This window comes from Sander lucioperca, chromosome 2 (assembly GCF_008315115.2).
Source record: "Sander lucioperca isolate FBNREF2018 chromosome 2, SLUC_FBN_1.2, whole genome shotgun sequence".
Taxonomy (NCBI): Eukaryota; Metazoa; Chordata; class Actinopteri; order Perciformes; family Percidae; genus Sander; species Sander lucioperca.
Window position 1 is genome coordinate 24,170,059 of NC_050174.1, and position 60,948 is coordinate 24,231,006.

The window sequence follows — 60,948 nt, forward strand, 5'->3', positions numbered from 1 at the left end:
CAGCTAATGAAGTACAAGGCCATCGCAGCCAACAGCAAAATCTACTTTGGGAACGAAATACCCCAGATGTTTGTGGACTCTGGCTCTGCAGGGAGCTCTATCAAGGCCTCTGCAGCCATGGACATTGTTGCTGAGCAGATCCTGGACCTGGATTAGCAAGGGAAGGGAAGTATCGGGGCCCACAGGGCCACCCAGGGGTGGAGGACCGTCTGCTGCACAGCAGGGGCCCGGCCCACAGCCTAGCTGGCAACTTCTCCCCTCTGACCCGGTGAAGCTCTGCTGACCAGGGCCCGTATTTCTCAAACACCTCCGAATACCTGCTAGAAATCACACTGGAAGTTTGACTAGGATGTAATATTATCCTAGCTCAGAGCCAGACGACTTGAGTTATGCTTCTACTCTGTTCAGATAGAGAATGAGATTGTCTAGACTAGGTAAATATGAAATAAAACCAAGATGAAATAGCATCACCCCTGGGTGTATAAGTAGCTCCTTAAAGATATAATATGCAATGCTTTCGACAAAAAAAAAAAAAAAACATGTATAGACTAATACAAAAGTTATCCCTCTCAATCCTCATAACCAACTAGAAGTGTGGGGTGGTGTCTGTGTCTGCAGAGAACCTGCCCTCTGCCTGGACCTTCTCTTTTCTGGAACACTTCTGGCCGTCAACAAGAGCCTTTGGGCCCCACATGGGTGTGTAACCCCCCCAGCCAATAATGGCATTCTGAATTGGAATCAGAGATATTTGTTCAGGGACATAATAATAATAATTCATCTTAATTAAGCTTTCGGGTGCAATGAATATAATCAGTTTTTCTTGTTACATACATTGGCCATTCACTAACCCTTGTCCCCTAGTTACTGTTGCTATGCCTGTCAAGCTCTGTTCTCACATGGCACAAATGCAGTAAACTAAATTGCAGATTTACCATCTAAATTGTGAGTCATTTTCTACACAATGGGTCTATGATCTCAAACAGGTAGAAAAAAAGCAGATTCTCATTTCTAGCCAGTGAACGTCCATTTTGTCGGCCGAAATGAGAACTTTTCGCTAACAGATTTTAGGTGCTTTAGCCAGCTAACGTTAGCTCCATGTGTTGGGTGAAAAAGCCGTCTCCAACTGAGTTTTTTATTTTTTTATTTTCAGCTGACTCATTTTAAAACAAGAATCTTAAAGAAGGAGTCTTAAGTATTCACTTAATGGCTACATGTTGTGCTAAAAGTCTAAAGCTAACGCTGCATGTCACAGGCAAAAAGTCAGCTTCCTCACCAATGTGGACAACTCATGTAGAAGACATGGAAATAAAGCTAGTTGTTTATAGGCTTCTTTTTCTGTAACCTGTAGACTCGCACAGTAATGTAGTTGGTTAGCACTATGCTGACTGTTGGCCTCGGAAGTAATGCTAGGTTACTACTGTACATAGTAAGCTAGTTAGCTGGACATGCTAACAATTGCTAACAGCTTACGTTAGCACGGATGAACACAAAGTTTAATCCATTCCTTGTGTTTTTGATTTTGAAAAGGTGATACAAACGTTTTTTCCAAACTTTTTTTTTTTTTTAAATGCAGTGTCACTCTTTACAGCCCAATGCACAGCACTGAAGGACACGGCTGTTCAAAAAGAGGGATTTAGAGAAAACGATTAAGAATAATCAGTCAAAAGACCTTTTAATCAAACACATGACATGTCCTACATTCTCACAGTCCAAGTCCAGGACAGGGAAGCTCTGCAGCTCTGCTAAATCCTAGAGGACATGGAATGACTTGACAAGATCAATGAAGTTATTCAAATGCTGATACTCGCCTGCTGAAAAGAAGGACCAAATCTGAGGAAGGGTAGGCTGTGATTTCTTATTCTGAACTGTTAGAAAACTACGGACCCTGACCAGATAAGTCACTGTTAGACAAAACACAGTGACGATGAATGTACTGTGTGGTAGCTGCCGCCTGTCGGATGTAATATCAATCCATTTGTTTGTTTTATGTTTTGTAAAATAATTCTTTTGAGCACGGGGGACCTGTTAAATATTAATTGAATTTGTGCAACCGTTTGAAGTTGTACCACATTTTGCTGTATATGTATGTAGCACCTTTTTTGTTTTCCTCACTGTACAATCAGTGGAGAGACTATATTTGTGCTGCTCTTGATTTTTTTGACTGTTAATATCTGTTTTGCGTTCGGAGTTCAATACCATGGCCATTCTGAAAAAGGGTACGATGGGTGTTGACAAGAAAAACAAACCGCTTTTCTTCTCCAGATTTCATACATGAGACAGATTTCATACATCAGACATGTGGCATCAGCCTTTGTCAATAGGCCACGATGATTTAACATATAACCATTTCATGTTTTTCCTGGAAGAATGGCAACATGACTTAATGCACTGGAGGAGGAAGAGGGTGTAGGAAGTGCAATATACTGATTGATGCTGAGAGACTCGCAGTACAAATTTTACCAACCTGCGCATGTTAAATTTGTCTGTAGGAGTCAGATAATCATTTTTGAGACTTGAGAAATCTAATCGGGACCAAAAAACCTTTTTAATGTGTGACCTCTTATGTTCTCTGTCTTAGATGACTAAACACATTCTTTGTATGCATGTTGACAAAGTGTTGGATTCACAGCATTTGGCAACAGAGGGATGTTGCAATGCACAACACAGAATATGTGGGCGTTAATGAACCAAATTATACGTTCTGAAAAGAACCACTCAACATCGATGATTGACTCGTTTCATTATGTAACGTCAGGCTTCAGGAGAAGGGGCATGTTTAGGCATTGATTCTTGGAACTTGACATGTTGAACTTGACGTTTTTCTTCTTTGTTGAGCAGACAGTTCAACGGTGAGAGAATATTTCTGTAGCGTGAAGCTCAATGTCTTGTGTCCACAAATCACCGCAACCAAATACAACTTCCATGTATCGTTTCTAGTACAAAACAGTGATTATATTATGTGTTATTGGCACCGCTCTCTGTTGTTGTTTAAAGTTGGTCCGGTTCCTCAAAATGACTTCCAGTTGTCATTTGAATTTGAATTTCTCTGATTGATTGAGACTTACAATGACTTGAAAAACAAATGTTCTTGCACTGATTTCAGTTGTTAATGTGTAATCAACATATTGTCATTTGACAATAAAGTCAAGTTTATTCTTTGAGAAACTAATGGCATTATTACGAGTTTTTATTTGCATTGCATATCTAATATGTAGCATGTCTGTCATTATTGAAACCGTTTCAAACACAAACATTTAGGATCTACACAGCTGTTGTAATTGCATATCTGATTATCTAAGAGTTGAAAAAGTACTTTGAGTTATAATGATTGAAAGCTTTCTCACTGTTTGCATTTCCCATCACAAATCAAATTAACAACTTTAATTTTGGCCTTTAAATATGATTAGTTCCTTGATCCAGGTTGTAAATAGTAGAGGTCCTGGGTAAGATTTGTATGCATTTCATTTAGCAGAGAATATCTCAACTGTTACAGACTAATATGACCCCATTTAACAACGTGGCATGTGTGCCAAAATCTACCCGGGACGAAAGTCCTGAAAATGACCACAACCGGTGACACTATTATCACACTACAGGTGAATGGGACTTTTTCTTCCCTTTATAGATATCCTCATAAATTTCTACCAGATTAATCTTCATATTAAGAGAAATACGTTTTGTATTACACTTTGTCAAAAAAATAAAATACAATATGTAAATGAGGCAATATCTCATTAAATATATTACATATAAACCCTTGAGGCTACATATTTTCTGAGGTGATCACAATGACCATGATTATAAGGTCATAGAAGAGTGTAAGCATTCTGATTTGATATAAAGGAAATGGCCTTTAAAACAGTCAACCTATTACATACAACTAGCAACATACAGGAATTGCCAGTTATTTATTAACCTAAACTTTAAAAGCTTACATTTCCTCCCTGTTCTAAATATTGCTGTCATCATGTCATCGCCTCCAACTTTTGTTTTCAACAGAAGTTTACTTGGCAGCCATAGAGACCTGAGGTCATAGCAGATCACATGGCTGTGAAGCAAGATGACTTGTGAAATCAAGGAAAGTAAGGAAATCTACTCTTTATTCTTTGTGTTGGCAATTACACTTATTACTAGGGGTGGGAATCACCAGAGGCCTCACGATACGATATCATCACGATACTTATGTCACGATACAATATTGTTGCGATTTTAAACATATTGCAATATTCTGCGATATATTGCAATTTATTACCTTTTTTCCAACTTCAAATGTTTCCCAATTTCAAATGATGTCCCCAAAAGTAAACTTTGTCAACATCTGTTTTATCTAAAAAGATATATTTCTCTGTTTGTTCATCTCACTTCAGTTGTATTGCTGCAAAATGGGATTGTCAAGCAGACAGACTGACCAACACATATATAATAAAAGATCGATACTTGGCGTCTGTGTATCGATACAGTATTGCCACGGAAAATAACGTGATACTATGCTGTATCGATTTTTACCCCCACCCCTTCTTATTACGTGTCATTATCATATGAGTTGTAATTTTGTGTATTTAAATAATTATAATGAATTTGTATCAGTTTTATATTAAATTTGGTGTGTATTGTAGCTAGCTAACTACAGTTTGTTAGCTAGCTAGCTGCTAGTGGTTTTTTTTGCAAAATGGGGCAAATGTCATCACCAGTACATCTCAACTGCACACACGAAGAAGCTGATGACAGGATGATGTTCCATGTGCAGGACATTTTAGTCACCGTACAGCAGTGATCGTCAACTGGCGGCCCGCGGGCCAGATCCGGCCCGCCAAAGCTTTTAGTCTGGCCCGCAGAACAATCACGGATTCAGAAAATGTGAAGAGGAAAAAATGCGTTCTGTTATTTAGCATTTCGAGCATTTACAGCAGGTAACATTACACAGGTAGAGCACAAACCCAGCCCCCTGTATTTGCATCTCTATTCACATGCCGGGATTCTGTACAGCGATGACTGCGCTGCACACACACAGCTGAGTTCTCTTAATACATCCATGGTTAAAACACACAGTACCTGACTGGGAGCGATACAAAGAAGATAACCAATATAACCAATATATATATATATATAGCATTTCGAACAAAAATAGGCGTATTAGGAAGTCTGGCCCCGGAGTGTCTGCTTAGAAAAATTCTGGCCCTTGGAAAAATGTAGTTGATGACCCCTGCCGTACAGGATCTACATCACTGACATTCATCAGGTGACACAGATGTCTTTGTGTGCCTATTATACCACATAACAGTCAACTGGAGAAATCTTGGCCTCTCAGAGCTCTGGCTCATCCGCAACTCAGGAGTGAAAAGATCAATATTACCACTTCATGATATCTGTATAGCGCTGGGAGACGAGCTCACACAGTGTCTCCCAGCACTACATGCGCTGACTGGGTGCGATACAACCAGCAAAATATCAACCAAACTTGCAGCTCTGAACACTGTCCGCAAACCAGACAACTCTTCTCTGATTCTCAATTCCAAATGTCCACAGTTAACAGAGAGTGCAATACAAATGGCGGAAACATTCTTGGGCAAATGTCTCAAACCATCAACGGACATGGAGACATTTGATGACCTGCGCATTGCTGCGTTCGATAGTAATGCCCTGAAGATGGACTTTGAGAGGACCGCTTGCACCTCAACTAATGCAAGAAAACATATACAAAGCCTATTATCAACAGCAGCTTTGGGTACAAGCACCATTTACATTTTTATTTTGTAAGAAAGGGCAGTTTATTAGTCACTGAGATTGTAATCTCAAAACCTGAAGGTTTGCCAGATCCCTGCTCATGTGGCAAGTGTGCACACAAGAATGGGTGTCCCTGTTGGGTAGCTGGTATCCGTTGTTGCAAGTACTGCAAAATGCAAGGGAGGCAATAGCTGTAAACATCCTATCACTGAATGAGCTCTCATCATCATCCCCATACCTGGACTCTGTTGTGAAAGTTTTACCTTGCAACACAGGGAATAAACCTGTTGTTTTGTATTTTTCACTTTAAGTTATCGTTCCAATGATAATAGCAAGGTTGGATATAAAATGTCTGTATATTAATCAAATGCTTGTTTTCTTTCTTTTGTTTGTATACAATTGTAATTAATAATTTTCCATTCAATACAGCACAAAACAGGACACCCCCACACACACGACATCCACACTGAACACCTACAGAAACACAATTAAAAATATCAAACCAGAATTCTTACACCTACATGGTCATTGTAAACATTGTGATCACCTCAGAAAATCTGTAGCTTCAAGAGTTTATATGTACGCATATTTAATCTAATTTGCATATTTTATTTTATTTTTAATACAAAGTGTCATACAAAAAGTATTTCTCTTAATATGAAGATTAAACTGGTAGACATGCGAATATATAAAGCGGAAAAAAGTCCCATTCACCTGTAGTGGTCATTTTCAGGACTTTCGTCCCGGGTAGATTTTGGCACACATCCCACGTTGTTAAATGGGGTCATATTAGTCTGTAACAGTTGAGATATTTTCCGCTAAATGAAGTGCATACAAATCTTACCCAGGACCTAGACTAAACGGAGAGGGGGGTATTTCACATACTGAAATCTTTCTTCGTCATTCGATCCTGACTAAACTCCAAACCACCCGTAAAAACTAACAGTTACTCATGAATTACTGCGTCTCTTGTGACTTTTTGAGCCCTCTTACAGTAAGACAAAGGATACATCATACTGAGAAGTTCCTGTTAAACTCTCATTACTTCCCTTATTATCTTACCATCACTTACACTTTTTGTACCCTACCTTTAGGGTTGGGCATCGTTTGGATTTTAACAATTCTGATTCCAATTCCGATTCTTCCTTTCGTTTCCGGTTCTTAGCGATTCTCGATTCCGATTCTTTGAGGGGTGGAGGGTCATGTGCTTATTTCACAAATAAGAGGAAAGTTTTATTTTGATTCAATGGTGGGTTGCAGTTTTACAGGGCTTTTTCAACGTAAAATAAAGCCACACTAGAGCGCTGCTTACTGTGCTGTTGTGTTGCTTATAACGCTAGTCGTCAGGGCACGGGTAAAGTAAAAAGAAATCTCTATTTCTACACCACTAACAAGGCTCAAAATAGCACCACACTTCCACGGTAGCATAATGAGGGTCCCTACATGTAAACCGAAGCATTGAGAACTTTGTAAGACAGACAGTTTATTAAAAACAGTTTATAAAGACAGTACCGTTCATGTATACAGACGAACCACGGACCATGGGAGATTTCAAATGACAGTTCAGCTCATGATGCACGGCGTTCGTCGTTCGACTGGTCGTGACTGTTTTCCCAAGATGGCGCCTGTCTGTATACATGAACAGTTCTGTCTTTATAATCTATCTTTGTAATAAACTGTCTGTACACTTACAAAGTTCTCAATGCTTTGGTTTACATGTAGGGACCCTCATTATGCTACCGTGGACGTGTGGTGCTATTTTGAGCCTTGTTAGTGGTATAGAAATAGTGATTTCTTTTTACTTTACCCGTGCCCCGACGAGTAGCTTTATAAGCTAATTAGCGGTTTGCGCTAAAACTGGTCACATTCGATTAGCATGAAAACATATCCCAGAGAACAGTCGACACGGTACATGTGTTACGCCGGATAACTCCTTTAAGTAACATTTTCAATGCAGGACTCTTACTTGTAACAGAGGATTTTTACAGTGTGGTATTAGTACTTTTACTGAAGTACAGGATATGAAAACCTCTTCCACTACTGTTCATTGTTGGTATAAAGGTATTGATTATAGTCTTAAATTACCCTTCTACAAGTCAGACAGGATTAGATCATCATGCAGCATTTGCTTTAGTTGAAATTGTACTTTCCCATCCCAGATGTGCAGTTTAACAAATTAGGTACAGCCAACTGACTCAGAGGAAATTTGGGGCTTTGTGGTTCTGTGATCCCGGGGCATTTGCCCACTTTGACTGGTTGCTAATCCAATTTTTTTTCCCCCTCCTCCATCATATTTTGTTTATATTCTGCCAGTTGGAGAACTGGTCCTGTCCTGGCTGAAGGTGTCTCTTTTTTTTCCTGGCAAAAAAGGCCTGTGACACTCTTTTTCCCTCCAAAAAAATGCAGGCAGAACCAAGAGAGGAGCAGTGTTGGGCAAGTTACTTCCAAAATGTAATACATTATAGATTACTAGTTACTGTCATTTGAGAGTAATTAGTTATATTACAATATTACTGTCTCTGAATTGTAATGCGTTACACTACTTTTGCATTACTTTTGAGTTACTTTCACCAAAATAACAGGGGAAGTTTGATTTGGCAGCTAGCTTGTGAATTTCACCACCGGATCAATAAAGTCTCGTCTTTATCCACTTTAATACATCATAGATTATTCATATTTTGTATAATTAATATAAATATGCAAAGTAACTAAAGCTATACAAAATAGATAAGTAAAACGTATAATAGGGAAGTAGGAGAAAATGAAAATACTCAAAAGTATGGCATTGTTGTAAAATGTTTGTTTATAGCACTTCAATAAGAAATTGATGTTGTTTAGGTTAAAACACTAAAGGAAATGCTCAATTATAGTGTGATTAAAACTCACTATTAACATTATTTACAGTACTTGATTTACAGCTGATTTGTGAAAAGGTAGCCTACACAACCTTATTTAACAGTAATTTAGTTTTACTGCGAACCGTCACAGGAAGTGCTTTTATTTTGAAGTAGGCTACACGGAAGTTGTCTGTTGTGTAGCCTACTCTTGCTAGCTTACTGAGATGCAACATGTCCGTCAGGCTTAAGTTGTTCACTTTCTTGTTTGTAAAACTGCAACATATTGAACAGTAAATGGTCACAGTAAAAGACAAGCGCTTTTGGTCGTCATTCGAAGCGATTCCACTACAGGCAGAGTTACTCTCCACGGCTGATAAAATGCAATAATATTTACGTGTAGCAAGCCTCAACATTAATTCCGACATGTTTATATCTGTCAGCCGCTGACGTACCGTCACCTGTTGGGACATACATGCTGTCTGTACCGTCTCTGGTTCTGACTCTGAACACGGGAACAGAAACAGGACAGCTCACTTCAACGCAGCGTAATAACTCCTGAAAATAATATCCATCTCGTAAATGTATCTGTCTCTGCAGTCATCTCAACCATCGAATACAGCGACAGGAAATAATACGGCTTTTTTTTTTTCCTGTGAAGAAATGTGTCGCAGTGTTGGTGAATTCTTTAAAAAAACAATGCACCACTAAATGTTGCGTTAAAATGCGTTGTAACTCGCGTTACTGAGATTGTAACGAGTATAATATTACCGAAATTTAATTAGTAATGCGTTATATTACTGCGTTACAGCAAAAAGGAATACATTACTGTAATTGCGTTACTCCCAACACTGGAGAGGAGTGATGTGAGTCTAATGGACTTTTTCGTTGTATAACACTTATATTTGATCACATTAAATGTTATGCCTGAAAGTTTGATGTATATTGTTTGGTTTATGCTAGATTGCAGAGTGAAATCCTGTTTAAAGTTAAGAGAAAAACCAAGTACCGATTGTGGATGCAGTGCAGGTTGTGGATGCATTACTGATGTAAGTCAAGCTGAATCCAACCTAATTTGTTATGATTGACTGTTCAAGCCTATTTAGATCTGTGACATTTTCTTTATATATTTATTTGTTTAGACAAAATCATCCATCCATCCATCCATTATTCACCTGCAACCTGCAGTGTACCACCTTTTCCCTGCATTGACAACAATAAAATCTTGGAACGGCACTGGATCCCGTGTTTAAATGTGCACACCACATCAGATGTTCAGTGAACCAACACCAGTCAGCACTTAAAGAGTTTTTTCAGGTTGGTTCAGATGAGTTTTATTCACTGCGCAGGGAAAAAAAGCTGTAGGAGTCTCTCCGACCAGAATGAGTTTCTAGCCAGGGTTTAATACAAGGTTACAGGAAAGAACAGGATAAACAAAAGCTAAGAAGATATTCAACTCACAAGTCTGAGTAGAATTGAATAGACTCAATACTGTCGGCTTCAACCAATTAAAAGAGCTTTGATTAGTAAAGATGTGAGTTTCTGTTGGAGCCAACCTAGGCTCTAAACAAAATGTCTCACTCAGAGTGATCAAGCAAATGCTTTGTTTTATCACCAAACTAAAGCAAAGGCAGACATACAGTACTTAAAGTGCTCATATTCTGCTCATTTTCAGGTTCATAATTGTATTTAGAGGTTATATCAGAATAGGTTGTGGTGGAAGTTTTTCGATGCAGCAGGTGTAGATGTTTTAAAAATAGAAGGTGAAACAAAACAGACAGTCGAAGACTAAACCAAGTTAGGTTTTTTGTATTTTATTAAGTATATTTAAAATAATATACATCTCACTTCTGTTCCATCTTTGTTGGAAGTCGCACATGCACAGTCCCTAGGTAAGGACTACTAGCCAGTCAGAAGCAGAGTATGAGGGAGTGTCACGCTAGCAGCTAGGCGAGCATTATAACGTGTGTTACAAAGCGGCGCAAAATGACGCATGTTCCGTCACGGAAGAAAATTCTGGACTACAATAGAGCTGTTTGGAGCAGTTTGTGAACAGTGTTTTCTGTTGGAGATGGTAAGTCCCTTTGGGGTGGACTTTGGGATTTCTCACTTTGTAAACCGATAACATGCACAAAAAAAGATATATAACACAATAAAGGAAGGGGGAAAAGCCAAAAAGCATAATATGAGCACTTTAATTAAATCAGGAGACACTAAAAGTTGTTGATCAGGTAAAACAATAGGAACTTAATCAGTCGAGGATATCAGGAAAAAAATGAGACTAAAACTGTTAGGTAATTCATTTTCTTCTACAAGCAGTCAGTGATGTAATAATCAGTATCTGTGTCAGATCTTAATCACACTTCCAAATCATTGAATAGTCATCTCATGTGACAGTCCTCTCCCAGAAACCCCCTGCGTTTCCCTCAGCCAACTTTATGTAGGCCAAAATGTTCTAGTGTGTAATTAACTGAATGCAACCACGAGGTGAATTACTTCACCTAGCCTACTGCTTGTGTCAACATAAAAAAGAAATGGGAATGAAAGTGGGGAGAAATCGGATCTGTGGCTCCTCCCCCTCCCCCTTCCCCTTCCACCATATAGAGAGAAAACCTCAGCAGGAACATCAACACTCGCCTCCAGGAAGAAGCGGAGGAAAAACCACCTAACTTACCTTTCCTAAAGATGCAGCCTATGAGAGTTTATACAGGACCGATCATTGTGGAGTTCATTCAAAGTGAAGGCATTTAAAATCACATGAGGATAATAGCGTTACAGCTGTCAAACAAACTGCTGCATTGCATAAAAAAAAAAAAAGTACTCTTTTGTAAGACTTGGTGATACCCGCGCTAAAAGAAGATAGTAGATAGATGGTGAGGGCCGAGTCGGGATGAGTGTGTCCTGCGCAGGGATTGGAGAGGTCCGTGCGCCTCTCCTCCAGGGGCTGTGGGAGTGTGTGAGAGCGGGCCAGGAGGACATCCTGCTCTCCCCTTACCTGCCCGCGCTCTACGGCTTTGTGATCCACCTGCTGCTCTGCGCACCTTTCCTCGTGCTGGACACGCTGGGAAGAGTCTGCCAGCGGGTCCGCTCGTGGAGGATCACCGCAGGCTCGGGTCCGCCGCCGCCTCTCCGCCGGTGGGTTGGCTGTTTTTGGAAGGTGCTGTACCAATACCTGACCACCATCGTCCCCGCCACCGCGCTGTTTCAAAGGGTGCGGAGCCCCGTAATGCCGGAGCTGGCTCCATCCTGCTGGCAGTTCTTCGTGGAAGTCTTCGCGTGTTTACTGCTTTTTGACATGCTCTTCTTTATATGGCACATCTGCATGCACAGGTAAGCTGTCTGCACCCATGTCAAGCAGGGACGTGCAGACATTTTGGGGGCCAGTGGCTCAGGTAGAAAAGAAGGGCACTTCTCATAATACTTATTTTTTTTTAAACAAACATTAAATATATTAACACAACTCTGACTTCCGTACCAATTCATTTTAATCGGAGTTCAATAAAGTCTAATCTTTTTTTATTCAATAAATACAATACAATACATTTTTGACAGGAAAGCTGTTTGCAAACAGAAATATATATATTAGGGATCGACCGATACTGTTTTTTCAAGGCTGATACCAATACAGATTATTAGTAATTAAAACCGATATGCATTTACAGTGAAAATTTAAATCTTTAAAGCTATAGTGCGTAGTTTCTGGTGGAGGAATTCTAAGTAATGACAACAAAACTGTGGGCACCTTCTGCACCCCTGCCACCGGAACTACCCCGTGAACCGTCGTCGACATTTCCCATAATGCAACAAATGTAGATCTTCCTTAAACACTTTTGTGCGTGTTAAATTGCCACGTCTTTCAAATTCAACCGCCCTACTTTGTCACACAGTGCTCAAAATTTTAAATCACAAGTCCAGTCGGAGATAACCCTGATGACATCACTATTACATCATCAGGCCAAGGTTAGATTAGTTTAGAATTTTCAATTAAGAAGATTTAGTTTGCTTTTGTTAGATCCAGGTATAATGTCTGAGAAGTATGTAGCTACTGTACATATAGGCTACATACAAAATACAAGGGGGGAGAATGGCCTTAATATTTAATGTTTAAAGGAGACCTATTTTTTTCTCTCTGTATTTTCTGTCATATATATTTTCTCCTCTATTTCGGGTCACATTCTTGCTGAAACATGTCTGTTTGTGTAGTTTTTGGTTTAGAAGCCTTTATTGGGGATTTTTCATGGTAGAAAGTGTTGCTGTACTCCGTTACAGTCCACTGCTAATATGTAGCTACATGCTAATTCCAGGAAAAGCTGTAATCTTGGCTGCCGAAGTTATTCATTTCTCCCCAATTTCGGATCATATTCCACCTGGAACATGTACTGTTGTGTAGTTTTTGGTTTAGAAGCCTTTATCAGTGATGTTGCATGGTAAAAAGTGCAGCTATACTCCATTACAGTTCACTGCTAACTACATGTAGCTAAATGCTAATGGTTAGTTGTAATCTTGGCGGCAGATGTTGTTAATTTCTTCCCAATTTCCAATCACATTCCCCCTGGAACATCCGGTTGTGTAATATTTGTATTAGAAGCCTTTTTTGCTGATTTTTCACGGTGTAAAGTCCCACTATATACTCCGTTGCAGTCAGTCTGCAACTGCAATGGACTGTACAGCAGTGTTGCCAACTCTTTTCTAATGAAAGTAGCTAGCACAAGCTCCAAAAGTTGCTAAAAGTTGCTAGATTACGTTATACCCTCATTTTCATATTGGTGACTGTCATTTGCATAAGGCTTAGTGGTTGTGTCGGCTGACTGCCTGCTTCACGGCACAAGAGAAGAGGGAGACAGAAACCCTGTGCTGTTGGCTGTAGCGCTGTGGACTGTGATTACTCTGAGTAGTATGAATTGAAATCAATTACAATATAATATAGCCTATCTCACTTTTCCCCAATGATCTGAAGCAGCTAAATTTCGCTTTTTAGAAATAAAGTCGCTAAGAGGGTCTAAAGAATCGCTAAATCTAGCGAGAAAGTCGCAAAGTTGGCAACACTGCTGTACAGAGACAGATGTCACTACCCGATGTGAGTCGAGTGCAGATGTGAGATGCGCATGCGTCACTTTGCGACAAGTAGCCTACAAGAACGAGCTAACTGCTAACGAGAGACTTCTGTAATGTCGATACAATTAAAATGGACCTACATGACGAAGTTTGTTCACTGCTGGCTACAAGTTAGCAATCAAACACAACAAAGGCTGTCACTTGAATGCCGTTTTGAGCGTTTGAACGTTAGCAATCAAACAATCATAGATAGCTAAAACATTTTCCATCTTCTGTTATTGTTTGTAATGAGAACAGTTTATTATTTTATGGATTTCACAAATTTCTGTATGACACGTTATGCCGTAAACCGTTTAAATCAGAGCATACCACAACTCACATCTGCACTCGACTCACATCGGGTATTGACAACAGCGACAGCAGAAGACAGATGCGGAGACTCCAGAGATCCGGAAACGCTGGCCAATCAGAGCAGACTTTACTTTTTCGGGTGGGGGGCTTAAAGAGACAAGGCGCTCCAACAGAGCGTCTCAGACAGAGGGTGAATACAGGTGCAGCAGTCACGGGCAGTATGAGAAAAATAAAGTGTTTCTTAAACATTAAAGCATGAAAACATGTTCCAGTAGAAGCACAAAATACAAGTATGAACCTGAAAACAGTATATAATAGCTCTCCTTTAATCCGAAACGGTTCCTAAGTGTCTGATGTGAAGCATTTTTGGCACAGTGCCATCTGTTTCAATGTCATGAGAGTTGACGGAAATTCATGCTGTCTCCTTTTTTAGGTAGTGATATAGCTAAAAGACTAAAACAGAAATTAATTTACATACATTTTTATTTTTATTTATTATATTTTAGTTTTTTAACCAGGCAGTATCATTTTAGATTGTGAGTTTTTATTTAGTTTCAATTTGCCAACAATGTTTCACTGCTTATTTTCGTTTTAGTTTCACTTTTAGTAAACACTGACATTATACCATTCTGGGAATCTTGTAAGCAAAGTTTATTTCTAGAGCACATTTAAACACAGCTTAAGCTGACCAAAGTGTTGTACAAAGAAGCACTAAGGTGCTGTATAAAAGAACATTGACATGTAAAAAAAAAAAAATGTAGAAAGAAAAACAAAAGAACATCCCAACAACGACAACAACAACAAGCAGCAACGTCCAAATACAGAATCATAGATATGATAACAGAATGACAGATTGCAGTGATTATCCATAACCGAGGGAATGTAAGCAGAGACAGCTGTTTGTGTGTTTCTCATCAGGTTTCCCTGGCTCTACCGCAACATCCACCAGCTGCACCACCGGCATCACATCCCCTTTGCTCTGGCTGCCCAGGACAGTAACTCGGGCGAGCTGCTGTCTCTGCTGCTGCTGGCTCTAAGCAGCGCCTGGGTGCTGGGCTGCCACCCGCTGAGCGAAGCCTTCTTCCACCTCATCAACAGCTGGCTGGCAGTGGAGGCCCACTGCGGCTATGACCTGCCCCTGGCTCTTCACAGGCTGCTGCCCTGTCTGGGAGGAGCCCCCTATCACCAAGCCCACCATACTCTCCTCAGCGTCAACTACGCCCCCTACTTCACCCACTGGGACCTCCTCTTTGGCACATTCCGTGCTCCAGTGAAACGATCACAGTGACAAAAACAAAAACTGTTGCATATGCAGTGTCTTCCCTAGGCTTGTAGAAGACTTACATTTTTTTTGGACCGTCATCATTTTCATATGTGTCTAAAGCTAGAGCAGATAATAAATAACACTCTAAGGCCCCTATCTTGCACCCAGCGCAATTCACTTTGTACACCGACGCATGTATCATTCCTATTTTGCACCCGACACGCAGCGGACTTTTCCTTCCACAGACTCACGTCGGTAAATTAGGGAATGAACTTGCACTCGCGGGGGCGGTTCATCAAAAAGAGGAGGCGTGTTCCGGCGCAAACGTTCCCTAGTGCTATTTTGCAGTTTCAGAAAACAATTCCGCCACAGACCAGGAAAAACCTAGTCTAAAGTCAGTGGTGCATTATTCAGATGCTATTTTAAGGGCGCATGCTTGGCCGTAATGTAGAGTGTGCACACGGTGCATACACTTTGCTTCTCTCATCTCACGGACCCAGCAGTTCCCATTTTTGCAAACCATACATAAATACAAGGAAAAATATGACCTTGTTTTACACATTTCCATGAATCATGGATGTGTTGATGACATAAATGAGGAAATATTAGAGGACTTAAGGAGATGTGATGTTGAACTGCATGTGCCGATGTCACTTAACCCAAATGCCCCAGCAGCAGCACGGGAGAGGAGAGACAGAAGAGCTGCATCGTCTATAGTGAGGTAATCCCGGTCTAATGTTAGACTACATTGCAAAAATATCACCATGCATTCATAACCTCGCGATTCAGTGAGAGTGAGCCCAAAATATCAGAAAGAATGTTTTTTTTGTGACATTTCTTTGTTTACATTTTGTCAAAAAGAAAAATCAATAGCAAACGTCGGTCTCCTCGGCTGTGAACCGCTCCTGGCGTGCGCCCATGGATGTATTAAGAGCGTGCGCCTAGCAAATCTGCCATTATAATAGCAATCCGCCATGGAACAAGCACACCTGCTTTTAAAGGGAATGTGAGATAATGCTCTGATTGGTTTATTGCACGTTATGCCCAAATCACAGCTATGAGTAATGTAGCTACTTCAGACCAACCCATTTTAGTTTTGCGTCAGGCACAAGAGTCATTTATCCCGCCGGTATAATAGCAACAGCGCCCAAGATCTGCCCACAAAGCTACTTGTGTTTGGCGTTTGATACTTGCGTTTCAGATTGTTAAAATAGAGCTTAACCCTCCTGTTGTCCTCGGGTCAAATTTGACCTGTTTTCAAAGTTTACATATTGTCCCATATATACAGTATATGGTCCCATAAACGAAACAGGCTGTGATTATCTATCAGCATAGGTATAATTTAATATGAATTAGGTTTATTCACCATTAAATCCATAAATAAGTGTAAAACTAACAGTAATATGTTGGAATGAAGTTGGCTAAGAAGATGTAACACAGAATTGGGTGATAGTTTGTACTCCATGCTTCATTTATGTGCAAAACAGACGGAGAACATGGGTTTGAAGACAAAACTTGCTAACAACTACAATCATTAGATCTGAGAAAAGTCATTTAGTTACATTCATTTGGCTTAGGTAGTTCCCAAAGGTGCTGCACCTAGACTCGTAGCCTGGGTAAACCCTGACGAACTTCCGGCAAATTTGAGATTTGCTCTGCAAGTCAGTCTGGCCAAGAGCCCATTCAAACCCGAAACCCCAAAATCGAGGCACCAATCACAACCGCTGAGGCAGGCTTTACGCGAAGACAATAGCTCAGCAACGGCGAGCAGCTTTTTGTTTACATTCAACATGGCGGCTACCGAAGCGCAGTGTCACCCGGATCGTTGGTCTGATTGGTTGAAGGACTATCCAAATGCACCCAGAGGCATTTGAGCGGCGTCCGTTGGTGACGCCCCTTTGGAAATGAACTGTCAATCAACCTTTCCCAGACCCACTCTCAGTTACAACTGAGAAGGGTCTGGGGTCAACCAGGCTACCTAGGCCGTAAAATGCTAGGGAAAAGCCTGATTTGTCAAGCTTTTTCAAAAAAGCATTGCTCAGGTTTCAGCAAAGCCGTCACGACGCCATGAAGGATATTTTCTGCAGATTTTGGTCATTGCTCATCATCTTTTCATACGCACAGAAAATGCTTGTTTTCAGCCTCTCAGATATTGAGATTTCCTGCTCTTTTCTGTTTTTTTCTTTATCATATTAAACTGAATATCTTCGAGTGTTGGACTGAATAAACAAAGACATTTAAAGACATCACCTTGGACTTTGAAAAACTGGAATAGACATTTTTCGCTATTTTCGGACATTTTAAAGACCTACGATTAATCGAGATAATAATCAGCAGATGAATGGATAGAGAAAATAATCGTTGGTTGCAGCCCTACACACACTTCGTGAGGGTTACGTCATCCCGCAGTTTACAGCAAACCGACCCAACCATTGCCATTTCAGTCACACACCCTACAGTATTAAGACATTTTGAGAGTTGTGACTACAAAGTGCAATTTATAATGAAAATGATTGAAATCTGTGTAATTCCCTTAACAAGACTAGACACTCTTGTTTCCTTGTCAATGATCTCAGAATTCACAAAGTTTATGGACAAGCATCATGTTCAGGACCAAGTGTTTACAAATGTGAAAACCGATGATGGCATTTTAGCACTCACATGTACAGCTGTTCTGTATCATGAATGCAGCACAAGATGAGGAGAGAGTGGGGATGACACAATAAATCAGGACAGTCAAACAATGAACAAATGCTCGAAATAATGTGCAACTGATTTGCCCTTGTGACATGGGAGTGTTTTTGGATGAATATATATTTTTGTAGGCGTAAGGCAGATAATACATGACAGATTGGTTTTGTGCAATGCTGATCATAAGTGTAGTTAAAAAGAAAACTACAACTGTGAGATGTCGGCTGATATTCACTCATGCCAGGTTACTTTACAAACTGGTGAAAGTAAAGAAAGTTTGATGCCACTCTCAAATAGCAGTGCCATCAATCTTCTCATCTATTTCCCAAAAACTATTTCTTTAATAACACTAAATGATCTGTCATTTATTTTCATGAAAGGTAAAGTAAGTCTTTAATCTGTGCAATATTTCAGTGGAACTGTCTACAATGTAAGAATAATGTAAATATTTAAGGTGAACATTCCTTTTTGAGCCCAAACTGTTGTTTAATTTGTACCATGTTTTCAGAGTATATATATCATGTATGTAAAGATTCTGTTATAATCAATGCTTTGGTGTTTTGTTGTTCGTCTTAGGTTTTGGTTTCTATTGTGCTGCTGTGGTTAGTCATTTTTATTCCCTAGACCTATCGTCTGTCTACTTTCTGTAAACGGGTCCCATGTGGACTTGACTGAGTAATCCAAACCATATGTTTTCAGAGATGAGAAGCCTCTTAGTCACTTTTCCTAGTTGGAACTTTTTGAATTTTGTTTCACAGAAGATACATTGTCATCAATACATTTAAAGTCCAACAAGGATAACAGCATCCTCAGGGTTTAATTTTTTTACAGAATTCAGGGGTCAAGCCAGATGATTTTTAGCTACCTCTTCTTTGGCTATCATGCCGTGTTCACATGAAAGAAAGATAGCGTAGAGCTCCAGATTGCTCAAGCCTTCTACACTTCATTACAGTCAGATATGACATTTAACATTTGGCTCAACATAAAATACTTGGTAAGAGATAATAAGTTTATATATAAATACTTGTGTCTTTTTGATGATTTTAACATGTAATAATGCAATGCATTCACATGACTGGGTTTGTATGATATTGTACGAAATTAGGCAACCGCTGGCTGTTCACGTGAGATGTTTAGCGGCCTTTACAGTTAAATTTAGCCGACAAAAGGTAACTGTGAGCCAGCTACAGAGCACCGTGACCTTAATTTTTTATTTTTTCATTTAGATCTTTTTCACAGTAACATGCCAGCTGTAACAACACTATACCACATCTACAAATAGAAGTTGGCAAGAGAAATAAAAGAAAAAAACTTGGGAAGTACTTTCTTAGTCTTACATCTTGAGGTTGTCATTATCCATTAGTTATTGTTCCAATCCAATGTCTTCATTTTGAGTCTTGTAAAGATTCCATTTTTCCCATTTACTGTCGAATTTTGCTTCCTGAAGCCTCAGTTTGTGTGAGTTTCTCCATTACAAATATCTCTTCAACAATAGTTAGCCACTGATATTTCGTTGGTGGTGTTTCCTTGCACCAATGTCTGGTGATAGCTTTCTTGCTCGCTACTAGTACTACTTTGATTAAATACATATCACTCGCAATAATATTCTTTTTTTTGAAATTTACATAGATAGAGCACCAAAATACTTTTAGGGACCTCATATCCTAGTGTTTGCTTTAATATATGGATATAGCTGACAAAAAGTGATGAACAGTTAAAGGTGCTCTAAGCAATGTTGGGTGACGTTACTTGTTGACGTTCAAAGTACTGTCAACAAAACGGAGGCTAGCTCGCCCCTCCCTCCCAAAACACCGCGGCCACACCGCTGTGGAAGCTCCCCGAATGTCAGAGTCTGGTTGTTACCCCTGTCCGTGGCAGTCTCATCCACTCCTATAACGGAGCTAACTGGAGCTAACCGCTAACGGAGCTAATCGTTGCTAACAGAGCCTTCAGTTCTCCGTGCCTGTATCCATTAATTGCATCTATGGACTCGAGCACGAATAAAACCCTTAATTTTATTAAATTGGCTGGACGAGTTTTAAATTCCAACCAAGAGTTGTTTGAATGACAGAAATGTGCTCAGATAAGATCCTAATGAGGTCAACAGGACATGTAGGCTAACAGTAGGGTCCCCAAAACACAGATAAAACACTTCAACAAATGAACAATGATCTAACAAACAAGGTGAACAAGAACTGACTTTAGATAGCCCTAGTCTGATGTGATTCAACAGGAGTTAGGAGGAAATAGTGTTGAGATTAATAATGTCACTTTCTGTGAAGCTTGCAGATTTGTATTCTCAGAAGTTTAATAAATGCTGCTAAGTGCACTAAACTTTATTTTTTTCATTTAAAAGTTTGACAAAGTTTATTTTCTTCTTACCTTTCGTTTATTTAATATATTTTTCATACATTATTTATACAATATACAGTATGTTTTTACATTACATTTTTAATTGAAGTATACAAGTGTAGATTGGTGAAGTGTTCAATAAATGTTTTTGTTGAGAAATTCTGTGTATATTAGTATTACATTTTATCTTTCAAATAGAGGTTTAAAAACAAGCACATATCGGCCAAATATCGGCCAAAATAAATCGGCCATCGGCTGACCCTGATTTCTAAAGATCGGCATCGGCCAAAGAAAACCCATATCGGTCGACCTCTACACAAAAGGCCTGAGGCAGGTTGGCCAGTTCATCCATTACCACAGACCCTTCCAAGATGATCCCTACACTGAATGGGTTGAGCTGGGTATTTTCTCAACCCAGGCAGAGAATTCCCACTGGAGTTTAACTGTACGAGTCCTTGTCAGTTACATCCTAATGTGAAAGAAACGTAGTGACAAGGAGAAAACATAAACATGCCAGTTAGACAATGGTGTTTTGTACACCAAAAAGAGCCTGTGACTGTTTATAATGAAAAGCGTTGTACAATATAAACTGCACTGATAGTATACTAAAGGATGATACCAGTTTAGATAATCAAATGCCATATTTGGATCTGTACAGTATATTGCAACACTTTGTCCCAAATATGGAGTTTACCCACTTTCAGTCACAGTCGTGCTGAAAAGATGTAGAAAACTGCTCCCAGAAACTTTGTTGCTATGCAACAATTTTGTGAATCATATGACTCAGTACATTTCACCTTAATTGCTTTTTGTAAACTTTACTGTCACCGGTTGAAACTAACATTAAGTTAGTTGATTAATTGAGCAACCAGAATCTAACATGTGCACTCAGAACTCTCATTTCAGTTAAAGACCCGAGAATATTTTCACAACTTCCAACTGGTGACAGTAAAGTAAAAAAACAAAGTGGGCAATGTAAAAGGATTCATACAACTTTAGTTATGGTGAGCAATTTTCAAAATCTTTTCAATAGAACTGGGACTGAAAGTGGGTAAGCTATCTTTGTTTGGCAATAGAGACTTAACGGAGGCCCTTAAGGAGACACTGATTGCTGATCAAATCATTCTGAAAATTAGTAGCACTGTTCATTAATGGCTTAAAATGAGACATATGAACATGCACCTGCAACATTTACAAAAAAATGATTAACTTACAGAGCACGTCTTGAAGAAGGCAGAAGAATCATCCGCCAAGATGACAGGCAGTCCCCGAAGACATAGGCACCTGATGTGTGTTGGCTGATAATGGACACAAGAGTAAAACACATCTTGCTAAGGATAATCACATGTATTTATCAAATAAAAACCAGAAATTCCCCACAATGTTTATGTACAAGAGGACAAAATGGGAGGAAAATGGAGAGGACAGAAAAGAAGGGAGGGGATATTTGATGGGAAGAAAAGGATAGAGCAGAGAAGAAACAAAAGACATAAAAAGAAAAGCGATGAACAGAGAGAGGAAAGAGAGGTAGTAGACTAATGTAGCTAGTCAAACCCACCTTTGTCTGACGTAAAGCTCAGCCAAAAGCTCGCTGGGCAGGCCTTTCTTTTTTCCTAAAGGAGGTCCATCAGCCTTGGAGAGAAACGGTCAAGTTCATCAAAGAAATTCTCTTGCAGACTTTTCCCCACCACTCTGGCGAACTCGTAACAAACCTGAAACAAAACATAACAAAAACGAACCTTTGAGAAGAGGCATAGCTGTATAAATCAGTGATTGATAGCTCACTGCGTAGAGCTGCGGACTCGGGTGTTAGCTAAACAGTTGAACTGGTTATGAACTGGTTAAAACGACGGTTTAGGCAATTTAGCTGACATTAGCTAAGCCAGCTAACAGGTGGCTAACGTTGATGTCCGCCGAACTTGTTAAAACGTTTTTGACTAACGTTACTCACAAAAAGCCCCTCCAGTGAGAAAAGTAATTTAGCTAGCTAGCTAACAGATGGCTAAATTAATGTCCATTGACGTCAAATTGATTAACTTCGAATCCTCACAAACAGCCCCACCCCACCCCAACTGAAAAAAACTTTTAAACTGTAGCTAACGTTAGCAGGTGAAAAAAGGGTGCCGACCTAGTTAAAAAATAGCTTTCCACTACTCACCAACATCCCCTTGAATCCACACACAAACACGGAAACATGAAGTTGTCTGACTCCTCAGCAGCTACTTGTTTTATACTTCATGTACTTTATTCATATTTCTAATACACTAAAGTATACTACTTTTTTACCTGGGCGCATATAACCAAACTTGGTTTTTAAGGAGGTTTTTAAGGTTTTATTCACACCAGTTGTCCCCTTGTGCCCGTGCCCCTCGCAGCCCATCCCGGGTGTTGCGTTTTAACCCAAACCTAACCCTAATCCTTACCCATCCACCCTGACCTCCTTCCTCTGAGGACCAGTGCGTGCTTACCAAGGGGGTAAGCTTCTCCTCGGAACCATAGACAGTATATAAGAGTGGACCAACAGATCCCGTTGCTCTGGGCGGAGACCAATGAAGGCCAATAGAAGCACTTTTCTGGTGATGGCTAGGGTTACTGCGCAGCCTCCAACTGAGCTTGAAGACGTAGATGTGACATGAGCAACGTGTCTGAAAGTTGTAAGTCTTCTGGTAGCTGTGCCAAGAGAAATCTCAATCATTCCCAATCTTGCAGAGACGGAGAGCGTAGGTATATGTAAGGAGATAACATAGACACAGGCTAATTATTGATCACTAAAATGCTAGTTAACATTAGTAATTACACTTAAACAGCTAATGTGAGATGAAACTGCCTGCGAGCTTCTCCTGTACTATACGGTAATTCCTCTACTATGCGACAGTAAGTCGCGTGGTTATGACCCAATCGTTAGCCTATTTTTATAAAAACGTCTGCTACGGAGCCATAACGTGAGGTACAAGGTAATGGAGCCTTTTATACATTGTCGTGTTTCTTGAGAAATAAACAATGGACAAAGTCTTTAAACGCTTCAGATGTAAAGTTATTCACTGTCAAAGTGATGTCAAAATGAATGGCAGTCAATGGGATGCTAACGGGAGGTGATGACTTTGTAGCATTAAAATGGCGCCATAGGAGGTTCGCGGTCCGAGGAGAGGCTTACCCCCTTGCTCGGAACGCGTAGCTCCTAGGAACCATTTTGATGCTAACAAGCCATCACCTCCCGTTAGCATTCCATTGACTGCCATTCACACTGGCGCCACTTTGACAGCGAATAACTTTACATCTGAAGCGTTTAAAGACTCTATTTGTCCACTGTTTATTTCTAAAGAAACACAACAATGTATAAAAGGCTCCATTACCTTGTACCTCACGTTATGGCTCCGTAGCAGACGTTTTTTGTAAAAATAGGCTAACGATTGTGTCAAGAGCCCCAAAGTGCCATGAAGAGCCGCAAAGCGCAGTGAAGAGCCGCAAAGCGCAGTGAAGCGGAGCTATTTTTATTTCAGCGTCCATGTTATCCTATCTGTCTGTTCATACAAGCTGTGTTCAGGCACGAAGCGACGAAGCCCTGACGCGATCGTTTCGGCGTCTCCTCTATTTCTTCCACGAGCCGCGAGCAAATGTGTCAAGCCAGGCAGGTAATCAAATACAGGAAGGCCACAGTGCAGCCGGATACTTTACAAAATAAACCAATTCCAAAATAAAACATCCAGGTTTATGGTGATTTTGACTTCTTAGCTGTGTCTACAGCGAGTCATGTGATCAGGCACACGGAGATAGAGCGACCAATGGACAGACAGACAGAGTGACACACACACACAGAGAGAGAGACAGAGAGAGACCGAGAGAGCAGAGAGGTGAAGGATTGCTTTGTGACCATCCGGTATGAATGGCCAGACGCGCGATCAGGCACAAATCTACACTTCACAGTTGTTCGCGGCACTTCAGCATGCGGTGTGTTTTCACTGTTATCCAGCAGCAGTCATTGTGGTGCGTAGGCTACAGTAATAAATATGTGCAATACATACAAATTAAAGTGCTTTACTTTTCGTAGCTATATCTACGAATGGTTCATGAGAACAGCCTGAATAATACAACTGTATAGGCCTACATTATATTTTCTCACGCAGCAGCCTACTCAGTAATGTTTGTACTCTGTATATTTTTTGAGAGTCTCTTGCGAGTTAAAGTCATTACTTTTTAATGAAGAATGACAGTACCATTTTGTGTTCACCAGAAGTGAACACATTGTTCTGAGGAATTGGTCTAGTCATCATACAGTCTGAACTACATGGACATCTGTTTTTCATTTCTGGCTCTGCCCAATGGGCTTTTCGCTATTTCACAACATCAGAGTCAAATGTAAATTGTTAAAAGGTGTTTGAACATTTGGAGGTACTTTTGCATATGGTCATAAAGTAATGTTGTACAAAGTGTGTTTTTCATGGGAAATGAAGGGATTTGAGGACAGAGCGAGAGATGAGTGCTGGGTGGTGGTGTAGCCAACAGATGGAATGATAAACACGTGACCCAAAACGGAAACAATCAGGCCCTATTACAGACCCCACGTCAGAGTCAGGGCGAGTCATGTAGCTTTGGATGACACTCACCAAAACACACGTTCACAGCGAGACACACGTCGACGTCGTGATGTCAGCCACTGGAGCATTACAGGATTTCGAAGCACTTTGAACCGTCTGTACATTGGGCAGCGATTAGTTTGTTTACTTGTTAAGAGGTGTGCTCCTAAATTAATCACGTAGGCCAAATCCTTCACAAACTCCAGCATAACAACAAGAAGAGATGTTAAAATTATTATATTACTATTGACAGATTGAGCCGTGTCACAACAAGAGAGAGGAAAAAGCACAGAGCACTCTCCACCAGTCCTTATCATCAGAGCAAATACCAAAGATTTCCCTTTTCATCATATTTCTTGACGGTTTGCCATTCAGTGACAAAGGCCAGATTCATACTTCTTCCACCATTCTGTAAATATTCAATTAGTGAGCTTTATATAGCTGAGACCTTCTGTTGTCACAGTAAGGCTGAGGTTCTTGGCCTCTGGTCTGTAACCATTTTTAGACGACTTCTGCTTGGATCTTAAATGAGAGGTCAGTCAGTGACTTGTTTTCCTTCTGAAACATCTCATTGCACTTGCCGTTAGTGGGCTGTTGCCAAACACTTTTACTGAAGCGCTGAACAGCAAACATTAGTAATATAACAAGTTTCTAGAACTGCAATTGTAGTTACGACACACACTGTTTGGCTGCATATAGATGGGAAATGTTACTAAATTAGTGACAGTAATGACTGTATTAGAATTGGTTGCAAAATCATCCTAAAGGAAATCAGCTTTCTTGCTGAGAATTAGATGGAAAGATTGACACCACACTCTTATCTGTTTGTTAAGTACAGTAGAATGAAGCTACAGCTAGGAGACAGTTAGCTTAGTGTAGCATAAAGGCTAGGAACAGGAGGAAAAAGCTAGCTTGGCTCTGTCCAATGGTAAAAAGTCATAGTGATGACAAGACTCTAGGAAGGTGATGGTAGATGGATCTTGTTCCCCCTGTTTCCAGTCTTTATGCTAAGCTAAACTGGCTTCTGGCTGTAGTTTCATATTGTAGTGCTCGCAGCTCCGCCGCACAGCTTGCTGCTAGCTGAATAAAGTGGACATGGTGGCTGAAGTTTAATTGGACAACCAGGTATTGTAAGACTAGCATACAGGCTAATGGGGTTCAACAGGGTTGAAAAAGTGCCCAAACAACAAATAGGCTGGTTGCTGAAACTAGATAGCAATAACTGGCGGTAACGCTGGCTAACGTGTGTCTTCTCAGGCTTTTCTTTCTCACCGGTCCTTCTTTCCCATGTTAGTCATTCAGGGTCGCTACATTATTTAGCATTCAGACATGAGAGTGGTATCAATCTTCTTATCTATCTCTTGGGGGAAAAAAAACGAATAAGCATAGGCCTACTTCCCAAAATGTCAAACTGTATTTTTAACCAATTTGTCAAGTAGCATTGCATTTACCACTATACAATACTCAACTGCCTGCCACAGTCCAATCTTTACATTACTATCCATGTCCTGGTTATGCCTGTCTGTATCTTAGTGTTTGATTTTCATTCTTGACCTCAATTCTGCTGCTGTAGCTGTGGAATTTAGCCAAATAGAGCACAGACATTTCACCTTACAACATTAGTGTGACACATTCTTAACAACAAAGATACAAAACAAAGTTTGACACATTTCATTACTCTGATCTGTGTACTTTATTTATCACCAATATGCGTTGGTACTTGAAAGGAACAACACAATGCTCTTGCGATTTAGTTTAACATTCATAGAGAAATTAGTGAGAACAGACACAGATACTGGAGTCCAGATCTTTGTTTTTTTGTTCACATTTTCTCTTCACGAACAGGTTTTCCATCACAGCTGTCTGCATCTGCTAGCTGTCAGTGTGAGCAGTGGGCCATCCATTTTGTTCATTAGCCGACCTTCCACTCAGTTTCCCATGGTTCTTTGTTTGTGTGTCATGTATGAACCATGACCTGTGAGCTGATATTGTTGGACTAAATGATCTGAATGTCAGCATATCATTGGTCTAGCAGCTTTTTCCTAAAATAATGGAAAGGAAAGTTGACAGACTAAGATGCTTTGATTGATAATTGTAATGTGGAAAAAAGATCATGTACAATAAACTGTGAACATCAGTATGGCATTTTAGCGCCAAATATTCACTTCCATCTTGATACGAGATAATACTAACAACATTTTGATAGTAACCTTTCTGAAACAGTAAGGATCAGCGATTAATTCATTGTTAAGTAATTTTTTGTCTCATTTTAAAAATGTTTTAGAAATTGTTACCATTTATCATCCCAAAAGAATTAATTTTATGCTGCAAATGCATTGTCATGGATACAAAACCTGCTCTACACCAAGTAACTTACAAATGTACATATATAGTTATCTACTCTGTTGTAAAAATTAATAAATTAGAACAATAAATAGTCTTTTATTTGACACAAGCAGCAGAGGTATTAAAAGGCTTTTAAACAAAGAAACTGTATTTATGTAACCGTGTTTCCTTTGGGTCGTATCCATAAAGGGAATGTCCACTCTTGAGTTTGGCCATCAGATAATAACTGTCCAAAACGGCCATTTTTACTACAAAAGTTATGGACTCAACTGAGGAGATATGTTGGGGCACATGGTGCTAGGTCAGGGAGTTGAGCCGGTTAAGATTGTTTGTTGCCTAGGAATGTGGACAACCCCTGCCCCCTTTTCCTGTCCCACTCCCCCATCCCACCTCCTCAAAAGTTGCCCAGAATGCCGTCCAGTTCTCCAAGCCAATCACGAGTGGTGATATACATGTTTCTAAACCCCCCACAACTTGCTATCACTGTTGCTTGGGGGAGTGGAAAAGAGGCATGTGAAGTGGGTAACAGGATTGGGATAGATAACCCTTCTACTAGGAGAACAGCGCTACAGTACGTATCAGGAGGCTGCAGGAGGCAGGAGGTGGGCCTGGAGAGTTCATGTCTTGTCAGGTTGCCTCACCGGGGTCATTTCACTGCGCCAGGACACATGAAGTGCTGATTAGTGTTTGCAACGAGTGGGGAGGCCAGAGATAAGTGGAGAGGAAGACAGATGTCAGAGGGAAGGAAAGGGGGGGGGCAACTGGTTCCCACTGGTTCCCACCAGGCCGCATACAGTGTAGGATGTGCTTGGTTCAGTCCTTTCAATTTCTGTGGGTATAAGGGCACACCTTGACATCACTATTGACGACAGATTGACTGTAGATCTGCAGCACACTGGCTTTCCACTGTCCGAATAATGGGAACTGATATTCATGCCTTTAGATGAAATACTTGTTGTTTCTGTTTTGCTGTTTAAAACATATATATGTCCACAATAATTCATTTGGCGCACACATAGTTTCATGAATAGTGAATGTGCACTTCCAATCTCAGTAAACCCTTCCAGAGATTCCAACAATTGTCCCTTTGTTGAAGACAGTCCTGGCTAACCTCCTTTCTCAGCTGTTAGTTACTGTTACTGTTAGTGCTGTGTCTTACCTCTTATTGTAAGTGAAGACTTTATGAACAGTTAAACTCCTTCAAAGCATAGACTATCTGCAACCACACTCAGCTACCACCATGCCTTCAAACTTGTACTTGTAGGTGACCACGCCTGTGTCATCCAAGTACAGCAGGGAGATGGGGTCCAGCTTTGTGGGCACACAACAAGCTTGTGATGCCTTCTGAGGACTGTTGATGTTGATCAATGTCTGGACAATGGCATGCTTGGTGGGTGTGACATGCTTCGTCAGTGGGAAAGAACAAATGCCAGTGCATTCAAAGGCATCGTAACCAGTGGGTGCCAGGATCCAACTGTCCCATCCAATGTCCTTGAACTCTACAAACAGAGATTGTTTCTTGCAGTGGTTTCCCTTGGCATTGCGACGAATGCGGGATGCTGTGTCATAGATCAGATTGGAGCGCATTTGGATGAGGTCCTCTTCATCCGGCTCTGCTTCTTCATCTCCCTCCTCCCTGTCCCTCCCCAGCTCCCCCCACAGACCATTCAGGCCCATCCCTAAGTCGTCCTGGAGAATCATGTTAGAGGTTTCGTGGTCAATCATCTCGTTCAGCTCGCGCTTGTCATTACGGTGATCGCTACTTTGGTCATCGGAGAAAACAATCAGCAGGGGTTTGTGTTTTTCCTCAGGGCTGGTGTCAATCTTCATGTCCCCTTCAGGAGGATTCTTGTCTTTGTTTTCCTCTGTGATACCTTGAACTTTATCTTCATTAGCAATGCTGGCAATGTGCACTTCCAACCGGTGCGTGGTCCCATGGTCAGATTTGCGCCAGCGTTGAACAGCAGCAGTGAGGTCAAAGGCTTGCCAGCCGTTATCAGTGCCGTAGACCTGGCGGGAAGCCAACTCCACCAGCTCTAACTGCTCTCCTCCCCCTCTGAATCCATCGCCTCTCACAGGGTTCTCAGCAGTCATGTTCTCATCTCTGACACGCGATTCTACCTCGTAGATAGTGACCTTGCGGTCAACACCAGCGTAGAGGTGACGGTCAGTCTGGACAAGGGTGTAGAGGCGAAGCTCGGCCGCTGTGATGCATTCATGATGGGGGACTGACACATTAAAGAGGAGCGGGTGACGCCTCACTCCTCCAACACCAACAATACTGGGAGATGAATCTGGAGAAGAGAAATAGATGGTCAACGTTTAACTATTTGTTAGTTGAAATATTTTGTATAGTCCTTTTAATGAGGTTTTAAGCTGACTTCTATAACATATCCTAACCCTAACACTAACATTTTAACCCAAACCTAACCTAACTCTATTGAAACCAAACCAAACCTAACCCAGGCAGCACCTTGGGGACCGTTACCTTGATTTTTTAATTTTTAAATAGTTTTACTTCTAGTCATTATCTTTATTGTGACTATTATTGCCATTGTTCATCATACCCCCAACCGGCACCGTCAGACACCGCCTACCAAGAGCCTGGGTCTGTCCCAGGTTTCTTCTTAAAAGGGAGTTTTTCCTCGCCACTGTCGCACTTACGCATTCATGCATGCTCTTGGGGGAATCACTGGAATTGTTGGGTCCTTGTAAATTATAGAGTGTGGTTTAGGCCTACTCTATCTGTAAAGTGTCCTGAGATAATTCCTGTTATGATTTGACACTATAAATAAAATTGAATTGAAATTGAAATTGAATTTTAACCCAAATCTAACCCTATTGAAGATTTTGTCCTCAATGTCATCCTTATTTGGAAAACTATTATCTTAATTTCATTGCAAGCTGTTCCAAGCTGTATTGCAAGGATGTTTCTTTAAAGTGGTGGCTCTGACGCACTTCCTATTGCATTACTGTCTGTGGTCTCTGTTGACGCTTTTAAAAAGCAGCTCTATTTAAACTGGCTATTGTCTTATGTTTGTGTTTAAGTTTTTTTTTTAATTTTTATTGGCACTGTTATTGTATTTCTTTTTTTACTGTTATTGGGTCTTGTTTTTTAATGAAGAACTTTTTCACTTTGTCTGTAAAACCCTAGCCCTAAATAAACTTATTGAACTAATTTTCATATGAAAATTACCTTGCACAGAGAAGTAAAAAGGAACAGGGTCATGACTAAGGCGTGGATTTAAACAACTACATTTGGTTCGTACATGCTTCAAGCTACAGTCTACTTAAATCTGTACATGTTTACAAGAAAACGTTTGTTCTCAGTGTCTTGACTAATATTCTTTGGCCTGGAAAATACAAATAATGTTTAAATGACAAATGTATAAAAATATTCAATAACATGGCAGCAGAAGAAATAACCGGCAATTCACTTTTTTAGTCAATGCATATGATCAACAGGGGCATCATCATATGGAGCAGAAGATCTCTACCTTCATTTTTGAAGCTGCGGATGATGTTGGCGGTGGGCATTGCCGTGTGGTCATTAGCAAAACGGTTGTAGAGCTCCATCATGTACTCAGGTGGCTCTTCTCGTGTGCCTCCAGGAGGCATTGGAGGAGAACTCAAACCAGACAGGTTGAAAGTCCGCAGAAACTGTTCCTTCAGGCTCTCCAGCAGGCTCTGCATGTTCATGTTGTTGTCCTGCTCCAGCAGTGACGGATCCACTACCCCTCCATGCCCGTCTCCCAGCCCCGGAGCGGGGCGATACCTCTGATGGGTGTTGGAGATTGGGCTGCTGTGTCCACAGAGCCCGTGGAGCAGCAGGATAGGAAACAGCAAGAGCAAAGTCTTGGAGCTGCAGATGGTTCCCAGTTTAGAGACCCAAATGCTCGCCATGGGAAAAACAATCTGCAGCTTTCTATTGTATGCCCTCTAGGGTTGTCTACAGTATGGATGGGCTGATGCAACAGTAAGACAAAATGACTGTGATCTCTGAACGCCTTAATCCAAAGGTTATTTGAAATTGTGGTCAGTTCATCTGTTGGCAAAGAAAGTTGTGGCAGGATCCCTGGCAGGAGACAGAAGAGTTGTTGACCCTTGCTCTGACCAGTGTGAGCCTTTCTTCAGGAGTGTATGTCCCTGCTGCTCTATTCCAGATCTCACAGCATTTATTCTCATGCACACCTTTTGATGTCCTGTGCAACTGGGCTGCATTTCCGGTGACAGGGTGGCCGAAGCTCGTCTTTGTCCATCCGAGTCATCTCTGTTGTGTTGTGTCCTCTCCTCTGTCAGTCTCTCTCTCTGCTCTCTTCTTTCCAGCTCTTTCTGTCCCTTATCTATGATATGGTGGGCTCTGCATTGCTCAGTGCTTATGGTCTCTTTGCTGGTGTGTGTGTGTGTGTGTGTGTGTGTGTGTGTGTGTGTGTGTGTGTGTGTGTGTGTGTGTGTGTGTGTGCGCACGCGCACGTGTGATGCACATGAGCGTGTTATCTCACAACTTCCTTAATGAGGATTTTGTAAACACTGTCCTGTAGCCTCTTCCTTGTGGAAGCGCTATTTTGTCTGGGTGGGTGCTCCAGGCTTGATATTCTTCATTTGTTTATTTGCTTTGTAAATGGTGGAGGTCTTCGAGCTGCATCTAGGCTCCATTGACCGTTTCTTTTTTTTTTTTGACAAACTACACCACGGCTCTGTTGATGTCGTTGAATGTAACAGGATATATCTATTAGACAACACTTGTCCAAATGAAATTGAAACGCAATGAGGTGTGAGGCCTTAATGATCAAGGATGAAAGATACTGAGTCTGGAGGACATTTCTAGTAGCTCATGAGAACAACAGAGTTGTACAAAATAATCAGTCATGTTCATTCAACAAAGTAACAATCACATAACATAACAACCCCCACCCCCCTGTTGTTCTGTGTGTATTTCCTCTTCTGGTAAGTTGACACTGTGTCTGAAATGGGTTATCTGGGCACCATAGGCACAAGAGGATGTTTTCTGATGAGATTAGTAATGACTCACACTGGCTCCTCAACAGATTTGAAGAACTATTCTGTTCTGTTCACCTGAACCCCAATCCCACTACGCAACTGTCCTTCATTCCTGAGCTTCTTTGTGTGACCTGCAGATACACTCGTGATTGCAGCGCGTCTCAGTGATGGGAAGGAATGAGCTTTTTCCTGCCTCTGCCACTCATCTGCAAGGCTGACAGTTGACAGACGTGCTGTTATCTGTCACTCTGTTAAACTGCTGCCGCAACGGACTATCACATCTTCCTGATGGCCGTAAGAGGGCTAGATAATGGCAATGGCCTTTTGCACGCACACACACACACACACACACACACACACACACACACACACACACACACACACACACACACACACACACACACACACACACACACACACACATTCACAGTCATTCCCATCCATATGGTCTGTATTATGGACTTAAGGGTATAACAAATGTGGATTTATCGACCCTAGTTGCTTTGAACTTTCCAATATTTTGTGGTAATATCAAATAGGAATGAATTTTATGATTTTCAGCTGTGTTTCCCTCACAATGGTATGTTTTTGAAGAAGAAAAATGACCACAAAATATAATGTAAAATCCATTCAGGTTAAGAGGGTTTTTAGGTAACCAATGTACTACTGATCAGTCAAAACAGGGTATATTTAAAGTAGTACTAAGTGTTTGCAGTGGTACAATTCTGACATATTACCAGAATGTGTCTGCTGACACAGAGCAATGTTAGCGGTCCTTTGGAGTCGTGTTTCTGGCTGCCCAACATATTAACATCCAATTTTCACTCTCTGTTTAGCTCTGACTTTGTCACAAACTCCTGAGGGATACATTTATTTTATCAGTCTGATGTTTGTTGGGTAGGTATCGTACAGTTTTTTTGCTGAAAAGAGCTGCCTGCTGCATTGATAAGTGCAGCTTTAATGAAACAAACTGCATTCTCTGAGGTAAATCAAAGTACTATCTGATTGTTTGCCAGGTTAGCAGCATGGCTCTCAGGATGGCAATGTTATTCAGTCAGCCCGTTGGAACAGACTGAAACATATCAACAAATATCACATGGATTGCCATGAAAGATTGATATTAATGATCATTTTCGACAATTTCACCATGTCCAATACAAATGCCGGAAAACTGCTGTTTTCCATCAGCCATTAGCTGCACTTTGTGTTTAGTGCTACTTAGCAAGTGCAATACTAAGACACTTAACATTATACTTATTAAATATACGCATGTTATTGTGGTCAGTATGCATGCTGACGTTAACATTTAGCTTAAATCACTGCTGTGCCTAAGCACAGCCTCACAGAGCCACATGGCTGTGGATTTTAGTTAATAAGGGCCTGATGTATGAGTTTAAATCTGTCAGCAGTTGCTACCATCGTACACAATGTCCACTGCTTTCAGGCCTGTATCTTTTCATTCAGAGAGACGAAGTCCCTCCCCTTCCGACGGACCACCATGAGACCTTAATTCTTAAAGGTTCCAAGGCATGAAATGTTCACTTTATCAGGTTTTTTAACATTACCCCCAGCCTGCCTATGGTTCCCCAGTGGCTAGAAATGGCGGTAGGTGTATACCGAGCCCTGGGTATCCTGCTCTGCCTTTGAGAAAATGAAAGCTCAGATGGACCACTAAGGTCTATATAAAAGAGACTTCAGATACAGTATTAGAGGACCACTAAGGTCTATATAAAAGAGACTTCAGATACAGTATTAGGGGACCACTAAGGTCTATATAAAAGAGACTTCAGATACAGTATTAGGGGACCACTAAGGTCTATATAAAAGAGACTTCAGATACAGTATTAGAGGACCACTAAGGTCTATATAAAAGAGACTTCAGATACAGTATTAGGGAACCACTAAGGTCTATATAAAAGCATCCAAAGAGCATCATGTCATTTGACCTTTAAAAAATATGTATGGTAGCCTAGTGAATGGGGAATGACAAATCATTTTTTGATCCTATTTGAAATGAGCCATGAAATACACATATAATGTGCGTCAATTCATAAGATAATTTTGCAAGTCAAGAAAGTCTCAGTTTGTCATAAAACTGTTGAAGTATAGGACTATGAAGTGTGAAAATATGTAATTATAGTAGAATGCTCAAAGTCACATGGGTCATGTGTTCTATGGTGTCTGAAGGTTTCGTACTGGGATGTAAAGTTACTCACACTTTTAACGGATCTTGCTCGTTCTTCCTCTTCTCGGCTGATAAAACTTTGCTGGATAAAACACATCAGGTAAGATAACATTAAATGTGTTGTGGATCATAGCTAAGCTAGCTAGCAAGCAAGCCGCGCAACAAGCAAGGTGACGTAAATTGTAGGAGACGAGATGTGTAGTTCACTGAGCGGTTTGACACAAAAGTAAGTGGTACTACAACAAACCTACGACAAACTGAGACTTTCTTCTTTTGAACCGACGAACATCATATGTGTAATTCATGGCTTAATTCAAACAAGAATCCAAAAAGAATTAGTCCCTCCCCGTTCACTACCACAGATCTTTTTTTTTTCCCGAAATAAGGTCCCATTAGGCTTATTGTTTATCTCAGCTTTTTGCTTCAATATGTAATCAGTTCATTTGTATCTGAAAGGCTGATGTACAAATACTAAAGACACACAGATGTGTTGATATAGTACATTTGTGGTGCAAGCGTTGTCGTTATGCATCAACAAAATACACTTACATGTGTGCTGTTTTATTATTTTACCACTGAAATGAAACATGGAATAATGGACTATTCACTCTGCAAATGGCACAAATAGTATTTGTACTGTCCACCATTAACATTAATTCAGTCCAGATGAACAAAGGGTTCCATCTAAGCTCAAGTTGTCCGGCCTTGGACACACCAGATCAAGGCAGTTCATATACAGTGACATGACTCCTGTAGTAGGGAGGAACCAACTTGTGTTGTGTAAAGTCTCTAATGTAAATAGAAATATTAAAGCCCATTTAGATCTCTACTTAACAGACTTTCCTCACAGGCACAAACAAATGCGCCAATAATTTATCTTGAGAAGCAAACAGAGCTCAGATGGAAACCATCCCACTGGAGGACAATAGTATTTTCCATAACCAGTTCATGTGAAATTAGCTCTGTTGAGGTTAACGCTAGTCATAAATCCATAGACCAGTGATTCTGAGAATGACTGTTAGGTGGGAGCGTGTGGCTTTTTGGTGAGGAACTGCTGAATGTCTCTTTGCAGCTGGTCGTTGCGTCTCTGGGCCTCGTCGCGGCTGCGCTCTGCATTCCTCAGGCAGATCTCCAGAGCAGCCACACGGTGGCGATCTGCCTCCAGAGCCGACTGCAGCTCCGCCACGGCAGCCTTCAGCTCCTTGTTCTCCTGCCGCAGACTGCAAGAGACAGTGAGAGACACGGAGGGTTCAGACATACAGTAAAAGAAAATATGTCTGTCACTGTGTAATATTGAGTTCTAACATTACCTTTTCTTTCTGCCAGTGGAGCAAGATTACGACACCTGTTTTCAATGTAAATCTACTTGTGTTGAGAGTTTCCTAAAAGTCAGTGTCATCTGGATTTTGGTCTAGTGATCTGCTTTATTCTGTCAAGATATGACTCTCATTCCTACAATATTCCCAAAGCAAGAAATACTGTATTTGGAACAATCATGTTAATAATAATAATAATAATAATAAAATGCATTTTATTTATATAGCGCTTTTTTTAACCCTCAAAGACACTTTACAAAGTTTTTTGTAGTTTTTTAGGAAAAGGAAATACACATACTACAAGAATTCACTCTCTACAATCCACACATGAATTGACATTAACATTGATCATGTTTAATGTTTGATAAAAAAAATAAAATAAAAATAAAGGCTGGTCATTTTTGGACCCCAGGAAGACTAGCTGGTCGTCTAAATGTCAGCTAATGGGGATCCTTATAATAAATACAAATAAATACAAAATATGAAACTAATCAAAACACATATTTTGCCCTGCTACGTCCTGCTCCGCGCCCTGCTATGCCCTGTAATGCCCTGCTACACCCTGTAACGCCCTGCAGTGCCCTCCTACGCCATGAACTACTATTTCTAGTCATAGTTCCATTATCTCGATTGTGACTATAATCGCCACTGTTCATCACACCCCCAACCGGCACCGTCAGACACCGCCTACCAAGAGCCTGGGTCTGTCCGAGGTTTCTCCCTAAAAGGGAGTTTTACTCACCATCCAAGGTTTTCTCCCTACACTCCCTCAGGAAAAGAATCTTGAATATAATTTTTGTTTTGTTAAGTTTCGCTCCAATCTGGGTGTTTGAGTTGAAGGACTGCATGCTCCTCCTTGGGTTGCAATTAAAAACACCCTCAAAAACGTTTAAGATACACCATATACCTCAGGGTTGGCAAGATAAAATAGTTCCTAAAAAGATTACGTCATATTTTCACCTGACAATATTGTTAAAACATTACTTTTGTGGTAAATAACTTCATACCACATGTAATGGTCGGTGAGGGTCCCTCTGGTAGGGCTGCTCCATTATGGAAAAATCATTATCGCGATGATTTTGGTCAATATTGAAATTATTTAACACGATGACTCATTGTCTTTTGGAAAGATGTTGCAATTATTGAACTAAAAAAACTGTGAAACAGTTAAACAAATCAACAGTGAAAACACCTTGAACTGTGAAATTTCAATTAATACTTTTCCCATTTGAACATTTTTTTTTTTTCAGAACACCAGACAAAATAAGAGTTAACTTGCAAAACGTGATGTGCAAAATAATCGTTTTTAAAAAAAAATTTGGAAACAAATTAAAGTTACGAATGACTTCCAGGATACATCTTTTGGATATATATACTGTTATGTGACCCATATAATATAATAACACAAATAAAACAGCCTATGAAGTAAACAACGCCTCTTGTTTTTCTAACTGTATATCCCCTTGTCATTTTTGTGGCTATGAATATGTATAGGGTCAAGTGCCAACAACTAACAATTGAAATAGTAATAAAAAATATAGTCCGAACAATAATCTCTTATATAAAAATAATTTGGCATATCTAAACATAATCAACAATTACCAGTCACACGCCTTAGGACCTTAGCCAATGTTAGCAATTAATTGCGGTTAAACAAAGAAACCGCGATTATGTAAAAAAAAAAAAATATGGACAATTATACAATTATGTAATAATTGTTACAGGCCTACTCCTCAGCTGAACTCACCTGTCTACCAGCTGCTGGGTGTCTTTCTCCGGCTCAGACCTGCTGTCCACCTGCGGAACCGAAGCGCTCGCTGCCAGCTTCCCTACACTCGTCTGCTGAGACAGCACCTGAGCAGGCTGGGAGTCGCTGTCAGGTTTTTGGGAGCCAGCGGTAGATGGACTTGTGTTGTCACTTCCTCTTCGGGCTGTTAACCTATCCTCTCCCTCCTTGTTACTGATCTGAGCCCCCCCGAACAATGAACCTGAACTCCGGAGGTCCAGGATCTTAAAAATGTCCTCTGACAGTGTTCCGCTCTTCTCCTCCATGCTCTCCTGGATGTTACTCCAGCGGTTGAGGGCCTCCGCCTTAGCTGCCATCCCGGTGAGGGGGCAGTTGAAGGTGGGCAGGGTCTGAGTGCGTTTGCGGGGGCTTGTCCAGTCTGTGGTAGGTGAGCGAGGCTCCTGAGGCAGGTTTTGGGGGCTGCAGTTTCCTCTGCCTGGACCTGGACTGTCATTGTCCTCCTCCTCTTCCGGAGACTCAGACAGAGATGCATCACCCATCTGAGACAAACGCACAACTGACGATTAATTACAGATGTAAATATACTACATATAAATACTATACTATGTGCAGTTGTTATTTTAAATCAGAGGGAAGAAATGGAGGCAGAAATAAACTTCAGTTGAGGAACAACCATGAACTGAACCACAGCAGATTGGAAAATATCAATAGCACAGAAAGTGTATAAGGTCATCATTCCAGCTAACCGCACTCTGAAAATTCATAGCGCACCACCAATATATTCCTGTAGATAGTTAAATATAATGTGTTCAAATTAAATACAATATATGTTACTAAATATTATACTAAAAATTTCCTGGAAGACATTTTGACTCATCAGGGTTTCCCCTAGAAAAGTTGTTAGGGCCACTGACAAGTGTCTTTTTTTTTTTGACGAGGGCCCGCCTGGGGCCAGTCACAGACTAATGGCAGCATTAATGTAGAGCCAAATTCTCTTTGTGACAACAGAGTCATGGACGTAATCGCGAATTTGAGAATTTAAAAAGGTATTGACAGATTCCATAGGGCTCTACGCTACATTAAGTCAGTGCTAAAAGCTAATGTTTAATTACATACGTCAAACATTAAAAGATGAATTATAAAATGTGGAACATTGAATCCTTAGGATTAACTGTATCTGTGGATGGCTACCTTGGTGGCTACCTGTAGGCCAGTAAACCTATCATCAGTGGGTATTTATATGCTATATGCTAATAATTTGTTGGATACATGTTAAGACATTTTAATTTATTGAAAAAAAACTTTCAAAAATTAACAATAATTTGGAGGCCCCCCTGCAGTGACTCTGAGGACCCCCTATGGGCCCCGGACCTCCTGTTGAAGATCTCTGCACTAGGGGAAACCTTGCTTATTAATATTAAATTAATGATGGCAGAATTCCATTTATCTGCTTTTATTTCAGGGCCCTGGCACTGTGCACTGTCACTCTCACTGGGGCCCTTTAATAGAAGGGAGCCATTGTTAGTGTTATTACTAGTAACACTTGTGCTTTTATGACAAGTCAAAACGATGCTGCTGTGAAAAAGGCCTATGAAGCTTTAATACCATTATCCATCCATCATCCACTTGAAACCATTTTAAGTGTTCGTGAGCTAGTGCTCAGAAAAAAAATATCAATTCATAAATCAGTGAGAGAATTGTGGGAACCAAAACATTAGGATTTAATGTTGGCATATTCACACAAATTAGCATTTTATGTAGCACACAGTCACCCTGGCACTGTTAGTATTTGTACCAATGCCAGCAGGTACTTGTATACAGTTGACTGTATATAGAGTTGTAAATAGGCTCTCTGTTTGAAACCTCTGCTAGTGGTTTAATCTTGGAAGGTCAGCTAACATGTGTCTGTTTTTTCAATGGGCATCATTCAAGCATTAAAAGATAACTTTGACATTTTGAGAAATAAGCTTTATTTGCTTTATTGCCGAAAGTTAGATGAGAAGAAGGATTCCATTTTCATATTTGTACATTAATTTAATGAGTTAATTTACAGATAGTTAGCTTAGCAGAGAGACTGGGAATGGGGGAAACAGCTAGCCTAGCTCTGCAAACCTGTACGCACTGAATGACTGTGATATGAATGATGTAAACTATGAGTGAGTGAGTGATAGATTCCTGAAGTGGAGAGTGTTTTTATGATGATATTCTGTATATATTTTATGAACTTTTGTAAGTATAACATCAACCTGTCCAGGGACTGCAGGTGGAAATTAGCATTTTTTGCTATAACCTATCACATGACATCTCTTCTTTTTTAGACTAAGTAAGTGATGAAGTACAACCAGCAGAACACTAATTATGTGTAAGGTAAGTTTAGAGACACAACTCTATTTAATTATTAAAATATTATATGTTTTTGGCAAAAAATATTTCCAAAAATTATGAATATGCTTATTTTTTAAAGTGCTGTAGTACAACTAGCAGGAGACAAGTTATAATTGAGGTACGCTTGGAGACACTACATTACTTAATCATTTAATTAATAAATATGTTTGTTGTATCTCTTTTCGGTGTTTGTAGACGGTCCCTAAGCACTCGTCTTACTGCCGTCTCACCAGCGGCTGCTCATAGAGACCAATGTTATTTCTCCAGGTTGGAGGACGGCTCGTTTAGATGAAAATGAGTTTGTAGCTCGTTGTTTACCTCACTACGGTAGGAAAGATGCGTCGTTTGTGATTTAATAACATTTCGCTTTAGAGTGATTGATCCCAGAAGTTCAAATCTGTGAATATCTTTCTAACTTTACCGAAGTGTCAGTCACGGTGAAAACCGGGGACATTTCCGGGGACAGCTCAAGCTGCTGACAGGTCACCTAAAGTGGGGACTGTCCCCAGAAACCGGGGACTGTCCCCGGAAACCGGGGACGTCTGGTCACCTTAGCTTTTGTGCTGGACTACACCTTGGTCAAAAGCACAAACTAGATATAATGTGCTAATGATTGAGCTCTAGAGCCAGGCTAGCTGTTTCCCCCATTTCCATTCTTCATGCTAAGCTTACCGTTTGTTGGCCCCAGCTAGACTACATATTTGCCGTACAGAGAGTGGTAGCGATAAGCAAGGTAGTGAAGGAGCTAATTTCAGTTTTGCCACAGCTGTCTTCAAGCCACTTAACAATTGTTGACGCTTTTGAAAACTTGGCAACTTTATCACCGAATGTAAGAATCGTTTCTGACTGTGGGGGTATTTTATCCATAGATTTTGTCAACAAATTGCCCCATCTGATGGAATTAGCCTTGTTAGCCAAATAGCTAACTTTTACATATCATTATGGATGTTCAGGTATGTGTTCTTTTTCCCGTTGGCTATGGCCTTGTCCTGTTTTTTAGGATATGTTCTAGTGTTTAACCTGTTCAAATCCACCTCTTTTGCTTGATTTTCGTCTATTTCTCGTTCCCAAATGGAAAAGCTTATAACAGAAGAACTGCAAGGCCAAAATGCATGTATGAGGCTTCATTTGAAACCTACATTCTTCTACTTTATGGATATGTGCTTGATTAGCATGTGATTAAAACACAACATACACTACAGCAGTTCAAACATGGTTCAAAATAGTTATTTTGGTCCCGTCTAAAAAAACGCAATTTTTGAAAAAAAACAACTAAAACATACTTTGTGCCACACTATGCAGAACACATACCTTCTACACCTTGTCAAGAAGACCTCTATAAAGTTTCAGATCTCTAGTCCTAACCTAATGGGAGCTAGGGAGTTTTCAGTATTTGGTATAATATGCGTCACTGGTGTGCCAAAACCTCTCCAAAACTTCTCCAAGTGACCAAATGTTGCTAAATGTTTTTACTCACTTCTATGCTGTTAGACAAAACATACTAAAGACTTAAAATTACTTACCAAATCGTTTTAAATTCATTCAAACACTGTTGAACATATTTTTTTCTCATAAATCAGATGTACGTGCGTGCTGGCTCTGGGAGGCGGGGCTTAGGTATGTTACCCATTCATTTGGACTGGCTCCCATTGGATATTCCTATCATGCTATATACCGTTGGAAAGGGGATGTTGTCGGTACACGATCCGTTCTGCCTGCACGATCCGTTCTGCACATGCGCAAAATGTTAGCGCATGCGCGGTTGTACGAGAATTTACGACACTGCACGATCTGTTCCACGCTTCCGGTCGACAGCCAAGCTAACGTTAGTTTAGCTAACAGCTAATTCGGCTAACTGCTAGCTGAGACAGCATGTAATAACTTTAAAAGACCCTCAAAATAAAACTTGAAAATAAACGTTGACATATATAACAAACACCTAACATATATAACAGCTGTTACGTCAGTTCTACTTTACTTGTGCTCATTTAAAATCCAATCACTCAATACTTGTCTTTATTGTTATTACTGTGAAGTCTTAATTTAGCTGTAGCCTGCTTTTCCCATTACGTTTGAGTTAACGTTATTTTAGACTGAATCTAGCTGTCAGCTAGCGGTTAGCCGAATTAGCTGTTAGCTAAACTAACGTTAGCTTCCCGGTGGAGGCTAGCCATAGGCTAGCGTGGAACAGATCGTGCAGGTCGTATGGATACGTAAAACAGTATTATCTTGCGCATGTGCAGAACGGATCGTGTACCGACAGATGTGATTCGCTACAACTGCCATGATTGACGTGTCGATAGCCAATGACAGCTTTCCTAAAATGGCTGCTCAGAGAGATGACGCAGCATATTGACCGCTCCATAATGGGAGCGCTTGCTGTATGTCGGGGGCTGTCCCGGGGTGAAAACTAAATAGAAAAAGTTGGGGATGCTTTCGCATTGTAGGCAGCAAGATAAGGAAAACAAGCATACCCAACAACACCGTGCAGGATGAAGAGAAAATATTATTTTTGCCGACTGCAGTTGACAAAGGAGGTTAGCAAACAGTTAGCTACGGACTTTTTGTTTTGTTTTTACACAGCATTTTGTACCTACTGGATTATTTTTATGAGAAACCCTTTTGGTCTTTTGATTGTTGGACCCTGATGGACTAAATGAATATAAACAATTAGGGAATGGGCGCATATTCAGACTTTACAACTGCTTCAAAGGTAAGAAGTCGTCACTTTTAATCCTTCTTTTTTTGTTTAAGAGGTCTGTACATCTAAATGAATCATGTTTGTTGCTATGATTTCCATTAAATTAACTTCAGAATTGGATAGCTGAGAATCTAACCGATCTAATGATGTGTAATATGTCCATATTGACAAAAGTCTCACATTCGTGAAATAATTTTTAATGTTGAAATATTAATAAATATTAAAAACGGCCCGCCGGCGGGCCGATGGGAATTAACAGGTTAAAACACATTCTCAATATTTCAGAGGCTTAATGTGTGGTCAAATGCTCGTACCTCTGCAGACTCCCAGCCCACAAAGCTTCGGGGAGTGTTCTTCTGGCTTTCAGCCTTGTTTGAGGGAGGGGAGGGAAGCACGTCTTTGGAGAGAGGAAACAGAGTCTCATGCTGTCTGATCATCACTGTCATCAGCCTCTGGATCTGAGGAGTCGCTGCGAAGAAAAACAAACACAAACGTGAAAAGATTATGATCAAAACGTCTTCTCCTTAGGCTCTTGTGCAAATTCTTGATTCACTTTCTTTTGAAAATTCACTTGAGCTTTTTATTGAGCTTTTTTGTTCTTCTTTTGCAATGATGTACGGTTCAGATATGTACTGTAGGCATAGACATACTGTTTGTCAGTGGAGATAGTAGGTAAAGTGTTTGGAATTGATGAAGTAGCACATGTTTTTTGCTACTTGAGGTCTGAGTGGTACTGAGGCATTATTGTAGGCTGCTTTATTGCAATAAATATAGTTTCCAAAAAAACAGAAGGATGTCATGGCACAGTATTACCACATAAGATTGCTTAATAAAATAAGCAGTCACACATCATTTGGATTCAGGGTGTTTCCCAGATGTTGAGCAATACAGATTTCACAGCCAATACAGCAAATAAATTATACGATTAGCCTGTTTTGGACCAGAATATCAGACACATCCACATAATTGAACATAGATGTGCACACTTGTTGTTTCAGGACACATGGTTCTTACCCTTCATCACAGTGATGGGGTCTTCTATCTGAGGTTTGAGCAGGTTGATCCCCATCACTGTAGCTAAGTTCTCCACATTCATCTTATTCACACTGGAGTGCAGCTGCACCTCAAACAAAAACCTGCAGAGCAAAGAGTAGGTGTGTGAATCTTCACTGGTCTCGATTGCGATTATCCTGTCAACGATTCGATATCCCGATGCATACGATGCGTCACCTCCTCAATATTATTATTTATTGCTACACATGGTTTTCATCAACAAATTCAAGCAGTCAGATATATATGAACTCCCCTTTTTATTGTATCTGTCATTGCATCGATTGCAATGATTAATTTCAACACCCCTAGCAAAGAGACATGATCAGCAGACCCAAAAACAGATTTTGTTGTTTTCAGTGGTGATGATCCAGAATGAAAATCTGCAGGATTTAGCAGACTTTCTGTTGCAGTTTTTCTGCTTGGGGTGGAGATGTGTTAACATTCTGAGTTAAAAAAAAATAAAAATAATTCTGCAGATCCAGGGCCGCATGTGTTGGGGATGGAAACTGATCTGAAGTGTCTTGGTCAGTGAAGATATTAAACATCGACCATTTTCAATTATGAGTACCATGAGAAAGACAAGATCTTTCCAATTACAGTGTGTCCTCTGTAACCACAAAGGCATCGCGGTATCCCTTTACGTGATGCTTTGCGCTCCAGCTTCCACTCACCGGCAGACATAACTGAGAAGGTTGTAGTTGGTTTTGGGGAGAAGGGCGATTTGTTTGTCCAACTTTTCCCAACCCTGAGAGGAAACATGAGCAAGAGATTAAAGGACACACACACACACTCAAAATATCACAGGCGCGCTCCTGCATGTACACACATACACAATATATGCAGACACTCAGACATATTTTAGCATTTTTTTTAATTTTTTATTAGATAAGCCTACCTCTGTGGTGCTGATGTCCGGCATGTTGTTGGTGCAGTCCAGGAAGTCTTGGTACTGAGTCCAGGGCACCACGGGCTCAGGAAGCTCGCGCAGGTACAGCTTGAGCAGCGACGCCACCGTGTGGACATCTGTGTCACTGCAGTCAATGACAAATCATCCAATGAACATCCACTAACAGTACAACTCAGTCTGGCTATCACCAGACCAAGCTCAATCTTTTAAGATTGAACATTAGTCTGGGGAGTCTGCTCTGTATTTTCTGCTGCACAAGGGGCGTGATCAACGGGCATAGTTCAAATGAATCTGTACACAATTGGATAGTCCTTCAACCAATCAGACCAGGGTGATGTAGCAGCGACAGCAGCATCAACGGGTTGCTGCGCTTCGGTGGCCGGCTTGTTGAATGTAAACAAAAAGCTGGTTGGTCGCTTCTCTATCATCATCGTGTTAAACCCGCCAATAGCGTGCCAGGTGGATAAGCCAGTTTGTGATTGGTCCCTGCAAATTTGTAATGGAAGCAGGATAGATAAACGTACAGGTTTCCAGCCTGAGCTGCAGGGTGAAATCAAATCACTGGCAGACCGGGCTGGGTTTACCCAGTCTAAGTACAACTGACAGTTAGACCGCGAACACAGAATGCAATGCTAGACTAGTGTATTAATTTGCCAGTACATGAGTTGGCATGTATTTGAAAAAAACTTGCAACCTGCTCACTACATCATAGACTTACAGTTTGCTTATTTACATGCTCTTTAAGAAGGATATCTAGGTTTTTTTACTGGATTCTACACATACATGCATACACACAAGTTGCTGTTTTGGTTTTACCATGGTGTATTTTTTTTCATTAAATGTGGACTTCAAGTGTTGACTCAAACAATAGCAAGCTTAAGACCTGTAGAGACTAATCTGGGTCAACGGAAGTACATTTTCAGGGTAATTGCTTCACTTCCGCTCTCTCTCTCTCTCTGTGTTGCCGTTCTCAAAATCCAATCACTTCGAGAAACAACAACAAACTTCGAGCTAGCGAGCTACACGCTGAAAAAGGCAAGTTCTAAAGAACATTTGGATCGTGCAACAAGGCAGGCCTGCTTGGTTCTTTGGGGGGAATGATTGTAAAGATTTACAAAGAATATGTTTACGGCATGTACCCTCTAACTGGGACCTTTAGGACTGATTGGTGGGATTGCTGTGGAGGAAGTACACCGGGCAATACACTGGTAAGAGCCAATGAGGTTTAACCATGTATCCAGCTAATTTAAATAGCTCACGTTACTGTATTGTGTGAATAGTTAACTTCATTTAATATTATATGTGGCATTTTTCTTTTGCGGGGTGCAAATGTTACGCCAAAACAAGTTCCTTCCTGAGGCTTTGTTGCAGAGCCACCGTCGCTGCGTCCGGAGTTTAACGCCGCCCAAGACGATTGTGATTGGTTTAAAGAAATGCAATTCTCCTATCCTAGAATGTATGTGTGGCGGACCCAGAGATTAAGCCACAGCGCTGTGGAGATAGAGCTGGCAATGGAAGACTATGTAGAGACTAACACCCCTATTTACTTTTCTTTTCCAAAGTTACGCCGGCACAGAACACACCGAACAGACTCGAGTCACTGACCTCGCCAGACTGTCCGACGGCCGATAATCGGGTTGGTGTGTCAGCGCCTTAAGATACAAACTACTGCTGCTCTGTCTGATCTTAGTTTGTTTTTGTAAAATACAAAAGGAAAAAATAAAATAGTCAAAGAGTTTTTCCCATCGTGACTAAATGTAAGAATAACATTTACATAGGCTTTACAAAGTCCTCTAGGATTTTGCTGTTTTTGGAGACTTTGGGCCTCTGGACCTAGTTTTGTATATTTAGCTGGCGGCGCAGCAGGTTTGGATTCAGTTTGGTTGTTTTGACTCTGCCAAGATAAAAATTTGAAGGGGGAAAACATTCACTTTGGCCTGAAAGCATCCTTTAGCAGCCCTTGTTGGCTGCTCCTTGACTGTGCTCACACTAGATTACAGACAAGCAAGTTTGATGAAATGGATGTTTGAATCAACAATGCTCTGTCAGAAGAGCTTGTGATGTTGAGTAATACAGGCTTCCTCCTGTGTGTCTGCCAGAACAGGATGTGGTACCGCCTTCAGCTCTGAGCAGACAGAAATCTATCAGGCGCTCTGCATCGCTCTCATCTCTCCTTGCTTTCTCAGAAAAAAAGAAAGCTGATGCTGATTGATTGAGGTGAGGACTTTTTTCTCCTTATATAGCAGTGACCTTCTTAAGCTCATGCATTTACCAACCCAGTTTAAAGAGGGCTTAAAATGATTAACAAGGACATTGCTGGTTCTGTTAAGTGTTTTTGAGATGTGTGACCCTGCTACTTTATAACCACTTTATACTCCTGTATATTTAAAATAACCAGAATAGCCCTGTTTCATACACAGTTTATGCCACATACACAATATATATGGCAAGCCTCAGTTGTAAAAACAGTTGGAGATTCAACAATGGAGATTCTTGTTGGAGTGCTGAACCCAAAATCCAACAGATATGTTCAAAAAGTGAAGAAAAGGTAGCACATCTCAAGTTCCCAAGTTAAGGACACAATACTCTAATTTCCCTTAATTATGCTCACATCACAATTAATGAAAACGTTCATTCAATTTATGAAGCGTTCATAAGCGTTCGTGATGTGAGGATAACTAGTGAAATGAGAGTATTTTTTCCTCCTTAACTTGGGAAGTTGAGATGTGCTACCTTTTCTTCACTTTTTAAACAAAGCTATAGCAAGCCGTTTGAACATTTCATTGAACCACACTGCATTTTAAATATCCATAATAGCATTTCTCCTAGTCAAAATGATATTCTCACAAGTCGGAATGGTAATTAAAGATATCCAAAATAACATTCTTACTAGTAGAAATTGTACTCAAGATATCTACGACTTTGACTGTACTAGTCAAAACTAAATTTCAATCCTTAAAAAGTGGGTAAAAAGTGTCAGTTTTAACATTTAATAGCTAAACTGGATATTTATTGCGAAGTAAAAAACATTTCAGATGGCGTCACTTTTTCCATTCATGTTTATTGGGCTTTCAATTTCAGATATCCACAACGCCATTCTTCCTATCCAGAATCATTATTCTAGATATCTGCAATATTATTCTTACTAAGAAGAACTCTGATTCCAGATATCTACAACCCAATTGTTACTAGTCATAATTTTAATTTTAGATATCCAAAATGAAAAACAGATATCCACAAATTTGTAGATATGTGCAATTGCATTTTATCTAGTAATAATTCTAATTGAAGATATGTGAAATTGCATTTTTAGTAGACATAATGCAAATTGTGTATATCCATAATTACATTTGAACTAGTCACAATGTATTTTAGATATTCAAAATTACATTATGGATATCTGGAATAGTTTTTCAGTTTGGAAAGCTGAAATCAAAATGATGACTGGTAACAATTGGATTGTAGATATCTGAAATTGGAGTTTTTCCTAAGAAGAATCTTATTGCAGAAATATAGAATGTGGATTCTGGATGGGAAGAATGACGTGAATATCTGAAATTGAAAGCCCAATACACATGAATGGCAAAAGTGACTTTATTTGTCCTAGGAAGAATAATGTTGTGGATATCTGAACAACAATTGTGGATAGGACGAATGCAATTCTGAATATCTGAAATGTTCTTTTTAACAAGGAAGAATAGAATTACGGATATCTGCAATAAATATCCAGTCTATTAAATGTTAAAATGACTTGCCATACAATACCACTACTACTACTACTACAACTACTACTACTGAAACATACTTGTGTGGGATCAGAGCAAAATGTTTTAGAATCAGTAATAATGTAATATTGAGGTAGAAATCATGACTTTTTTTTTAAATGTAATGGCTCATTTGGCTCCAGTCTATACAGAGGGAATCATATGTATGTTACCTGGGGAAGGAGGGTCTCTCTCCTGCATCAAAGGCATCTCTGAACTGTTTGACAGCATTGTCCTGACCCGGGAGGCGAAAGATGCCCTCCTCATTCAGGCCATGCTCTTTGATGAACTCCACACACTTCTGCACCAGGATTGGCACCATGTGAGGCCCGAACCGTTGCTCATATGTTACTGTGTCCATGAGACTCTTTCCAAACACTGCAGACAGGCAGAGGTAAGACATGACATCTTGGACCAGTAATGTTCATACAGTAAAATCAGCAAACATTTTACTCATTCAAATGAACAACACTATTGTCCCTGTCATTGTATTTGTTGGAGTGAAGACATTCTTATTTATTCACTTTAATGTAGTAGTTTGACATTTTGAGAAATAGCTTTTTTCTCTTGCTGAGAGTTACAGCTACAGCCAGTAGCTGGTTAACTTACAGTAGCAACAGCTAGCCTGGCTCTGTCCAAAGGTTACAAGAAATCCCTACCAGCCCCTGTAAAGGTCACTTAATTATAATTAAAATGTCATATCCTTCTACTCCGTATGTAAAACAAATTTTAAAAACTGGCTTCCTTCTTTTTATCCTGAGTTAATTCAATTCATTTTTATTTATAGTATTAAATCATAACAAGAGTTAGCTTAAGACACTTTACAGATAGAGTACGTCTAGACGACACTCTATAATTTACAAAGACCCAACAATTCCAGTAATTCCCGGGCTTAAGAGGTGCAATTCCTCCAAATCATACGACCACATAGGTTGTTTGTTCCTACCCTCTAATATGACCCATACGAGTGTTTAAATTTAATAAATTAGCGCTCCTAGTGCTGGCAAGAAATACGACCCACAGGTAGTTTCCATCCTCATACCTAAACGTAACGGTCGCAGTTTTAAACACGTCGTTAACGTTGTGTCACAGTTTGGTTACGTTTAAGCTCAAAACAACTTAGTTAAGTTTAGAACAAGATTGTGGTTTGGGTTAAAATCATTACATTTGTTACGTTACTCTATTCCCATACATACGTAGGTACATGAGGTAATTATGCATGTGATGTAGTTTTGTTTGATAGGTAAAGTTAAAATAACTCTGCGTTTACACTTAAAAAAAAAAAAGGAATATGAACATGGTCTCCTGGGTGTAAATGGCGTGCTTGTTTGACCTATCCATCTCCCTTCCCAGACGTTCTCTGTATAAATACCACGTTACATGACTTCCTGATTTTTTCTTGTCATAATTACTACGACCACTAGAGGGTGCTGCTTAACAATAAAGGTAAATATGGGTCGTAATTGCTGCTTGTAAAAATGACCTATGGGGTCGTTTTTTGGAGGAAGACAGACTGTGAGGCAGATTTTTATTTGTTTTACGTTTTGACAAAGTCAAGCTAGCTGTTTCCCCGTTTCCAGTCTTAATGCTAAGCTAAGCTAACCTGCAGCTGGCTCCAGCTACATAGTCAATGTACTGACATGAAAGCTGGTACAAATCTTCTCATCTGACTCTCGGCAAGAAAGTGAGAAAATTTACTTTCCAAAATGTCTCATTTCTAGAAAAGTCTTGTCAAAAAAAGATAGTTGTAGAGTCATACATAACCTCAGTTTCCATAACAATATAAGGTTTTACTGAACCTCCACTTGTTGGTACTCCAATGACCCTGCGCAGAGTGCGGACCCACTCCTCCATGTCACTCTGGGAGTTTGCCAAGAACACATAGGGACATCGCTCTCTGTCTCCAGTTGGACCTGTGAAAGGATGGGTATTGTTGGAAAAAGGCTTCTTAGTACAACAAAACCTTTAGTAGGACAGTTATGTTAGATTTCCAGAGAAGATTGAGATTTCAATCAGTTTGTGGTAGTTTCTGACTTTCTACTATGCAGGTAAGTGCTGACTCATACAGATACCCAAAAGGGACATGTAACCTGATTGAATATAGTCATAGGTAATAGTAATAATTTAAAAAAGACTGGCATACAAGGAAGAACAATTATGTAACTTATAAAGAAGACAAATATGACACAAGGCAATAAATATTAATGAACTGTATGTGATGTATTACTGCTGCACGCACAAAAAAACCTGTCTACAATGGCTAAAGTCAGTTTTGCTCCCTTTTAGGGGTAAATTATATGCTTACGTGGTATGATCTCGAAGAGGTACTTCCCAGGATCATCTGGGTTTGGAGGGAGTTCATTAACTTTACTGAACCGCAGCTGGATGACTCCCTGGAGACCAAAAAGCAGGAGCACAAACACACACAGAAAACAGCACATTAGATCTATGCTAAACTGATGCAAGCATCCATAGGAGAACTCCCAATAGCAAGGAAATGGGAGCGAGAACTGAGCCCTGAGGGGAACGCAATTAATTGGGAGACAGTTTGTTCCAAGAACCCAAATCACCAGCAGATCCATTTCAACATATGTCATAGGACATATTGGACTCCTCAGAAGAGATACGTCTCTAAAGTCATTCCCACTCCCTATTGCACGTTCTGTCAACCTGAACAAACTGGAACTTTCCTGCACATTGTCTGGAAGTGTGAACAGGTGCATGATTTCTGGAACAAAACAACATCAATAATATCTGATGTGATAGGATGTCCAATTCCTACTGACCCAATTGTTTTGTTACTTAATGACAACTCTAAATTACACCTGCTTGAGAGACAGAGGAAAGTTTGGCCAGCCGGCTCAACTGCAACCAAGAAAATGATAGTTCAGCGCTGGCTCCCCCCCCACTCGCTTTGTGTCAACAGTGGTTGGCGTATTTTCTAGACATAATTATGCTTGAGCTCTCTACAGCAAGGATTAACAAAGCCAAATCACCGACTATAGACCTATGGAAAAGCGCAGCAGCACAAGTATCAGTCCTAATGACCTCAGCATTACAGGAAATAGAGGAGAGTGACTAGGCAAGGTGTGATTTCTGTTTTTTTTTTTTTTTTTTGGCTTGTTTGTTTATTCCGATTTCCTCGAGACCGCAGAGTGTGGGGGGAGGGTGGGGTTTTTTGTTCTTGTTCAATTGTATTTGTCTGTTCTTTATGTTCAAAAATATAATATAAATAAAAAGTTGAACTAAAAAAAAGAAAACAGCACATTAGTGTCATGTCCAAAAATGTCAAGAACCAACCACTGATATTTCTACTCATGTTTATAATTCATTCAAAGAGCACCATAGTCTACCATCAATATTAACTATTTACCAGCAACTGGACATGACATACTGAAACGTTGGTAAATTATGTTTGCATCGTGGCTACAAGTGTGCAACTTTCTTTTCTCACACCTGAACTTTTGTTGATGTCAGCACCTTTCCAACACACTTTTGGTTACATGTATGTCTTGTTAATGTAGGTAAGGCCTAATCAGGTATTTCCATTGCAGGTGTATCACAGTTTCTTTTCTTTTATGGTCCTAACATTGTATCACAAGGGCTTTTGCAGATGTACACACTGAAAAATGCAAGAAAATGCTCACTGCTGATCTATTATCATTTGAATTAGGAACTACTCTTGTTCTATACGGCATATACAGTACAGTATATTTCCCCGGTGACCATACCTGACTCATACCTGGAACGTCGATTAGTGGAACGACAGAATAGGTAGATTGGCAATGACTCTCAAAAAGACATATATTGACTATTGATTGTTCGATTTACTGCTACACGGTGGCCCTTTTAAACATGTGACCATTCTATTTAATGTAATGACGCAGTTCTAAACACATAGTTAACAATGTGAAACTGAACTATTTAAGTATTGGTAACAAACATACTTAGGGTTAGTTAAACATCAGGGATTGGCTTAAAATGAGTCACGTAAAACTACTAAAAAGAGGACATAACATGACATCACAGACTAAGGTCCGTAAAAGATGATTAATTTTAAAAAGTGACAGTTAACTTATGATTTCACACGGGCACAAACCCCGGTCTCCTGAGTGAAAGTCTTGTGTTTCTTCGACCCACCCACCACGCCAACCTGCCTACTTATGCAGAATTTGGTGCTCTTATACTTCGTTACCTCGCTTCCTCATTTGTACTGGCGATAATTACTACAGCCTCGAGAGGTCAAGAAACATAATTACGGGTCGTTATTAGCTGCTTGCACAATCGACCTATATGGTTGTTTTTCTGGGTGAGGCAATCTGTGCAGCCCGCTCCCTCTACAGATTCTTCACCCACAGGCCCACTCTTTATTTTTGTTTTAAAACCAAGGCTAAAAGTGGAAATGATTATGATTTTTCATTCAGTTCTTCGTTTCAGTGTCTTTGTTTTTGATGTTTTACACATTAATATGAAATGTGACCACGCTCCTCTGCATAGATGGTTATAGTGCAGTTAAAGGTTTTTGTGTGGCCATCCCTGGAAATTCCAGCTAGTAATGAGACTATGGGAGTGTAATAGTCTAATCGTCTCTACACCACCTTTTGTTGGTCCACATTTTGCACAACACGTAAGGAGAGAATCAACATTTTGTGTCCCACATTGACAGATCTACAGCATGATAACAATACTGCAGGATCTTGGCTGGATGGTTGTTTAAATTTTAAAGAAATGAGCGTAAACCAGTGAAATTAGGTAAAAGTGTACCAAAAAAGACTTCCAATGGCTTTTCTTTTGTGAGTGTTCAAGCACCATTTGTTTTGTTTACAGGAAGTGTGCAAAGTTAGCCACACATGTTAGAGTGTTTGTGGTGTTGGTTGGAAATGATAAAGGGCACATTTCTGATTAACCTATGAATTAAACTATGAATACAACATATTTAATACAAAAAAGTACTGACTTTAGATTACTAAATGGTGAAATGATGCTGGTTTGCTTTTTTTAAATAACATCACTGAATGTAAAAGAAGTAGAACATTTAATAGAGAAAGAAGTTATTTTCATAACAGTCCTTATCCTCACATATGAGTTATTGCATGCACCAAATTCGAAAATGTTATTATAGTCATTTAATGGTGATTACATTTTGAATTGCTTTGGACATAATGTGCAACTGTGTTTTATGTCAGGAAAAGGACAAAAAGAAGACATAGGATTATATCAAAATCAATATAAAAGTATTAGTCCGGGCTAAAATAAAGTAAATTCACAGTGTCTCACCTGGACAGTGTTCTCCTTGTCATCTTTGTAGTAGGTCAGCGTGGTTCCTCTCAGCACAAAGTAACGCTGCTGCCAGTTCTTGACTAAAGACCTCTGCTGTTTCTTGAGCCAGCCGGCCTTCAGCGGCCTCTCCATGGACCTGGAGGAGCGCGGCGAGCCCGTGCCGGGGCCTCCCTCACCGGGTATGACACTCCTGGATCGTGCTGACAAACACCACAAGAAAGCTGTTGGTAAAAGTGTCATGAAGAACAATCCCCAACGTCACAGCCGGAGCTGTGAAACATTACCAAAACATCAGAGCTCTAGTCAACTGGAACAGAGCACTTCCTCTTTTTGATATCAATATGCATCAGCCTATCACATTTAAGAGACCTGCTAACTGTAGCCTATTTTTGTTCCCCACTTAAACAGTTTCAGGCTGAATGGAAACTGCTGGTCTGAGCTGACCAGTTTCCTGTGGAAGGTGCACCAACGCAACTGTGATTGTTCTACATAAATAACAAAGCGGTCTCAAGGAGCCAAGCCAACAAACAATAGGCCAGAACAGGGGTCTTAAATGTTTCTTAAGCCAAGGTCCCCTTAACTGAAAGAGAGATGAAGCAGGGACCGCCTACTACATATATTGTATAAAATGAAGTTGCATATTAAACTGGGCCTACAATAACGTGTAGGGCAGGCTAAGGCCTTTATAAATACCTATTTTGCATAGAATACTAAGCTATTCAAATAGCCTAATAATTGTTGCCATGATGTTATAAATCATGTTTTAATGTTAAACATACATGTGGCACAGTGAATCTTTAGGATTAACTGTATCCGTGGGTGGCTATCTTAGTGAGCACCCACGGAAAATACTGAGCACCCACGTGTGCCAGACTGCCAGTAGGCTACATTCATTTAAAATTAAACATTGCAGTTGGTGCTAAGTGGAGCGTCAGGTGGAATTGATTCTTAATTTCCCACGAAGCTGATCGCGGTTACGTGTCAGTTAAACTTCTCATCTCCAATCCTATCTGTATTTGTGAGAAGTGGTGCTGTCCTGAGTTGAAAGATAGCCTACTTTACGGCTTTATTATCAAGTTAATAGGTGTGTGTGTTCCTTGCCGTCGTCAGTTGGAGGAGCCGTCAGCGTTCATTTTGGCCGACTTGACTTAATGACCAATCTGATTGGTGGAGTGCTAGCCCTTGACTAGCGAATCAGTGCGCGAGAAAACCGGAGCTGACAACGGCAGTATCTTCTTATTACTAGCCATCGTATTTTCTTCCGTTCAGCGAGTAATGACAACAACGATCCTTCTTGACTACTATCAACACTCTCTGATGAAAACAATGACTGACGACAGCGTGCTCTGTGTTTACTAGGTCTAGAGAGATGTTCCGTCATTTCCGACTGATCAGTCCGACTGCCTTTTCTGCTGATGGTTGGCCATCGGGTTGGTGTGTCAGGGCCTTTAGGCCAGAAAGCGGTGGGGATTTATATTTGCTAATATGTTGGATTCATGTTAAGACTTTTACTTTTGTTTTGTTTTTGTTTTTTTAATTAACAATAATTTGGAGGCCCCCCTGCATTGACTCTGAGGACCCCATAGGGGTCCCGGACCCCCTGCTGAAGATCTCTGGGCTAGAAAGATCAGAGATTAAGTGCTGTATAGACTTAACAGTAACACTTTATTTGAAGAGTGTGCATAAGACGGACATAACACCGTCATAACTATGACATGACACCTGTAATGAACATGAATGTTTATGACTGTTGTCATTAAGTGTTATTCGGTAAATAATGACACTTTTAATGCAAAGTTAGCATTGTTTCAGATGTTTGTGTTATGACAACTTGACATTAAGCAAGGTAATATTAACCTGTCAATGTCTTTGTTATAACAACTTGACATTAACCTAAACAACATAACATAAACATAAAAGTCATAAATACGTCATGGCAGGTTTAATTATCAAACTTTAAGAAACTATTTTGCTTTACGTGTTCACATTACTGTTATTAAGTGGTTTGTTTTTACATTAGCTGTCTTGAGACCATCACAATTGTGTCATGAATATTTTTCCTTGGCTTCAAGTAAAGTGGAACCATTTGGAGTTGTCATAAAAGTTATAATACCAGTGTGACAACAGTGAATGCAGTATACCGACATGATTTAATGAGTTTTACAGTTTGTTTTACTTGATGCTAGAGTAACCGCTAACTGTAGTTAGCTGTCGTTAGCTAGTTAGCTTGGTTAGCTTTACAGCTGACTCAGCCCCGGGGATGCAAGGAGCCAAACCCGAAAAGAAAAACCATCTCGGTACTGTATTTCCAGTCATCAAAATGTCACACCCTTTCAAATCAAGTGTCACCGACTTAACTTGAACTGAAACTGACACCAAAATCCTCTTTTAAGGTTTTTTTTTAGAATGTCACCCTTGACTGATGCTTGTCACCCTTGAGTTGTGTGACTGTGGGCGGCCATGATGTGATGGTTTAATGGAGCGATGAAAGGGCAGAGGCAGAGGTCTACGTGGCTCAGAGAAGACAGAGTCCTATGGAGACGGTCTGAGCCACACGCAGGACTGTGGACTGCAGAGATAGCTGGATTGAGATTGAGCCCACTTGCTCAGTTGTTCTTAAATTCAGCGTGTCTTCTTAAGCAAGATGATAGAGGAGAAGAGAAGAAGCAGGGCAGCACCGGGGTAAACAGGAAGCGACCACATCATCGCCGGAGGGCCAGCGACACTTTGAAGGTCTCCACCTAGAGGTTTGATCTAAGCGTCACCCTCCCTCGATTAGTGGAAAGTTAAAGTGCTGTTGAGGAACCCTGAGCCCACACACAGAGGCTGATGTCACACCACACCCATAGCTGACAAACACACAGTTCCTTTAAACTGGCTTCCGCCATCAAAAGGAATTGACTTCAAGTGCAAGACGTTCACATCAAGATGGGTACAGGGGAGATTACATTCAGTTTCCCACTGACTGTGTGGAGGCTTTTTTTAATATAGAACAACAACTAAAGACAATTGTCATGTCATCAGGTTTCATAGTTAAACATTCAACGGAGAAATGTATAAGTGGGTGCACAGGCACACCTGTCTACCCGTTTTCCCCTGTTCCCTGCCTTTATGATAAAGAGATCAGTTCAGATGTATTGAAGTGGGGTTGTATGAGGTACTTCTCCATAGTCAGTGTATTAGCTAGAGTAGATGGAACCCCAGTTTGGACAAGCAGACACAGAAGCTAAGCATTGCACTGCTGTGAACAGTGCTAAGCAGAGGAGCGTGCCTATGTTCCAACAGCCCTATGTTCCTACAGCCCTATGGTCCCACATTTGTAATATTTTTTTTTCATTGAATATTAGGCCCTATGTTCCCACATTTCTAAAAATGTTTCCAAAATTAGGCCCTATGTTCCCATAGTTCCCACATTTCTAAGATTTATTTCCAAAATTAGGCCTCATGTTCCCACATTTCCTTTTTCATAAATTTGTATCAGATTTTATCCCCCTTTCTCCCAATTTGGTAGCCAATTACACCCAACCTATTATCCAGTAGCAATGGACTACAGATGGAATGTAACCCTAACCCTAACATAGGGCCTAATTTTAAGAAAAATCTTTGAAATGTGGGAACATAGGGCTGTGGGAACATAGGGCCTAATTTTTAGTGAAAAAGAAATTCTTAGAAATGTGGGACCATAGTAGCCTCGTGAGACCATCCTGATCTCGTGAGCTCCAGTTTTCCACTCACAGATCAGTCTGGCATCTTGAGACAGAGAAAATTTGGAGCCGTTCGCCAAATGACCAATCAGCGTTGGTTTTGAGGCGGGTTTAGGTGTGACGCAACGAGAAGCGATTCTTCAGTCTAAACAGCATGGCGGCTTCCACGGATGAAATGAGCGTAGCTATCGCGCAAGTTTTATCCAAATTAGAAAGTATTCCTTCATTGAAAGAAGAGCAAAAAACGGCACTGGAGGCTTTTCTCGGAGGAATGTTTTTGCTCTTCTCCCGACTGGTTTCGGCAAGAGTTTGATATATCGTTGATCTGATTGGTTGATTTGGCCCGTCTATCACCAACATAGGTGGTGATAGACAGATGGTTTATCCAATCAGCTAACCAGTATTTTCGCCCCTTCCCAAAAGTTCTCAAACGGAAAGTTCCCAGATGGATATGCCGAGCAAATGCGAAGCAATCCATTTGGCGGAGTCAGGTTAGGACCATAGGGCTGTGGGACCATTGGGCTGTGGGAACATAGGTCTGATAGCAGTTAAATGTATTTTAGCCACCTAAAAAAAAGGGAACTGAAGCCGTTATTTATGCTCTCGTCAAAGCCACCAGACTTCACTGACATTTTACCTCGCAGAACACAGGAGTTGATGGTCTACCACTGCCTTGGTTGGTTAGTTAATTTGTTAGTTCCTAATCCTTTTAAAACACAAAAGTAATAACACATAAAAACGCAAACAAGCTAACCGGTCGAGGCAGCGATAGACCATCAACTCCCGTGTTCTGCGATGTAAAATTACTATTTTTGTCAAGGGAGTCTGGTATCTTAGACGAGAGCAACAAGGGGCTTCAGTTCCTCCCAGGTAAATCTAAACAGGGTTGTTCGATGGAAATTTAAAGCTGTGAACATTTTCTAAACATAGCATATACTTAAACTGATGTCAAACTTTCTGCGTGACACAGCAGATGAGTACTGCATCAGGAAGTTAATTAAATTGGAAGTTAATTTAAATCAACATTTACTCCCGCGCACTGGCAGAATTGTGGTTGTCCCTTGAAATCCTTCTGAAAGACCAGAAGCAGTATGACTGTGCACACACATGCATTACACACACACACACACACACATACTGTATGTAGGCAGAGTTACATACAGACAGCTACGAAGTCAGAGCTCTGCAGAAACTCAGCTCTTGCATCAGTTTCCTGCTGAAAACCTGCGTCACTCCAGTTTCCCGAGTGTAAAACCTGTCACAGTCATGGTCCACAAAACATCTCAAGGTGAAAGAATCATGAGGGGGGACTCTCCAACTTATAGGATGTTCTGTTTTCATACTAAAGAAAGCTCATAATAGCATCTGATATTCAGTCAACATGAAGCAGATAAACTAAATGTTGCTTACAGGCAGCAACTTCCTTCCACAGTGCTGAACAACCAGTACCACTGATTGTGAAAATGATTAGAGCAGGAGCCAAAACTTGATGCACGGTGTGAACAACAGCAGCACTGTTTGCAGTCACTGTTTGTGTGCAAACCACTTTAATTTGAATGTTGCAACTGTTGTGCCATCCGAGCCTCAGAGGAAACAAGGCATGTCGGTGCATTGATTCCACCCTATGCAAACAAGAGGTTAGCACGGTATTAGTGAGTCTAGACTGCTGTACCATCACTTTAAGGTACATGAGTGCACATTTCTGCATGCACAGATGGTCAACAAGATATTGCAATGTCACTTTCAGGTGACTTAAGAAAAGCTTACGCTTTTCGGTTTTAATTGTCAAGCTATGTTTTAATATATAAACAATCTTTTTCCCGTTAGATGACAGTAAACTTTACGAAGAACATTCAACAAGTCTTCGATGAAGGTGCTTTGGAAAATATCACATTGGACGTGAAAGAGGAAGATCTGCTCTTGCTACAGCATCACCATTTTTTGGAAGAATAAGAAATAAGAAATTGAATGGAGAAACTTTCTTTAATAAATGGTGATGCTGTATCAAGAGCAGATCTTTTTTTCAGTTTAATATTAGATGACAGTGAATTGTGTAAAGAAAAATGGAGCAATACGGTAATTTGGTTACCATCACCACACGGCAAGCAACAACTTGCCCAAAAACCCACACTGATAAAACAAAATGCAGATTCAGTTCCTCCTTAATATCTGATTTTACTTTTCTATAATAAAACACCCATTTTAGGATGGTACTTCAATTAGGCTGTATATACCGTGAGTTAATATGCAACAAAAAATGATATTCTTGAAGATAAAAAGAAACATCATTTTTTAATTTGATTCTGTTATGTGGATGTGTTTTACTCTACTCTACTACCATCTCTGGTTTGATGGCAAAATGATGAAGAGTAAAAAGAACAGTGAAACGTCCACACTGTAAAGTGCCTAAAAAGTGAAGTGTGAAAGCGCTGCATCCCCACTGCTGACAGTGAACGCAGCCCGGCCAACGGCTTACCTATGCGAGCTGTCTCAGCCTTGAAGGTGCTGAAGTCCCAGTTGCGAGGTAGTTTGAGAGACATTGTCCTTAGCTCATTACACAGGTCAGCGTTTCATTTCACACATACACCCCGCTGGAGCGCGCGTACACACACACACACACACACGCACACACACACGCACACACACAATTTGATATACACACTCAAACACACACACACTCACAAACAAACTGGAGATATCGCAGATCACACTTCCTACTTCCTGTGTGTTAATCTTTCTTCTTTTTTTTTTGTTCAGCCCTTCTAAACGCGTCCCCTCACGTTGCCTTTTACTTCCATGTTCATACTTGTTGCTGATATAAATGACTTCCAGGCTGAACGAAAAGGTGCAGGGCTCCAGGGCTGCATGTAACACTAGTGAGGACTTTTCAAATGACTAATGTTCACTGGTGTCACACAAAAACCTGGGTGTCTTCTAAAGGAAATAGGTTTTTAACCTTTTGGTTTGACTCCTTTAGCGAGCATTTGGTTTCACAGCTCAAGGCTGCCGTTACAGTGGAGTCAGTACGTACAAAGGTGTTTCTTAAAAGCTTGAGAACATCATCTACTGACCCTTGAATACAGTGATTGGGACAAGGATTGTTTCCCCCCCCCATCCTTAAAAGAAATAAAGTTATAAAATTGCGCGGTAGGTGAAATAGACTGGATATCTATTTAAAAAATGGGGAAGAAGACCAAGAGGGAAGAAACCAGTCACACACAGCACACCACTTTTTTTTTCTTTTCTTTTTTTTTAATATATATATATATATATATATATATATACACACCTTTATTTTTCTTTAAACCAAGGCAAAGCACATTTCAGCATCAAAGAGTACAGCTTTTCTCTAGACAAATGTACAACTCAACACAAACCATTGCACAGTTTAAGAATAATATACTGAAATCATACAGCTTTTTTTTTTTTTTTTTAAAGAGAATCTATAACCACAAAATCAAATGTCAACAAAGGGGAGCCTAAGCATGTGGGACAGACAGTCACAACTCCCCGTACATTCGTCTTAGAGGGCAGGCTGGGCAGGATTCACAACAGAGACAAGACTGTCACTGTGTTGATTCAAAATGGCACAGAGGGGTTTCCTGGGTGCCATGGACGCAGACAAAATATATTCTTTTAATAGTGGTATGTTTATCCTTTATATTCTACAGGAACATGCCGACTTATTGGGACTTTGTCTTATTCAGCGTATCC

At 40.3% G+C, this 60,948-nt stretch overlaps 4 protein-coding genes and 1 long non-coding RNA gene across 7 annotated transcripts in view; 3 read left to right on the forward strand and 2 right to left on the reverse strand.

Moving 5' to 3' along the window:
- The window catches only part of erlin2 (ER lipid raft associated 2), a 35,708-nt gene extending 35,126 nt beyond the window's left edge, over window positions 1-582 (forward strand). For all 3 annotated transcript variants that reach the window (XM_031300606.2, XM_031300607.2, XM_031300605.2), the window contains exon 12: window positions 1-582. This exon is cut by the window's left edge and continues 24 nt beyond it. In XM_031300606.2, coding sequence (XP_031156466.1) covers window positions 1-156 — 156 coding nt within the window. In that variant the 3' untranslated portion in view covers window positions 157-582.
- Window positions 583-1,065: 483 nt separating this feature from the next.
- LOC118493841 lies at window positions 1,066-1,570 on the forward strand. Its single transcript, XR_004895870.1, has 2 exons — window positions 1,066-1,277; window positions 1,312-1,570. It is a non-coding gene; the product is annotated as an uncharacterized LOC118493841 (long non-coding RNA).
- A 9,550-nt stretch (window positions 1,571-11,120) lies between these two features.
- Window positions 11,121-15,576, forward strand: ch25hl3 (cholesterol 25-hydroxylase like 3). Its single transcript, XM_031300604.2, has 2 exons — window positions 11,121-11,888; window positions 14,883-15,576. The coding sequence occupies exons 1-2, from the start codon at window positions 11,449-11,451 to the stop codon at window positions 15,250-15,252; spliced, it is 810 nt and encodes a 269-aa protein (XP_031156464.1). The 5' UTR covers window positions 11,121-11,448; the 3' UTR covers window positions 15,253-15,576.
- An 11,544-nt stretch (window positions 15,577-27,120) lies between these two features.
- Window positions 27,121-31,725, reverse strand: bmp10 (bone morphogenetic protein 10). The gene is made up of 2 exons (XM_031300602.2): window positions 30,689-31,725; window positions 27,121-29,485 (listed from the first exon to the last, which is right to left on the reverse strand). The coding sequence occupies exons 1-2, from the start codon at window positions 31,092-31,094 to the stop codon at window positions 28,404-28,406; spliced, it is 1,488 nt and encodes a 495-aa protein (XP_031156462.1). The 5' UTR covers window positions 31,095-31,725; the 3' UTR covers window positions 27,121-28,403.
- Window positions 31,726-34,917: 3,192 nt separating this feature from the next.
- arhgap25 (Rho GTPase activating protein 25) lies at window positions 34,918-60,064 on the reverse strand. Its single transcript, XM_031300601.2, has 11 exons — window positions 59,711-60,064; window positions 53,528-53,730; window positions 50,556-50,643; window positions 50,050-50,163; window positions 48,424-48,628; window positions 44,475-44,610; window positions 44,251-44,324; window positions 43,541-43,662; window positions 42,841-42,995; window positions 37,441-37,979; window positions 34,918-35,597 (listed from the first exon to the last, which is right to left on the reverse strand). The coding sequence occupies exons 1-11, from the start codon at window positions 59,772-59,774 to the stop codon at window positions 35,396-35,398; spliced, it is 1,902 nt and encodes a 633-aa protein (XP_031156461.1). The 5' UTR covers window positions 59,775-60,064; the 3' UTR covers window positions 34,918-35,395.
- Between the last annotated feature and the right edge of the window lie 884 nt (window positions 60,065-60,948).

Coding starts and splice junctions, on each gene's coding strand:
- ch25hl3 (XM_031300604.2), top strand. CDS start 11,449: ATGAGTGTGTCCTGCGCAGGGATTGGAGAGGTCCGTGCGCCTCTCCTC. Junction 11,889..14,882: donor TGGCACATCTGCATGCACAG/GTAAGCTGTCTG, acceptor GTTTCTCATCAG/GTTTCCCTGGCTCTACCGCA.
- bmp10 (XM_031300602.2), bottom strand. CDS start 31,094: ATGGCGAGCATTTGGGTCTCTAAACTGGGAACCATCTGCAGCTCCAAG. Junction 29,486..30,688: donor CCGCAGCTTCAAAAATGAAG/GTAGAGATCTTC, acceptor TCTCTTCTCCAG/ATTCATCTCCCAGTATTGTT.
- arhgap25 (XM_031300601.2), bottom strand. CDS start 59,774: ATGTCTCTCAAACTACCTCGCAACTGGGACTTCAGCACCTTCAAGGCT. Junction 42,996..43,540: donor CCCCATCACTGTGATGAAGG/GTAAGAACCATG, acceptor TTTTCTTCGCAG/CGACTCCTCAGATCCAGAGG. Junction 37,980..42,840: donor TGGGCTGGGAGTCTGCAGAG/GTACGAGCATTT, acceptor CGTTTGTCTCAG/ATGGGTGATGCATCTCTGTC.